Genomic DNA, 70,274 nt, shown 5'->3' with positions numbered 1-70,274 from the left:
CCGTGTCCCCTGCATTGGCAGGCAGATTCTTAACCACTGCGCCACCACGGAAGTCCCTCAGTAGGTATTTTTGGATGACAATTATTCTGACTTCCTTCCTTCCTACCCAGTTAAAAGGGACCATGATCAAACCCTTTGCAAGAAGATGTTCATGTGCAGTTTATCAGGGATTTAATACAGAGGTTTTGATTATATATGTCAGTATGTTGAATTACCAAAATATTTATATATTTTATTAATGTACAGGCATTAACCAAGGCTGAAAGAGAGGCAAATTAATAATTAATTAGAAGGCAAGATGGTATATAGTAAGTTTAATGACAGATGACAGTTTGAATAAGATGGGAGCTCAGAGGAGTAACTCTTAACACAAACTTGAAGAACCATGGCAGACCGTGTCCCTTGAATGTTAAAGGTTGATTAAGAATTCCCTCCACATAGAGGAGAGATGGCACGAGCCAATTCATAGGTGAGAAATAACATGGCGTTGGGAAGGGGAGGAGAAGAGGCAGCTGGAGGGAGTTTGGGAGACAGATATGCAGGAGGAGGAAGAATTTAGGCTAACAGTCTAACTTGTATGTTACGCTGAGAAATGTGGCCTTTATCTTTTAAGAGAACTCTATTGAAGCCATGACTGGCCATTTAAGAGTTTTAAGCAGAGTTAACACACGATTATATTTAATTATATTTCACAACGTAGTAGGCTAAAAGGAGGAGGATATTTATATGTCATCGGGGTGAAGTTGACTGGGCACTCAACACAGAGGCAGAGTCCCCTGTGATCATCCCTAGTCTTTTATGGCCAATGTTCCTCCTCCTTTTTGGTTTCTCTTAGGGAGTACCATTGAGTAACATCCTGCATTCTCTTTTATTTTAGACATACCTAATATTCTCTTGTGACTGGGAGATAAGTGATGTTTGTATAATTTACATATTCATAGTCACTTGTTGAGGTTTTGTGTGGTATTAAAGAAGAACATACAAAATTATCTAAAAAGGCTGTTAAAATATTCCTCCCTTTGCCAACCACATATATTTTTGAAACTGGATTTTTAAAGATCACTTACTTTAACAAAAACAATGTATCATGACAGACTGAAGGCAGAGCATATATGACAATTCAGCTGTCTTCTCTCAAGTCAGATATGAAAGAGACTAGCAAAAGATGTAAATGATGTCATGCTTCTGGAAATATTTTATTTCAGAAGATATATTTTCAATAACTTATTATTTATATTAACACATAATTGGTCTATCTTGCCAATAAATGAGAAAATATTTTCTGAGAAATCTCAGAATCTTCATGTGCACAATCTCAGAATCGAATACAGAAAACACCAATAGATATAGCCTATATAAAAACACCCTTTGGGGGTCCTCAGTAATTTTTAAGAGTGTAAAGCATTTCTCAGAACAAAAACAGCAAAAACAAAAAATTGAGAACCATTGTGCTAGAACAACCATGGTCGCACCCTTTCCAACCCCTCCCCACCAACAGCTGCCCCTTGGTCTCCCTTTGGCCTGGAGGTACACACGTGAGCACCACAGTCTACCTCAAAAAAGGAGGCCCACACAGACTCCGCAAGTGTGTTCAGGACAGTCTGGGTGGCAATTTCAGTTTCCCACGTATCCAAAGTCTGGTCTAGAAGAAGGAGGAATGGGGGTGTGCACTCTGTATGAGCCACATGCAATTGCTCCTGTGGATTCTTTATTCCATGGGGAAGGGGCACAATCAGAGGAGGGGCAAGGATGGGCAGAGACCCCTCTTGTTGGATGTAAGGGTAGTACTGCTCACACTTGTACTTTGTAGTAGCAGGGACAGAAATTGCTCCCATAATTTGAAATAACCAATCATTACCTGTTCGTAGGTCAACACTCTTTTCATTCATCTCAGAAAGCATTGAGGGTCTTTCTGACCCTCTCTCTAACCTTCGCCTACTACTCCTCTATACTCAGTAACTGAGGTAGAGAAAGAGAGAGCAAGTCTAAAAATGTACCAGTTTAACCCATTTGACATATTTTCAAATTTTCAAAAGAATTCTGGGCTGTGTTAGCTACAGGGCAGATCTGAAATCCTCTCAGCAGATGCTTAAAAAATGGGCCAAGAAAGAACAAAACCCATTCCATTTTAAGCCAGACTGCCAATGTACTCATTGGAATCTGGGCCAATAATTCATGCAGAGTGATGCTGCTTACCAAATTGTTCCATGCCTTACCCCTTACGTCCGTCATGAGAAAAATCCTAGGCTCCAAGAAGCTTCAAAATTAAAGAATTAAGACTCTAAGACTGAACTGGCTGAAAGCTCACCACTTTATGCTTTTTATCAATGTATATCAACAAACACTGTATGAGAGAAAAAACTGCTTTCTGATATTTTTCACGTTGAAACATATATAATGTAGGCTCTACCAGGAAGAATGTGTAGAGCAGTAAGATTCCTATAGTCAATACTCACTGGCAGTCTGAAGAGACTCTGAGTATTAAACACATAATATGGAAAATTGTTCAGAGACTTATCTCTGGTTTCCATGGAAATTAACATATTTATCTAAAGAGTGGTACAGGATAAAATTTCAGGATAAATTTCATCTAATGCAATCACTTTGCTTTTAGGAACACAATGTAGATGTTGAAGCTAAAGAGTAAAGAGAAAGTAAAGCTGAAGTTGCAAAAAAAACTGTTATAAAGTCATCATAATAATAATTATTTTAATAAAAAAATCTACTTTAAGTTTAAGAGAAGTCCTGTACTTAAGTTTCAGAGATTGGTTAGTGAAAATATGAGTGTAAGATCTCTCCTTCTTTTTCCTAAACACAGTGGAAGATTAAATCAATTATTATGAATAGGCAATTACTAAGAAATATGAAATGAGAATAGAATGAAAACAGAATGAAACCGTTTAAACACACATTTAGGACTTAAAACATAAGTGAAAGCAAGTCCCTCCTTAATGAATTTACCAAATTCTTTAATGTGGGCATTAACTGCTCTTGCCTTTTAGTTGTTGTATAAAATTATAATATTGGGGGGCTTCCCTGGTGGCGCAGTGGTTGAGAGTCTGCCTGCTGATGCAGGGGACATGGGTTCGAGCCCCGGTCCGGGAAGATCCCACATGCCGCGGAAAGGCTGGGCCCGTGAGCCGTGGCCGCTGGGCCTGCGCGTCCGGAGCCTGTGCTCCGCAACGGGAGAGGCCACAACAGTGAGAGGCCCGTGTACCGCAAAAAAAAAAAAAAAAAAAAAAAAAAATTATAATGTTGGTTGCTGAATGAGGCCTTTGAGATACTCTTTACATCGTTGGTTCCCATACCTGACAGATCATGAAATCATCTACAGTAATGCTTCCAAACTCTATTGTTCACATCATCTGGGGATCTTGATTAAAAATAAATATTCTGATTCAGCAGGTCTGGGGTGAGGCCTGATATTCTGCATTTGAAACACATTCTCAGGTGATATGCTGCTGTTCTGTGCACCATACTTTGGATAGCAAAAGCCTAGAGACCTATATAAAAATACAGATTCTGTCCTCTCACTCCTAGAGATTCAAACTTAGTGCAATAGTACTTGAAAAGTTTCTTATTTTATAGATGAGGAAACTGAAGTTCAAAATAGTATAGTAAGTCCCCTACATACAAATGAGTTCCGTTCTGAGAGCACGTCTGTAAGTCCATTTTGTTCGTAAGTCCAACGAAGTTAGCCTAGGTGCCCAACTAATGCAATCCTCTATATAGTACTGTACAGTAATAGGTTTATAGTACTTTTCACACAAATAATATGTAAAAAACAAACAAAAAAATAAAACATTTTTAATCTTACAGTACGGTACCTTGAAAAGTGTATTATTTTCAGACACTCAGCATCCTACATAAGTACTCTGATTTCCTGAATTTAACTATGATGAGCTAATTTTTTAACTGAAGACACTATTTTCCATATTTTTCTCTTCCTGTTGAGAATCCTTCCTCCCAGGAATAAAAACTGGCAGATTTTTCAAGTCAGACATCCTGGGCTTGAAATAAAGATACTGTACTACTGTACTCTGTACAGTACTGTAAAGTACACAAAAGCACAACCACTTGTAGAGGATGCACACATGTGACAATACATGCCAGACTCGTGAACTAACTTATGTGATTGGACATGCGAATGCACATTCGCATCTTTGAAGGTTCGCAACATGAAGGTTCGCAACACGAAGATTCAAATGTAGGGGACTTACTGTAGAGTGATGTGTAACAAAATAGCCATCTAACCAACAGCAGGCCAAAGACCTCCTAATCCCAGTCTACTGCTGTTTTATTTACACAACAATGTCTCCCATATTATGAGAACTTTCCACATTTTACAGTTAGGATGTGCCATCTGTACAGTTTCATAGGGCTTCATGCTAAGAAGGGGCCCCATGATTGGGGTTTAATGCTCTATGGTTGACATCTTGAAATTCATAGTTATTTTGTCTTTGAATTTACGTTTTGTAGTTGAAGTCCAATGGGACAAAGGAGCACGTGTAGAGGGAGAGCTTGGAGTCTTGGCTCACACGTGGTCTTGCCTCCTGCAGCTTCTCACCCCTCCCTAGGATAGATAGTTGGCCCCCTGCTACCACCCCCTGATGCCGCAGGCTCTGCTTGGCCTCCCTTTCCCAATCTCTGCCCCAGACCTCTGCCAGCCTCCACCAAGAATGGTGACAGGTTGAACTGGGGAGAGGAGGCTCATATCCCTCCAGCATCCTCCTCCCCTCTGGAGACCTGAGTGTGCATGTGGGGAGAATTAGGGTTGAGAGTGTCCTGTGGTGTCCCCGGGCATGGCATGATGGCAGCGTCCCCACACCAGCATAGCAGTGTGATGGCTTGACAGGGACTTCTCATCCTACCCCAAGCCACATACAAAGCTTGTCTCTGAGCAGAGGTTTAGATCCCTTGGGGTTGCCCACATGTCATGGATTTGAAAGCTATTCTAATTATATGTAATATCTAATATCATGTTACATATAGTTAGAATATCTTTCTAATTTCAGGGAACGCTCTGGTTACACATGCAAAAGGAGGGAGGGAGATGCAAGAGGGAAGCGATATGGGAACATATGTATATGTATAACTGATTCACTTTGTTATAAAGCAGAAATTAACACACCACTGTAAAGCAATTATACTCCAATAAAGATGTAAAAAAAAACCACTCTAAAATTTAAACCTACCTCCAATGATTCTAAAGTTATTAAGCCTGCCTTTAAGGTTCCCTACTAAATAACTTGGTACCCTGAGTTAGGAAAAGTTTTGCTCATCTTAATTTACTTCATGTGCACAATATCTTCAACAAGCACAATAAATTGGTTTATTTGCTGCAGCTTTGCCTGTCTGAAATATCCATCTCTTCCAGAATTTTGGTCATTTTTCTATTTCACCTTGGAGTGTTTTGGTAGATTGTAGCTTTCCAGGAATTGGTCCATTTCATCAAAGTTGTCAACATCATGTGCATAGAGTTGTTTGTACTAATACCTTACTATCCTTTTAATGTCTGTGTGGTATGTAGTGATAGCTCCCAGTTTGCTTCTCAAATTAGTTGTTTGTATGTCTTTCTTTCCTGTCAGTTTTACTGGAGATTGGTCAAGATAATTGGCCTTTTTAAAAAACGAGGTTTTATGTTCATTGATTTTTTTGTTATTTTTTTCTGTGTCCAGTGTCATTGATCTGCTCTTATTTTATTTCCTTCATTCTGCTTGCTTTGGGATTATTCTGCTCTTCTTTTTCTCTGATTTCTTTATGTGGGAGCTTAGATGATTAATTTGAGACCTTTCTTATCTTCTAATATAAGCATTTAATGTTATAGATTTCACTCTAAGAACTTCTTTAGCTGCATTCCACAAATTTTGATATGCTGTACATTCATTTTCGATCAGTTCAAAACATTTTCTAATTTCCCTTGAGACTGCCTCTTTGGCTCACTCATTTAGACTCAGTTGACAGATGATGCTAGTTTTTCTATATTTTTATTGATTTTCTACCTACCAGTTTCATCTGTTTCTGAAAGAGGAATGTTAACATATCAAACTATAACTTTCAATTTATCTATTTCTCATTTTATTTTTGTCAGCTTTTGCTTCATGCAATTTGAAGCTCTCGTGTTATATGTATATACATTTAGGATTGTTATTTTTCTTGGTGAATTAAACCTTTTATCATTATGTGATTTCCCTCTCTTTTCCTCATGCATTTTCTTTGCTTTGACGTCTACTTTTTTCTGATATTACCATAACTACTTTAACTTTCTTCTTATTAGTGGTTGCATGATACATCTTTTTCAACTTTTTTACTTTTACTATACCTGTGCATTATATTTGAAGTGATTTCTTATGGATAACAGATCATTTGTTCATATTTTATTTCTAATCATTTGTGACAATCTCTGCCTTTTAATTGATGTGCTTAGATGTCTTACATTTAATGTAATTATTTATATATTTTGACAGGTCTGTCATTTTATTATTTGTTATCTGAATGTCCCCTCTGTTTTAAAATCTTGGACTTCTTAATTTTTTAGATTATATGAAGATTTCTAGTATCCTTTTTAACATTTCTTTTAGTTTTTTAAAACTACATCTTAGTATATTTTTAGTGATTTTTCTAAACCCTTACAATCTATTTACTTATCTTTTCACAGTCGATTTTAAATTAGTATTTTACTGCTTCAAATTGAATGTAGAAAACTTACTGCCATATAGATTCAGGAATCTTCTCCCTTTATGTTGTTGTTTCATGTGTATTACAAGTTATATACATTAAAAAAGCCTATCAGGCAATGTTTTAATTTATGCTTTTAAGCATTATATTTATTTTAACAAATTTAAGAGGAAAAAATATATTTAGTCACATATTTACCAATTCTGTTGCTCTTCCTTCATTTCTGAAGTTACAAGTTTCCCTCTGATATGATTTCTCTGTTTATTAACAACTTCCTTTTGCATTTGTTCTAGAGCAGGTGTGCCAATGATAAATTCTCTTGTTTTTTATTTATCTGAGAATGTCTTTATTTCATCTTCACTCCTAAAGAATATTTTCACTGGATATAGAATTCGAGGTTGACAGTTCTTTTCTATAAACTCTTTGAAACTGTTATCCTACTACTTTCTGGCCTCCTTGGTTTCTGATGATTGTCATTCAAATTACTGATTCCCTACATATAATATGCTGTTTTCCTCTGACTGCTTTTGTGCCTGTGAAGGGGGTGGTAGAATTTGGTTTTCATCAGTTTGATTGTGATATGTCTGGGCATGAACTTCTTCGAGTTTATCGTGTTTGGGTTTTACTGAGCTTTATGAGCCTGTAAGTTTATGTATCTTGCAAAGTTTTCAGACATTACTTCTTCAAAATTTATTTTCTAAACTACCCTCCTTGTTTCCCCCTTCTGAGATTCTGATGGCATGAAAATTAAACTTTTGGCATTTTACACAATTCCATGGGGAGGGGGTGGCTCTTTTTTTTTTCCAATATTTTTTCTCTGTGGTTCAAATTAGATCATTTCTGTTGATCTAGGTTTACGTTCACTGACTCTTCCTTTAGTCACCTCTGTTGTGCTGTTGAGTCCATCAGGTGTATTTTAATTTTTGGTTCTTGTGTTTTTCGGTTCTAAAATTTTCATTTTGTTCAATTTATACCTTTTATTTCCATGCTGAGATGATCTGTCCTTCCACTTGTTTCAAGAGTGTTGGCCCTTAGCTCTTGTAGCATGGTTATCAAGGCTACTTTGAAAGTCTTTGCATCATAATTCCAACATTTGGGTCACTTTAGGGGCCACCTTTGTAGTGGTGTCTGTTGATTGTCTTTTCCTTTGTGAGTTGTTGAGGTTTTTTCCATTCTTCACATAGCAAGTAATTTTGTGTTATATGTTGGATATTTTGAATATTATGTTAATAGATCCTTGCATCTTGTTTAAAGCCTATAGAAACTGTTAATATTTTCCTTTGTTTTAGCAGGCAATCAATTAAATTAACTTCAGACCACAAGTTCTAACCAATGTCTTGTGGTCTGTGGATCCAACTCAGTTCATTTTTCACATTACAGTATTATTTAGACCTGTTTTGATTGCCCAGTCTGGGACTTACACAGTGTTCTTCTCTGTATTTCTGTTATCAAAGCTTTGGTATTTGTTTATGTCAGATCCATACAGATTGAGAATGAGCCCTCTCCTCAATATCTCTGACAGTCTCTAGTTCCCAAAGGGCCCCTCTTCTAGGTCTGATGGCTGGAAACCTAGGACTTTAGTTTCCCTTTTGCCATGCACTTCGACAGTTGAATATGCCTCCAGAACCAAGCAGTAGGAAGATAGAGACAAAAAGCATTAGGAGTCTTTTCAACAAATGGGGCTTGGCAACTGGATATCCACACACAAAAGAATAAAGTTGGGCCCCTGCCTCACGTTGTTGTATTACAGGTGATGAGTAGTTGAGTTGGCTTGTTCACTGGGGGGGAGTTTCAAACATAAATATGTGAAAATCTTTTAAACCTTCCAGTCTTCTCTTCAGGCATGGAGGTAAGGTGGTGGTAAAATATTCTGGTCTTCTGGGAGCTGGTTGGATGAAGGGAGATAAAGGCCCCACCATTTAGTGTAAAGACATCCTGGAATTCTACCATGCATCATGCAGTAGCCCTGCAAACTTTTCTATAAGTCTCTCTCTCTCATTTTTTTTTTTTTTTTTTTTAGATATGGACCTTTATTCCTGCCTCTTTGATGTTGGTTGTCCAGGTCAATTTCTTCAAAGAGTAAAAATTTGACCCCCTGCCTAAGAATGGGGTACAGTTGGCTTTCAGAAGTAAGAGAGAGGATCAGGTATTCTAATTGCTTCCTATTTATATATATTTTTAACCGGTTTGATCCTTGCCCACTGAAGAACATTGTGCCTCCAAGTCCTAGGCACAGTGGTCAGGGGTGAATATTCTCACTTGTCATTAATATTTCTGTCTGGAGGTACTTAGGTTGGGCTCCTCCTGCCTTGATAAATCAGTTATTTCTCTCCATGTCTCCCCATATAAAAGTCTTTTATGCTACTATTTTTTTTTCCTCTTATATTTGTCTATGTGAACTTAAAACTCTGTTTTATTCCTATAATATCATTTAATGTGTTCTTAGGAGAGGAAGGCAATAAACAAGATTTTTTAATATGGTATGTTAAACTAGAGGTTTAATGTGTTGTTTTATTTAAATAAATCAGAGATAACTTAGAACTGATAAAAGCCAAAGAATGCCTTGATCCTTAGTATTAAACTTTATCTTTCCAAGTTAGATAATGCAGCTAGGAGAATAATGATGAAACCACGCTCCCCCAGTTCTCTGAGGAGGTTTCAGGAATGAATGAGTCAATGAGAGATAAGTCCCTACATCTGATGCATTATTTTGGGTGAGATGGTCCCGTGGGGAAGTGGCTCTGTTCTAATGGAAAATGTGAAGTGTGAAAATGAATCTATGAAAGGGATGAATTATGGTTATAGATAAGGTTGCTAAAATTTGCATATCCTTTCTGTTTGAAGGGTATCTTTGTACTCAACCTGACCCATTGGAGTTTTCTTGCATAAGAGCCTTGGCAGGGACCCAGCAGCCATAAGTAATTTATGGCCTAAGAGTGGTAACTTATGGCCTAAGAGTGGTAATTTATATCACATCCATCATCTTCTACTTCATTCCAAGGGAAGAATGTCCTAACCATGAGAGAATCCTGGCCCAGGACCAGGGAGCAGGGCTGATGTGTAATATTCTACTATCCACATTATGTAAGTGAACTAAGTAAGGTTAAAATAGGGCATCATTAATGCATTTGGTTATTTTAGGAGCCATCTGCAATATACCACCTAAAGTTATACAGACTCTATGAGGGATCTTGATGGTAACTTCTGGTTGCCTTAAGCATCTCTGTTCTGCTGTTCTATTAACATGTAAATAGAGTTGTTCTGTGACTTGTTTGTGGTGGTTTGAACAAAGCATTTCACTTTCAGTCACCAAAATGGAACTGCTGGAAATCTGTTCTCCAAGATTGAAGACAGTGAAGGTCATGGGCTTCAGCAAGGGAATTAGGAAGTACAGCTATGACTGTCTCAGGTTTGCAGAACATTTACCTCTGAGATAAAATCTTGGTTTTTATTTTCAAGGATATCTTAGAGTAGGCAAAGGTAATGAAATGTATTCTCAGAGGAAGTACACAATGATAGAACAATGGGAACACTTAAAAGGTGCCCTTAACCATTTTCATATAAAGGGAAGGCTGAAAAGGCTCAGTTCATTCATTTATGTTGTCATTATAAAATGTCTTGGTAGCCAAGGTTCATGAATGTAAATTGCTGGGGAAGCAATTGACATAATTAATGGAGGAGAAAATGTTCTTTTAAAAATGTTCCCACAATCAGAGGTTTGGATATAGTGTTCTTTGGAATATGTGAATGTTGGTGTACAAATTTGACTTGGAGATATTTTTTTCCCTCTTATGCATCCATTGGGCATAAATGAGTATTAGACTCTATACCCACCTTGTTAATTTAGAACAATGCTGTGTCTATGACATCAGTAGTGCCTGGGCATTTATAAATTTTGATCATCACATCATACCTCAGACATTACTTATAGTAAATAGTTAAAATAAATCTCCAGGCAAAAGTGACACAATTTAAAACATGATGGCAAACTTATAAAATTGTCAATTTATTTTCTTTTACCAGTGTCCATGACAAAGTCAAACACAGAAAAATGTCTCAAAGTCTACTTCATTTCTGTAGAGGCTTGATGCCATTTTATAGCAATGATTATAAAAAATGATCAGTTAAAATTAATAATGTATTTCATCATAAATAATTTTGACAAATATTATGCTCAAAATGTAATATTTACAGTTGAGATTCAAAATATAATTGAAGCTAAATTGGCTTTGTCTATCAATTTTATATTTAAAAGCATTGTTGGAAAATGGAGTTAATAATAGTACCTACCTTATAGGGTTGTTACAACATTTCAATGATTAGTTCATGCAAAATGCTTAAAACAGTGCCTGAAGCATACATAGTAAACACTGAATAAATTGTATTTATTATATTATTAACAATATAACTTACAGTTAGCCTGACAGTTACAGTTAGAGTTTAATATGGTTTTATACTTCACTCTTAAACCATTTTGGCACTTGTTCGACTTTCCTATACTTAGATTAAGCTCTTAATCTTCATTTAAAAGTCTGGGATTACATCTTTCATCCCAGTAAATACTTCCTCCACCTTTACAAATGTAGTGAATGCTTTATCAATCCCAAATGTTCTCTATAACTATAATCTGGTAGTTGGGTCCCATAAATAAAAATCAAAACTTACAGAAAATCACCAATTAAATATACCACAACTCCATCACAAGAGTAGACACACTTTTTTCCAAGGACATGTGTACGGTGAACAGTGTTTTAAAATACAGTTTTGCCTTAGCATTTCCTTTTCATATTCTCCACTAAGTAAAGGTTAAATCAAAGGCAAATTTTGTTAATGTGAGGTTCTCATACAGAAAGTTTATAATGAATATCAACTGGCACAAAAACTAATAAAAGAGTTATTAGATGCTTTATTCCCACAAAACCCGCATACAAAATAGAATGATTCATACTCCTCAGACTTAGTTCTTATGTGTCATAAGTAGTGAGATTAGTGGAGACCAAATCCCTAAGACCAAAGTCAAATTGAATTTCGGATACGGTAAAATGAGGGTATCGTTATCTCCATTACTTCAGATTCTCTTAAAATTAAACTTAAAATGTATATATAGCTGCTTAAGTTTGGGATTGCTCTACCGTAGGTCCACCAAATCGTCCTTTAATTCAGCTCCTCTCTGTGGAATCTAGCCCCATCTTTTCTGGGAAAGTGAGTGGTGCTGCCAAATGCTCAGCCTTTACAAAATCTTGCTACCCAGTGTATTTTTTCCAGGAATTCGGCTTCTTCTGCTATGTTTCTCTGATCAATAGGGTGTGCCTTAACCAACTCTAAAAATTCAGAAATTATGTGTTGACACCTGAGTCCTCAAAGCACCTGAACTTTGGGGTGGGTAAATTTGAGTTTACTGATTTTTGGCTGCATCCTGTCAGCAGCCCTTTATTTTATGACTGCCTTCTCTATACCTGGGCCTGGCTGTCTGGGTTAGTCCATGTTGAGTGGATATATCCCTTTACCCTTACTCCTATAGAAGTCAACACTTTGACTAGAGGTAGATTTACCTGGAGGCTAATTGAGCTTAAGTTAGGATCTCTCACTTACATAGTCCCTGCCTGTACTATGACAAGGGCTGAGAGTTGTCAAGTGTCCTACATGAAGAAGGAACACTTGGATATAACCAGGGAGCATCTATGTAAGGATTTCTGGTTACCTGTCCAAAAACACCTAAGAAAAAGACCTGGATCTCTAACAGCCCAGTCATTTCTTATTATTCTTTTTCTTATCACAATAAATATTCAAGTTTGTACCTAATTTTGTGTTCTTTTGCTTAAAGACATCCCCCCATCCCCCCGCTGCAATCAGCTTAAGCTTCACGCAGGCCTCACACAACCTGGATCTGCCCCTGCTTTTGGCATTGCGTATTATTTTTGTAGCCTGCAATGTTCCTACCTTGTTGACTGGCAGGTGCATGGTAGGAGGATGTCTCCCTTCACATTACTCACTTCACACTTGGGGATACATCAGCTGTGCAAGAACTTGTACTAGTTGTCTACACTTGACCTCCAGTAGGTTTTGTCTGGGACCACCTACTGCATCCCCTCCTCCTTAATTGGTTTAATGGTGACATATTACCTGATTGCTCACTTTCTTTTTTCTTCTGATTCTTGTCTCAGCTTCCTGGACTGTTTAGCTTTTAATTTCTTCCCCACAGAACACTCTTTGATGAGAAATGTTACTAGGGAATCTTGGTGACTCTCTTAATCTGTGAAACAATTGGAATTCATGGAGCATTCCCTTATAGAAACACCTTTTTATATAAGAAGGTATTTAGTTCTCCAGCCTCAACAATTTCCATATCTTTGGAACACAGTCTACTTAAATATGCAAAGGCAGTGTCCCTTCTGTGCTCTGGTTCATCTTGAAAACTGAATTCTCTGACTAAATTCTTCCATAAAAAGACAGAGGCTGTCATATTAGGTTAAAAAACAAAATCGGCCAATGTGCTGTTCACAAGAAACTCGGTTCAGACTGTAGGGTAGGAAACATCTTCTTCTCCCCTTCTAGTTCTTTGACTGGCTTAATAATTAAATTGACTCAAAACAGATTAATAGAAGAAAGATAAACAAAAGTTTAATAACATGCTTATGTTGCAGGAAGGGGGATCCCTTCCAGGGCCTGAGAGTGGGCTCTGTCTAACACTCAGAAATGACAAAGCAAGAGACTTTATTGGGAAGGGGTGCCCAGGTGGAGAGCAGCAGGGTTAGGGAACCCAGGAAGACTGCTCTGCCACATGGCTTGCAGTCTCGGGTTTAATGGTGATGGGGTTAGATTCCGGGTTGTCTCTGGCCAACCATTCTGACTCAGGGTCCTTCCTGGTGGTGCGTGCAGCCACTCAGCCAAGATGGATTCCAACAAGAAGGATTCTGGAGGTTGGTAGGACATATGGACCGGCGTCTCCTCTCTCCTTTTGACCTTTTACAAATTCTTCTGTTTGGTGGTAGCTTGTTAGTTCCGTGTTCCTTACCAGGACCTCCTGTTGTAAGATAACTCATGTAAGTGGTTACTGTTGTGCCTGGCCAGGGCTGACGATTTTGGTCAGTGATTCCCCTAACACATACATGGGGAAAACTGAGTAACTCTCCAATAAAATAGAAGCATTCACCTTAAATACTATCTTTAGCTAACATCAAAAGAAGATGTTGGGGATTGGTAGTCAGTTACAGAGAAAAGCACAGTAAACCAAGGGTAAGGTTGTTAAGCAAATTTAAGTCATTGCCTTCTCCACTGATAATAGTTTCTAGAGATAAAGTCATCCCCCTCTTCCCAGTACAGCAGGGAGAAACCCTACAAATAAAGATTTCCCTTAGTGTAAATTTCTCTTACAGGTAACGTCTACTCAGTTTTCAAACTTCTCCTGTGTCTGCAGTTTCTTAAAAATAATCAGCCTAAAATCATCAATATGCCAAAGAGACATGATTTAGGGTGGCAAATTTTGCTCCCCTATAAGACCAAGTGATAAAGAATGGCTGAAAATAATAGGATTAATGAAGAGCTACAAGGCAAATGTAAATATTAGAAAAGGCAAGAATGTCAATATTCCATTAGAAAAGCTTAGATATAAGATTAAAAGCACTAAGCAGTATAAATAGAGATGGTTTTAAATTATAATAGGCACAATTCCTATTTATGCAACAATCGTAACCCAGTATGCATTTAGTAGCAAAAGAAAATATTTTAGAAATGTAAGGAAAATATATTAGAAATGTAAAGAGATATTGATAAAAATCAAGTTATAGTATAAATTTGGTAAAATTATTAGGGTTAAAGGTCAAAACAGGTAAGGAAATTGAAAAAGTAAGCATTGATAAACTATAATGTGCGTGTGTATGCGCGTGCATACATAAACACATGCCCATTGTCAACTAAAAAAATTGCAGAATCTTAAAGTTGAGAATTATGTTTTATTCAGTGGACATACTGAAGACTTAAGCCTGGGAGATAGTCTCTCAGATAACTGTGAGGGACTGTTCTGAAGAGGTAAGGGGGGAGCCAGGATATATAGGAGTTTTTGAAAAAAAAAAAAACCCAGGCAGTTGGAACATCCAAAGATTAGTGTTAATTAAAGAAAATCAGACCTCTCAGTTAATGAATTTAGTGCTTTTCTATGTATGGGAAGATGCAAGAGTCTGGGATCATTAAAATTATTCCTTTGATATGCACCTTGACTATCTAGGGCCAGTATCCTGTTTTGTCCATCCTGAACCCTCAGGGTGTATCATTCTGGGCAGCTGAAATGGCTGATGGCTTGATGGCTGCAACATCCTTTGTTTATTGATATGGTAGGCAACATTTTTTGTCCACAACATATATACTACCCGCTTTTCTTACATCAATTTAAAAAGAATATAATGTATTTTGTTGAAAAGAAAGCTTTATATTTAAAAAGTAGAGATTTTATAGGTCTTATTCTTTGATAATAAATCAAAACATAAATGTATTTCTAAAAAGATTAACATCCTTGAATATTCATGAATCAAAGAGGAAATTACAAAATATATAGAAACAAATACAGCAAAAGCTATATTCAGAGGAAATGTATAGCTTAAAATATAAAGAATAAAGGCAAAATATAAGGAAATTAGTACTCATTTTAAGAAGTTAATAAAAAGAACAATAAGATAAATCAAAAAAAATCTGGAGAGAAGAGATAATGGTAAGACAAAATTAATGGAAAGGAAAACAAAAACATAGTAGAAATAATATACTACAACACTCTTTGAAAAGAAATAAAATAGAAAAACTGCTGTGAGCATGATTAAGAAAAAAGAGATCAAAAACATAAGATTAAGAATGAGGAAAGAAAAAAACTGTACATGTAAGAAAAATTAAGATAATAATAAGAAAACATCACATGCAAAATTAGATAACAAATTTGATAATGTAGGAGAAAATGACATACTAAAATAAAACTATGTAGGGCTTCCCTGGTGGCACAGTTGTTGAGAGTCCGCCTGGTGATGCAGGGGACGTGGGTTCATGCCCCGGTCCAGGAGGATCCCGCATGCCGCGGAGTAGCTGGGTCCGTGGGCCGTGGCTGCTGGGCCTGCGCATCCGGAGCCTGTGCTCCACGGTGGGAGAGGCCCCAGTGGTGAGAGGCCTGCGTACTGCAAAAAAAAATAAAATAAAACTATGTAAAAATGAAAAACTTGAATCGGTATGCCGAAAATTAAGAGAAATGAGATCTTTAGATTTTCCCTTTAAAAAGTACCAATACCCAATGAATTCACAGGTACAGAACAGATAATTTCATGATGTTTAAATTATTCCTGGCTAGAAAGAATAGAAGATCCTTACTTTATTCAGGAGGCCAGCATAATTCTAATGCCAGAACCTGTTTGTCTTTTTTAAGTGAATAACTAGCTACTTATTTAAAAAGATACAAATATTCCAATAAAATTTATTTTCATATTAGAAAGTAAATCTAGTAATATATCAAAAGAAAAATATTAAAGCTTTCAAGACACATAAGGATGGTTCATTCTCATACAATGAATCAAGTAAACAGATTAAATAAGAAAAAGCTTATGATTATACCCATACATGCTAAACATCATCTTCTAAAATTTAGCAGGCATTTCCAATTAAAAGAAAAGCTCCAAAATGGTTCCACGAGAAAGTTATTCAAATACAGTGTAGATTATTTTCACCCAAACAAGTGGCACAGTACTAACCTGGAGCTAGTCATGGATACATTTCAGAATTTCATTCCTTTTTTTGTCCTTGGAAGTTTCAGTTTACTATAGGATTTAGTATAACAGTAGGGGTAAGAAACTGTAGATGTGCCTTTATCTCATCTTATTAAAATTACATTTTCTCACTGTTACCGAACTCAGGTTTGGGTGCTTACAGCTCAAAAGCCAATAATCGAGGGGCAAGTGTCAGTAGAAAGGAAAGTTGCTTTAATCAGAAAAGCCAGCAATCTGTGGAGAAGATAAACTCATATCCCGAGACCAACTCCAAAGATTCTGCTCATGACAGTTTTTAAAGGGAAAAAGGGGAAGTAATCTCAGTTAATCATTGAGGCAGATTCTGCATCATTTTCCACTGCATGCAGGCTGACTCCTCGTGATCTTTCTTTAAAGGTTGTCTTGCCTATGTGGTCTGACTGCAGGATTGCTAAGGGGGCTGATGTGGATAGAGAGCTAGTTATTCTTTAACTACTTAATTCTTCATTCCTACTTCTTTCAATCTAGGAAAAGAATCAACCAGTTAGGCACGGTATTGTGTGCATTTAGTAGAGCATAAGTTAGCAGTTTTGTTAAATGTTACCTAGTGATCTCATTTTTATAATTAAGGCTTAAGGGGAACAGAAATAGACAAACAGGAAAGGGGCAAAGCTGCTGCTTACGTCACCACAATTCTGGAACCTGCTGTACTTTTATGTAGATGAAATCTCTTCCTCTCTGGACTTTGAAGGGTGATCTGAAAATTACTGAAGTGTAGCTATTTGTAGTGTTTTTCTTTGGGGAACAGGGTTCCTGGAAGCACTAATTTTCCCCACTAGCCATTTTCAGCAGTTACTCCACCCATTTCTGTTGTACTTTCAGAGACCAGCTGATGCAGAGGTAATTTTCAATAACTCAGTTCTATAATTTTGCTGTCATAGACCAACACTGTGGTGCCCAATTCAATAGGTAAATTAAAGGATCTGCTGATAGAGGAGTATCGTGCTGTGCTTAACAGAAATAAGTCTGGTAAAGGCAACATTCCAGGAGGAATCTGCTTAGCTCTCTGGGCACAAAATTTTGCCCACAGTAGTCAGGTACATTCCTTCCAGGTCATTTGTTTTTGACAAGATATCTGGAGGAATTTTAGAAATGACAAACAATGTAGAATGTGAATCACATAGTGATTAACTATGTGGTTAATAAGCATCATTAAAACAAGTTGCAAATGACTTACAGCGTTTCTCATATGAAGTACAAATTACTCCCCTGTAAGTGGGCAGTGAGGACTTGGAGTCCAGTGTGGCTTTGAGAATGGTCGTCTTCGGCTTTGGCCTGAACTCCCTGCTTGCGTTGCCTCGGTTCTGCTAATCTTCCAGTGGGCCCATAGGTGTTCTTGCCATACACCAGTCTGTGCTAGAAGGTCATTTTTTGTGGCAGGTCCCTCATCAAAGTTTGGAATATTCTCAGTCTCAATAATCTGTAACTACTCTAACTTCCCTTTAAATACCGACACCTTGCTAATAATATTCCTAAGGATAATATCCCCATCACCAAATATGCTCTGTAAATGCCACTTGCTAATCATTATTTACTCCAGTAGTTTCTCTTTGTTGCTGGCCAGCTCCTCTGTTTCTTGCTTGCTTCTTTCTTCCCTCTGTTCTGTGTGTACTGAAGTGTTGGGACATTATCTGACTGTGTTCAGAAATTAACTCACTTCTGAGGATGTATCTTGTTGAACAGTATGCCCTTGTGTTCCTTCTGACTGTTGCTCAGATTACAAAGTTGTTTCCAGTGCTCTTACCTCTGGTGGTGCCTAATGGTAAGGGCACTACATACTTTTACTTTAAGATAAGCACGAAAGCTTAATCAAGATGACCTCTTTCCGTACCACTTGACCTACCTGGAAGGCAGAATTGAAGGGACATCCCTATCAGAGGCCACGTCCTGTAACCTCACCTGTATGGTGGATTTGGAGGCACACAAATAACGGCAAAAGATGGGAGAAATTTGTCATGGCAGCTGGTGGGTACCCTAAAGGGCACCTCATCCTTCTCTGGAAGGGGAGAGGCTACAATTCTTGGCAAGATATTCTTAAAAGGAAGAGCAGTGCTTCCTTTCTTCATGCAACCAAATATCAGATGTGCCCAGGTGGCTTACTCTCTACTTCATCCCAAAGAATTAAGCACAGATTCAAAATGTAAACCAACAGTTATGTCACCATGAAAAGATTGTTTGTGGTAGTAAGTTTAAAGGCTCCTATAGTTTGTCAATAATCTGGTGATGATCTGGAGAGTAGTCTATAAAAACTGAAGAAAAAGCAGATCCTTGAAGATATTTCCAGAATTATTAGAAAGATATTCTAATTACGTTCCCAGACTTAATATGAAGATGAATAGCATTAATAGAGAAGGTCTGTGTGAAGCACGTGTTAATATCATACTCTCAGCCTCTTCCATGTAGTAGGAAAGATGGCTATCAGTGGCTCTGACCTACCACATTTAGGGGTCCGTGGTCAGAAGAAGGGATTCTTATTCCCTTTGTTGACTTCTCATAGTTACAGGAGAGCATTTTAATTTGATCTTCTGATTTAGTGGAGGAGTAGGGTTTAGATCCGCATCCCTAATTCCACTAAGTAATCTATCTTTGACACTTGAATTAATACTTCAACTAATCCCAAACCAATTGTTACTGGAGCATGAATTTCATCCATGAATAAAAATAAGGGTAGTGTGCAGGGAGGGAGTATCTATGTTGTTTGGACTCCTTGTCTTCTTTGCATTTTACATTTTGCTCATGTAGACCACACTCATGGGTTGATTAGCTTTCAGCTCAGGAGTGAACACCTGTAAGTGGATTTAATTGAAGAGACTACACAAGGTATTTTATACATTTTTCAGGATTTCTGGTATCACTCTGTGAGTGTCCCTTATTGATTTAGCACATCTATCAGTTGACTCTGCAGCCTGAATTTTTGGAATGCCAACTCTAAATTTCTCAGATTTTGAAGGAACTGTGTGGGCAGTGCATATTTTCATGAATAATACTAAGATGGAAAATCAGCACAGGGCTCTGCTTCTCTTGGAAATAGCAGAAGGGGAAGACAAAGAAACTAACATTTATTGAGGGTATGATAGAGTTCTAAAATGTTCCTCCAGATTTTTCCAACTTCATACCTGGAACTGTGAATATGATGAGAAATCACAATTTTTATTATGTTACATTACACGGCAAAGGGGATTTTGCAAAGACCATTAAGGTTACAAATCAGTTGACTTTGAGTTGATCAAAAGGGAGATTATCAGGGCAGGCCTCATGGAATCACTCAAGCTAATAGCACATTTTCTCCATTCATCCGGAAGGGAAAGTCAGAGAGAATTAGGGTACTGAAGAGGGGGCCTTATGTGAGGACTTCTAGGAGCTGAGTGACCTCCAGCCAACAGCCAGAAAGGCAGCTGGGATGACTGTAAGGAACTGCATTCTGTCAATAATAGGAATGTGCTTGAAAGAAGACTCAGCTCCAGATGAGAATGTGGCTGGCCGACACTTTGATTACAGTCTTGTGAGACCCTAAGCATAGAACCCAGCTGAGATCGCCTGGACTTCTGACCTACAGAACTGCGAGCTAACAAATGAATGTTGTTTTAAGCCATTAAGTTTGTAGTAATTTGTCACACAGTAATAGAAAACCAATACAGATGCCTATCTAGTAGCCGGTATTAGTGTTTTCTACGTGGCATTTAATTTAATTATAGCAATCCTGTAAGAGACGAATACTTGTAACTATTATACAGATGGGAAACAGGCTCAGATTATTTATATGACTTGTCCAAGGTCTCATAAATTTTAAGTGGCAGAACCCACACTGGGGGTGATTGGCTGTCTGTATCCGTGCAAGTAGCTTTCATTACCCTATTCTCAGAAGTCTGCTGGAATAACTAGCAAGGACACCATCCTTCTGGGAAAGTCACTCCAGATGAGTGTCCCAAAGGAATATATTTTCCCCTGAGCTGCTCTGTAATAGTAGACTAAAGACAAATCAGCCCCAATGTCTAAAATTACTCATTTTCTGTGATTTTTCTCTGTCTCTTTTAATGTAACGTGACTTCATTTTTTTGATTTTTAAAAAATATTTCATTGAAGTATAGTTGATTTACAATGTGTTAATTTATGCTATACAGCAAAGTGATTCAGTTATACATATATATATTCTTTTTCATATTCTTTTCCATTGTGGTTTATCACAGGATATTGAATATAGTTCCCTGTGCTATGCAGTATGACCTTGTTGTTTATCTGTCCTATATATACTAGTTTGCATCTGCTAATTCCAAACTTCGAATCCTTTCCTTCCCCCCTCCCCCTCCCCCTTGGCAACCACAAATCTGTTCTCTATTTCTCTGAGTCTGCTTCTGTTTCGTAGATATGTTCATTTGTGTTGTATTTTAGATTCCACGTATAAGTGATACGATACAGCATTTGTCTTTCTCTTTCTGAATTACTTCACTTAGTATGATAATCTCTAGGTCCATCCATGTTGCTGCAAATGGCATTATTTTCATTCTCTTTTATGACTGAGTAATATTACACTGTGTGTATATATATACCACATCTTCTTTATCCATTCATTTGTCAGTGGACATTTAAGTTGTTTCCATGTCTTGGCTATTGTAAAGAGTGCTGCTATGAATATAGGGGTGCATGTATCTTTTTGAATTTTAGTTTTGTCTGGGTATATGCCCAGGAGTGTGATTACCCAGGAGTGGGCAACTCTATTTTTAGTTTTTTCAGGAACCTCCATACTGCTTTCTGTAGTGGCTGCACCAATTTACATTCCCAACAACAGTGCTTTCTCCACACCCTCTCCAGCACCCTCTCCAGCATTTATTATTTGTAGACCTTTTAATGATGGCCATAAACACGACTTCTTCTTGGTCTTAGTATTCCATTTCTGAATCATGAATTAGGAGTGCTCACTGCCTTATTTATGTAGAGTTACATTTTTGTTTCTACAAGGACTTGTCCTTAGGTACCTCATATATTGCTTTACCTATATGGAATAGTACTAGTTCCAGCTGACAGCCTAACTATCTGTAGTCAAATGCACCTGCCAGGTTCTTCCCCACCCGCCCTTACCCCACTCTACAGTCACCAACAAAAGGGAAATAAGTTCCAACTTCTTACACCACATGCAATTCATGTACAGTATGAACCTTCAAGTTGAGAACTTTCATGTTCTCATGAAACTTCTTACACCACATGAATTCATGTACACTATGAACCAATTCATGTACATATGAACCTTCAAGTTGAGAACTTTCAAAGATGTGAATGTGCGTTCCATCAGCGTCAGGCGTGAGTGAAACTGCAGCTTGCCCTCCACCTCCTATTGCTGATGATCCTTCAGCTCTACCATCTCCCACCTCCTCTCCCTCCTCCAGTCAGTAACTCTTCTAGCCTGTTTACTCAGTGCCAGCCCCTGTATGCCAGCTGTTGTACTGTACACTACTGTACTTTTCAAGTTACTGTACTGTAAGATTAAAAATGTTTATTTTTTGTGTTTGTTTTTTATGTATTATTTATGTGAAAAGTATTATAAACCTATTACAGTACAGTACTGCATAGCCGACTGTGTTAGTTGGGTACCTAGGCTAACTTTGTTGGACTTGGAAACAAATTGGACTTACGAATGTGGTCTCTCAACGTAACTTGTTCGTATGTAGGGGACTTACTGTACTTTTAAAAATGTAATTTTTCAGAAGAAAACCTATCTAGTTCATTTAAGAGTAATCAGATTTACCTGTTAATCTTCTATTTGATCATCAGGGCATAGGCATAATTAATTCACTGAGTTATAACAATCCTCGGAAACATTAAATATAGCCCAAAGATATCATCTAAGTCTAATTAAGATTCAACAGTTATCTTTATAGATTTTCACATAGTAATATTGTTTTATTTTCTAGTATTTTGATTTCACTTACAGGTAAAATACAACACTTGCTCTATGAATCCTACTTTGATATCAAATATATTGAGTGAATTTCTGTGATTTTCTTTTAAGCATATAAAAATGCACAGTTTTAAAGAATTAAACATTTAGTATAAATAATTTGAGACAACTTTCAGGTGTATCATATGGGTGCTTAACTCAATTTGCATGATCCACATGGCCAAATTAATCTTTCTTTGTAAATTGGATATTTTCTGTGTTGAATTATTTTTTTCACACCAAAAGAGCTCTAGTTGATACTCTGGAAGGAAGTATGTAGGACATTTCCCACTACATCAGGTGGAGGACTTAAAACTCCTTCTACGTTATCAGTTGTAAAGAGTGAATCAAGAAGTATGTGCTTATTAAAAATGTACAATACATACAATTAAGGAGAAAATATTATTCTGAGTCCTGACTCAAAGAAGATATACTAAATATACTAACCTATTTTTAATTTCTTAGGTGTGTATGATTAATAGAATTATAATCATAGTACAGACAGACCCTGACCTATGATGGCTCGACTTAGACTTTTTGACTTTAGGATGGTGCAAAAGTGGTATGAATACAGTAGAAACTGTACTTTGAATTTTGATCTTTTCCTGGACTAGCAATAAGTGGTATAATGCTGTCTCATGATGCTGGGCAGGGAGAGCGAGCCTCAGCTCCCAGTCAGCCATGCGATCACGAGGGTAAACCAATACATGTACAACCATTCTGTACCCATATAGCCATTCTGTTTTTCACTTTGAGTACAGTATTCAATAAATTACATAAGATATTCAACACTTTGTTATAAAATAGGCTTTTTGTGAGATGGTTTTGCCCAACTGTAGGCTAATGTAAGTGTTCTGAGTACTTTTGAGGTAGGCTAGGCTGTTATAATGTTCAGTAGGTGAGGTGTATTAAATGCATTTTTGACTTATATCTTCAATTTACAGTGGGTTTATTGGGATGTAACCCCATTGTAAGCTGAGGAAGATCTGTATGTACAAAATGAATTATCATGGTTTTCTTCTAATATTTAAACATAAGTACTTCCTCACATATCTTAGTCTCTAAGAGCATCACTCTGTGGCTGAATAATTTCCAAGATGAGGTTGTACCTGAATGCATTAATAATTTTGTTATTTTTAGATAGTTAGATGTGGCCAGTTTTCCTCTACTACCATGATACTTTGATGAGTATTTATTTTTGTATAAATCTCTTGCTGTATTTCCTCTATTCTGAGATAATGCCACTTGTTATCCACTGTGACAGATACTGTTCAGCTTAAAGTCTCCACTTACGCAAATAAACAAAATTCATTATACATTTCTTCTTCTAGGAGTTTGATTCATGTAGTCTCTTAATTTTTGTTTTCTTCAAAGCCAGCTTTCTCCATCCCCTGATACAGATCATTTAGGATCCAGTGATTAAGTCCTGGTGTTCCTCTTGCAGTCCATCTCCATCACAATATTTCCTGCTCTGCAGTATAACTAGTGATTAACTTTAATTACAATCATGACCACCTTATATAGCAGAGTCCAAAAGGGTGATTACAAATCATGTTTCATAGTATTCTTCAGTAAGATCAAGCTTCAACACAGCTACCAGGCTTAAATAACTAATTTGCATATCATTACACAGAATTCAGATGAACTTATTTTATCCACTCTCACCCATTAGTCATCTTATTACAGTTTAGAAAATTTATTAACTTTGTACCATGAGTCTGCAGGTGAAAATAAGAGGGCAGCATTCCATTACTAACGTGGTTATAATGATGAGAAAAAATGTCCCCAGGTGTTTTTGTATTCTGCCTGATTTAATTGATTATATCACTCATAAGTCATCAGTACAGCATTGAAAAGTTTTTATAAGATTTAATTATTTAAGTGGAGACAGTTATTATAATTTACTGAATGTATGCTATAAACCTTGTACTATGCTGAGTTTAAAACATTATTCCATCGAAACCTACAAAAACACTGAGCCTATTTTAAATATGTGGGAATTGAGTGTTAGAGAAGGTAGGCAGCTGACTAGGGTTATGTTGTTGGCCAGTAGCGGAGCCCAGCTTCAGTCTCAGGATTACATCACTCCTGAGCCAAGGCTCAAAACCTGCTGTTTCCTACAGAAATTTCCTTTGGGCTGCTGTGCAGAGATGGTTGCATCTTGTTGTACATGGTATATGAAGGTAACAGTCTTGCGCAATTTACTCACTGTTTTTTTTTTTTTTTAACATCTTTATTGGAGTATAATTGCTTTACAATGATGTGTTAGTTTCTGCTGTATAACAAAGTGAATCAGCTATACATATACATATATCTCCATATCCTCTCCCTCTTGCGTCTCCCTCCCACCCTCCCTATCCCACCCGTCTAGGTGGTCACAAAGCACCAAGCTGGTCTCCCTGTGCTATGCCGCTGCTTCCTACTAGCTATCTATTTTACATTTGGTAGTGTATATATGTCAGTGCCACTCTCTCACTTCGTCCCAGCTTACCCTCCCCCCTCCCCCCTCCCCATGTCCTCAAATCCATTCTCTACGTCTGCGTCGTTATTCCTCTCCTGCCCCTAGGTTCTTCAGAACCATTTTTTTTTTTAAAGATTCCATATATATGCAAATCAAAACTACAATGAGGTATCACCTCACACCAGTCAGAATGGCCATCATCAAAAAATCTACAAGCAGTAAATGCTGGAGAGGGTGTGGAGAAAAGGGACCCCACTTGCACTGTTGGTGGGAATGTAAATTGATACAGCCACTGTGGAGAACAGTATGGAGGTGCCTTAAAAAACTAAAAATAGAACCACCATATGACCCAGCAGTCCCACTACTGGGCACATACCCTGAGAAAACCATAATTCAAAAAGAGTCATGTACCGCAATATTCATTGCAGCACTGTTTACAATAGCCAGGACATGGAAGCAACCTAAGTGTCCATTGACAGATGAATGGATAAAGAAGATGTGGCACATATATACAATGGAATATTACTCAGGCATAAAAAGAAATGAAATTGAGTTATTTGTAGTCAAGTGGATGGACCTAGAGTCTGTCATACAGAGTGAAGTAAGTCAGAAAGAGAAAAACAAATACCGTAAGCTAACTCATTGGTTTTTAAGACAGTGTTTATGGAGGGACCACTCTGTGACCTGCACTGAGCATCACTTATAATTTCACTCAGTGTTGACACAAGGAGGCAGTTAAAGTTACTGGATGAGGGAAGCTGAGTTTTCTCTTTTGGACATGATCTCTGAGTCTTCTGAACAGAGGCTTCAGAATTAAAGGCTGTTCTTAACTGGGGGAAAAGTTGAACAGATACATGAGTTTAGCGTAAGACTTATTGGAAGTCTGGAATATGCTAAAGCTTGAGCCCTACCCACAGAAAGTTCTGTTTCTAGAAGGGGCTTTCCTGTTTCTGGTAACTCAGGAAAAAACAATGTGAAGGTGGGAGGGTTTGTTTTGCTGTGATACAATAACTCACAGCAATGTGGGTGCAGCAGCTGAAGGCCTTGTAGAAGTAGGGGATGTTCTCTGACCTCTTAGGTCACATGCTAACTGAACTGAAAAAGTTGATAAGTTTGGTGAAAGAGAAGGTGAAACAAAGAGCTAAAATGAGTCTTACTGACCAGATTCACACTCCAGATCTCTACTTATACCTTTCACAGAAAGGAACATGTTCATATACTTACTATACCACAATCAGAAAAAGAAAAAAGAAAAGGTATTAAATTACCTCCCTTTTTCTTACTTTGGGAAAACGCAGTCATGTATAAGGTTGACAGACTCTTTATCAAGGTTTTAGCTGTATCATCATCTAAGAACTCTAAAGTGATAAAAAAAAATGAAAAGGTGAAAGAAATTGTAAAGTTAGAAAAAATGATGGGGTTGGGGAAGAAGCAGCAAAGCAAGAAGAAAGTGTGCACACGTGTTCTAGAATCATATGACACTATCAACTACTTCATGGGTATGGATTGTCCATGTCTGTAAATTCTTAAATGAAAACTTAATGGACAGATCCAAATGTATGGAAATTTGCAAAAGTTCACTACCAGTATTATTTGGTCATCATTTCAAAAATAACTTCATTCGTATTAAAGAGATTATATTTGACCATTGTGGGAAAATTAAGATCAAGGACAAATGTTAGAAAGACAAGGAAGAAATTTCTCTACACTCTAGCCAACACTTATCCAGAAAACAAACATTTTTTTCTAATTGAAGGGTGATGATTAAATTTATGTCACCTGCTAATGAGTTTGACTCTTTTCATGTGTTTATAGTCCTTTTGTATTTCTTACATGTGAAGTGCCAATTTTATTGATCAAGATGATTGTGTGAATTTTCCCCCCTTTGTCTTGATAGATTTCCTCATTCTGAACCATCCTCTCATACTTGCTGCCTATTTATGCCTTGTACATGGTAGTAGGTGCAAAAGAATCAATGGTGGATAAGAGAGTTTCTGACCTCATGGAGCTTGTCCTAATAGAGGAAATAAATACATTAAATGATAATAAATTGAGATAAGTGCTATGACAAAGCACGTATTATGATAAAACAAACAATCTAGTTATAGAGCTAAGTTAGGGTATGAGCAACATGGCTTGGAGTGGTAAGAAATATCTTCAGAGAGGAAGAAAAACATGGAAAGCCTTCACGGACAAGAAAAAAAATGTATCATGCAAACAAAGTTTATAAAGAAATCCCTTAGCTCTTAAAATCTCACCCTTGCTCTCAGTATTTACTTCCAAGTCACTTGTTAGGCTAAGGACAAAGAAATGCTATTTTATCACTTTGCAAGTCCTTCATGGGCGGTCTAGCACCTGTTTGGAGGTACATGACACCTACTGTTTTGTTCTTAGACTTTATGGTCTCAATTAACATTGAGACCGAATGAGCTCATTTTAATATTCAATTACACACCTAAATAACAAGCTTGTTCTGTAACGGGCTATAGCAAAACTGAATATAAGATATCCTGTCACTCTTCTGATTTGTAGATTGGCCCCAGTGAGTTGGACTCACCACCTTTCTTTCAAGCAAATTGAAGTTGCCGAATTATGGACACAGATTTAATTTCTTTTGGAATGAGGACTTCAGTGTATTTAATAAGATAATTATTGAATTAAGTATTTGGGCTTCCATACTAGTGAAGATATGAAAGCAGAATTTATGGAATGACTGATGCCATAGCCAGGAGGATGCATATGTTGGCTGAGAGCCCTTTTAGCTCCCGATATGTACATGCTGATGTTTCCTGTAAATTCTATTTCTATTTCAAGTAGGAACACAGGGTTATCAAGTATCCCAGGAGCTATGTCAGCGATGAATGAAGTGTGCAATCAATACCATATAGAGAAAGAACATTTCATTAAACCATATTAATTGCTGATATTCAACATTTTTTACCCTATAATATAGCAATTTCATATGGTTCAAACTACTACTAATAAGTAGAGGGATAACATGCATAGCCTGTAACAGAGAATTTTAAATACATTTTCCACTCTGAGAGGTAGCAGAAAGTTGCCTTTCCAAGTGAGATGGGGCACACTGTGGTTTGCTTATATGAATCCTGTGGGGTCAGAATGACGGCTGTGTTAAAAGTTATTGCATTCAAATATACCTATGGTGCAACATTTCTCATAGAAATAGAAGGTACCCTGTTACGTATCATTAAGGTCACTAGGGTAGCCTTCCTACACTCCTCAAACGTTACCTTCCTGAATACAGGTGGGTACAGATGATTACAGTATATGGAACTCATTCTTCCTTCCTATTCTGATGTTTCCTTTCTGCAGACACCAAGTTTTAGAATATGTTGCATTAGTTACACTAGTGTATCTTAAATAGCAAACACCTTTCTTTTTCAGTTACTGCAAAATGCTCCAACAGTCTGCTTAACTAAAGAATTCAAAAGGTCTCACCCTCTAGGAGTTTAAGTAAAGTTCAAGTAAAGTAAAAGTCATAGTCTGGTACTTAGAATAAATTGGTATATCTCTTTGGTTTTTCACAGCATAATCCATTGGGACAGAATCTCTTCACTTCTTGTTGCAAAGTTCATATTTGCTCAAAATGAAGTAGCTCCCAGGAGTTGTTACAAAGACTTAGTTTATGCTTATTAGTGTGTGCATCTTATGAAAAGAAGGCGGCTACGTTTGAAGGGACAGGGTTAAACCAAGTTGAATTCAAATGATGTTACAAGACATCATATTTTGCTCTTTAGCTTGAGGAAAAATTTACAAATTGGGTACTAGGCAACCAAATAAATCTACACTGATTGTAATCACCATACTATATTTGTATTACGGCTGGAAACTTCAAGTTTAGTTTCACAAATTTTGGAGTGTTGGCATCTTTTTAGAAAAGCCCATGAACATAACAGTGCTTATTTGACACAAGTCATTATAGGTCTATTGGTCATTTAAAAGCAAAGTTATTTTTCATTTGCCTAGCTGCCTGGGTAGGCTGCTCCAGTGCTTTACTATCTGGGTGACTTCTTTTGCAAATGTGTTAAGTGTCTTCAGTTAATTTATGCTATCCTATGCATGGATGGGAGAAAAAGCCCAGGCTATTTTTAAACCTAATAGACTTTGAGAACCTGGAATATAATTTGAAGCTCAAACCCTTAGGGATGGGAGTTCCACTACTGGCCAGTCACAACAAATTTTCAACGGCAGAAATGTTCCACAAGAATAGCTGTAGCCTACATGCTGACTTGTGGGCAAGTCAAAATCTGTGTCACGAAGTGATTTTTGAGGCAGCAGAGTATTAGGGTTAAGTGTGAGGCTCGGAATGGGACAGCCTGATTTCCAGTCTGGGATCCGCCACTTACCAGCTGGGCACATTTTTTAACCTTGCTGTGTCTCAGTGTTCTCATATGTAAAATGGGAATGATAATGCCAATCTCATAATTAAAGATGAAAGAAGATAATACAAGCACAGCACTGAGTGCTGTGCGTAGTAAATATTCCTGCTGCAATTGTTTGTTGTTGTGATTGAAGCTCCCTGGGTTCTCTTGAAGGCTACGCATCTATATAAATTATCTTCTGAGGTCTCTGAGGGGAATTTTTCTCTACATTGAAAAAGTGCTATCTGTATAATCATCTCTGTGGCAGAGTTTCGCCTACCAGGAGGAAGCATCATCCCCGAGGGTTAGGGTCATACTCAAAGCCATATACAGTTGTCCTTCGGTATCTGCGGAGCATTGGTTCCAGGGCCCACCGTGGATACCAAAACCTGCAGATGCTCAATGGTTGGTTGAATCTGGATTCAGAACCAGTGGATATGGAGGTACGACTGTATTAGGAACTGAGCTCCCAGGCCTTGCCCTCCACAATGGCTAGTCTACATTCCTGTCCTGACAAAGGAGCTCTTAGAGAGAGGACAATCTGATCGTCAGCAGAGAAAATCACTGCCAAACTGGCTGGGTCTCTGGAGTTAAAGCTAAAGGCACTTATACAGCCACTTCCTCAAAGTACAAGTCTTTCCCAGGGGAGCTGAATTGGGTGGCCTCCCTTTTTTCTCTCTCTTTTCAGTACCCCAGCCCCCTCTCAGATTGTGTGCTGGAGCCAGTCTGTAGCCTTTTTCGATGCCGATGTCATTTTAGTTCAGGGCCCCCATTACCCTTACCTGCCCCTGAGTATTGGTTAGTATCATCCTGGCCTTCACCAATATGTTTTCTTAACTTAGAATCTTAGGATCTCAGTGTCTTTCCTTCTAGGAGGCTCCTGGGCACCAAATGCAAATTGGTATGCTTCCTGCACAGAGCTCCACCTGACAAAAGGTGATGAAAGAACTGTTTTACTGAGACAGAGGAAATGGGCTCCAGGTTGACATTCTGATTCGACTTCCGTACATAGAAACCTCTAGCATAATTTTCATGCTCCAATTCATCCATCACCCTTTTACATTATTCCACCTAATTGCCAAATAAATATTATGTGAGGGAAATGTTATTATCTTTGTTTTATAGTTGAGGGAGTTGAAGCATGGTTCAGTTACATGCCCAAGGTCATCCAACTAATAATTGAGAGAGTTGGGACCTGAACTCAGTTGTGCTAAATCTAGCAATTATTCTTCAGAAATACAGAAGCCTATTTTTCCTTTGGTCATAACTAAAGTAATATTTTGTATATAAGAAATACAGTTGTCTGCTTTTCTATTTTTGTATTTTATATATTTCTCTGGAAATTAATTTATTTTTGTTTGTTTAAATTGATGCATTTTATTATTTTTTAAAAATTTTTATTGAAGTATAGTTGATTTACAATGTTGTGTTAGTTTCAGGTGTACAGCAAAGTGAATCAGTTATACATATACATATAACCACTCTTTTTTAGATTCTTTTCCCATATAGACCATTACAGAGTATTGAGTAGAGTTCCCTGTGCTATACAGTAGGTCCTTATTAGTTACCTATTTTATGATAATGTTGTTTTTTTAAACAAGAATATTGCCTGGCTGAATCAGAAAAGTCTCAACATTAATTGAGTATAAAATATAGTGATTTGTATTGATGAGACAATTTAAAGAAATAACATCAGAATACTCTGGTCAAGCACTACTAAATGTAAGCTTAATGTTCTTTCATAGGCTTGGAAAAGAATAATTTGCTCTAAATCTCCTCCGGGTGCTTCTTACTCCAGAGTTCTGGACTTCTTTACTCAGATGTGAGTCTTCTAAATGCTTGCTCTGGCCTGTCTTCTCCGTCTCGGTCCTAAAGTTGTAAGTGGCAGACTCGTGGGTTAGAGCTAATGAGAAGATGATGTCATTTTTAGCTTTCCTATTTTGCTGATTAGTAGAACATATGGGAAAGACTATCGATTTGAGGCCTCTCAGATACGGATCCATAATTTACTATTTGCAAACTTAGGCAAAAGTACTTAAACTCTGAGCCTAGTTTTCTTATTTGTAAGAAAAAAATGATCATATGGGAAAAGAATCTAAAAAAGAGTGGATATATGTATATGTATAACTGATTCACTTTGCTGTACACCTGAAACTAACATAACATTGTAAATCAACTATACACTAATAAAATTCTTAAAAAATGATTGAGATAAGTCACGCAGTTCATAACTTACTCTTCTAGAAACTGAATCCTTGTTTACTTGACTCCTAAGCTGATGTTTGGTCCTCTAGACCATGCTGACTCCTGAGATCTCTCTCTGGCTCTTGTGAGCTAATTTTCAAAAAGAAAGTTACGGGGAATTCCCTGGTGGTCCAGTGGTTAAGACTTAGTGCTTTCACTGCTGGGGCCCAGGTTCAATCCCTGGTCGGGGAACTAAGATCCCACAAGCCACGTGGTGAGGCCAAAAAAAAGAGTTATGAAGTGGCAACTGAAAGTCTGCCACAACCCTTGTCCTAGGAGTCATGCCCCTTTTAGTATCTTAGATGAGAAACTATAATCCTTGATATAGAATGTACAATTTTTTATTGAAGTATAGTTGATTTATAATGTGTTAATTTATGCTGTACAGCAAAGTGATTCAGTTATACATATATATACACATTCTTTTTCATATTCTTTTCCATTATGGTTTATCACAGGATATTGAATATAGTTCCCTGTGCTATACAGCAGGACCTTGTTGTTTATCCATCCTATATATAATAGTTTGTATCTGCTAATCCCAGACTCCCAATCCATCCCTCCCCCACCCCCACTTCCCCTTGGTAACCACCAGTATGTTCTTTATGTTTCTGAGTCTGTTTCTGTTTCATAGATAGGTTCGTTTGTGTCATATTTTAGATTCCACATATAAGTGATATATATGGTATTTGTCTTTCTCTTTCTGAATTACTTCACTTAGTATGATAATCTCTTAGTATGGTAATCTCTAAGTCCATCCATGTTGCTGCAAATGGCATTATTTCATTCTTTTTTATGGCTGAGTAGTATTCCATTGTATATATGACCCACATATCCTTTATGCATTCATCTATCCATGGACATTTAGGTTGTTTCCATGTCTTGGCTATTGTAAAGAGTGCTGCTAGGAACATAGGGGTGCATGTATCTTTTTGAATCATAGTTTTCTTTGGATATATGCCAAGGAGTGGGATTGCTGGATCATATGGTAGTTCTGTTTTTAGTTTTTTAAGGAACCTCCGTGCTGTCTCCACATGGCTGCACCAATTTACATTGCCACCAACTGTCTAGGAGGGTTCCCTTTTCTCCACACCCTCTCCAGCATTTGTTATTTGTAGATTTTTTAATGGTGGCCATTCTGACCAGTGTAAGGTGGTACCTCATTGTAGTTTTAATTTGCATTTCTCTAATAATTAACAGTGTTGCGCATCTTTTCATGTGCCTTTTGGCCATCTGTATGTCTTCTTTGGAGAAATGTCTATTTAGCTCTAGAATGTAAAGTTTTCAGTATGTATATTTTCCTTGTTAAAGGAGTTGTACATATCCTCAGATTTTCAAAGGAGTCCTTGTCTGAAATGTTAAAAACCAATTCCTTGTAATCTAAAATATCTCCCTACCTCAAACAATGAATGACTGATGACTGAGCAGGGTAGAAGTAGATCTGATAGTCTCTTGTAGTACCTTGTTTGGGTGCTTGTACCTAAGGATCCTGATATCCAGAGAACTTGCCGTAAATCAACATTCATTTGGAGTTTGGATGCCATCCCCAAGGACTGGCCTGGTCACTATCATTCTAGCAAAATCCTTTTTCAAGGTCACACATATATGAATGAATATTAAGGATTGAATATTAAATATTAAGGATTTGTAGAGAATGAGAGAAAGGATGTATGGCATAAAGAGAAAGCTCTGCAGGGTGTGGTGGAATTTAATAAAGGCATTGATAAGGTAGAACGGATCCTGTCATGTTTCATTTTTCTATGTAGAGTGATTGCCTTTGGAAGAGCGAGGTGGACAATGGGTTTGGGAGAGGGGATGGAAGTGACAGTTGTACATGCTGCTGAAGTGAGGTAAGCATCGGCAGTACCCCTGCCCTGCCCAGGGCTGGGAATGTTGGTATCACCTCAAGTTCTGGAGGTGTCTGCATCTGTCTGCAGAACAACTGCTCATCTCTAGACTTAATGGGAATCCCCTATCTGCACATGATTTGTGTTTTTTTTTCCTTGGAACAGGGGGACAGTTTACTCTTCATATAGGGTGAAAGGACATGTCTATTGATGCTGGCAACATCATGGAATTTCTGGAACAAGCAAGAGTATAGTCTATAACTCAGGAGATGTGAAGCAGGCTGCGGTCTCAAAAAGATATTTTGTAAATGGAGAAAGAATATTTTTGGATGTTTAAAGAACTAGATAATACATGCTTTTCTATGATAAAGGTAGTCCATCCCTGTTTATTTACTTTTATAGAGCTTTACTCTCTACCTAGCCTAAAACAGATTAATTTTCTCAAGCCACATTAAGAAAAATAAAGTCTAAAAAATTCCTTTACTTGCACTAAGAAAGGAGACTCATGTTTAACAAGTGCCTATGATATGGCATACTGTAGGAAAAGAATGATCACATTCTAATCCTAGTGAATTCTCACAATCCTGTTCTTGTATGATGCCCAGAGTGGAAATAACAAAACAGAGAGGTAAGTCAGGTTCTCCTGTGACACACAGCCTGTAAGTGACGGAGCTGAGAATCAAACCCAGCTCCCAGTGGGTTTGTCCAGTGAACCATTCATTGCTTGACACCTAATTAAGTAGAATTCCAAGTAGGAGAGAGATATTCCCTGTGGAATTGAGTAGAGGAATTAATGCTGCAAGAAGAACTGTCAGCATTTTATTATGGAGCAAAGTTTCACATAAAGCCCCTTCTCAAGTGCACCAAACTGAGCTTTAATGGCATTCCTATTTTGATAGTGTACCCAACTGGAAAGCTATGAAAGTGACACCGCATTTTCCTACTGTAGGATTAACTATCATTATAAAAACTAATTAATAAATATTTTATGGGCAGAGTAACTTAACATACTGTCACAATAGGTTATCACACTCAATTATTATTCATCTATTCACTAATACCTGTTTATTGATAGACTATATGAGCTCTGTAGTAGGTGCTGGGAAAACCACAGTGGAAAAAAACCAGAGTTAGTCCAATATGCATTATTTAATGGAAAAGCCCATTTCATTTGAATTTTTCTATTTTCTGATAACATAAATTATTCTTAACGACTTTAGGGCATTGCAGGAGTAGTCCTCACCTCATGCAGGCACAGAAAATAGCAGTGCAATGCTGTTAAGTGTGAGCTCAAGGACCAGAATCAATGCAGAACAAGAATATTGCCATTCATTCACTACTTGGCCTTATATCTCACTGTGCCATCCAGAGCTGTAGGGATGTGAATGTGGCAGATTTCAAATCAGCAATTCAAGCAAACAAAATGAGTCCTGGATTTCCACTGTGCAGTGCCCTACATAAAAAGATGATAGGCTAATATTTAATTAATTGAACCAATGTTAATAAAAAACTTTAAGGGGAAGAGATTATGACTTCTCCTTCCAATAGTCACATGCTGCCACTGAGAACTAGAAAAGCTGGATAGAATATTTTCAAATGCGTACGTTTGAAAGCACTTCAGGCATTCGTTAAGTCGAACCTGATATTCACCTGTTTTTCCCTTTATAAAAAAAATCTGCCAGTTTTTAAGTGGCAAATCTAGACGCTGAGACGCTGAACAGAGCTTTGGGAAGTCACTTTTGATGTGAAGATAAAATCTGTAAAATCAAAATGACTTACAGTGGGCCCAGCAAAATTAAAGAAACAAGGCCGATACCTACAGGTATGCTGGAAAAATAGTTATTATTTTATTTAAAAAACCCTAAGCTTATGAATGTGCCGGAGCATTCAGCCCCCTGCCCTCCCCGCACCCCCACCCCCAGCACAGTTGTATTGCAAAGAAGAAATACCAGGCTATCTGTAGCCAGTTTATTATGTTAACTTCATAAAAATATGTATTTACTTTATAAAATAAAAATACTAATTTATAAGTGAGCATTAAAAGACACACAAAACTGGAAAAATAGTGGCAGGCTACGTGATGGGCGACAGCTGGTATTTTATATTATGAATTTTACAAAGCATTCAGGCAAAAAGCAAACACGTTAATAAGAAAATTTTGCACCGAAAATTGGAAATCACAATGGGAAAAATACAAATGGCAGTTAAATGACAAGCCTTCAATAAATGCTTTTAAATAAGTGGATGGATAAATGAAATATTTTATTGGCCATAAATTTGGCACAAAATAGGCACTAAATAAATATTTTAAGTGAGTAAATGCAAAAATGAAATATACACTGGCAATAGATCTACAAAACGCAAAATAAAACAAGGTTTTGCCTTTTTTATAGGTCAAGACAAAAGAAGTTTACATGTTAATATCCAATGCGAGCAGAAGGGAGAAAAAACTGACATCCTCAGACTTTACTTGTTGAGAATATAGTCTATTAAAAATACTATAGAGATACATTTGCATGTAGTTATGAAAATCATATATACCTTTAGGAACCAATAATTACATTTATTTTATAAAACTCTGAAAGCATATTCAGTGGAAGATAATTCATAACATACTAAATTTGGTTAGAATTTAAATGTCAAATGAGATTATTTAAACAAACTCTTGTGTAGTCAAGAGTTTAGAAGGATATATAAAGATACTGAAAAATCTTCACAAGGTAATATTAAATGAAAATTAAAAATAAGGATAGCATAATCTTAATTACATTTTATTTGCATATGTTATATGCATTCATAAAAGACTAGAAGGATAAATATCTTCATGTTATCTGTGTTTATATCTGGATCATGGAATTGCTGTTGGTTGTGTGCACGTTCAGAGTTCTTTGTGTCTTTCAAGTGTTCATAATGAACATATTTTGGGTAATAAAAAGAGATACTTCTATAAATGTTATAAATGTATAATAAAACAGAGATGGTGAGGTGGGCAGAATTTCAGTGCACATTTGTTTTTACTCTCTCAGGTTTGCCTGGGGCTCTGCTGAGATGTAGACACATTATGTTTTATGTCCAAGTGGTGATGGATTTGTGTATAAAATTATTTCTTCAAATGCCCATACAAGTCATTATACCCAATTGCCACAAGGTAAAGAAATAGTCTTTGGAATAGTGAGAGTTGACATTCCTGAGCCAAGTTAGGACCAGGCAACATCCTAAGAATGTTACATGGGTTATCACATTTCAGCCACACAACAGGTCTAAGAGGTACATCTTATAATCATGCCCATTTTTCAGATGGGGAAACGTGGACTTAAGTCAATTGCATTAAGTTCAGTTAGCTAGTACCTGGATTTCCCGATGCTCCCATGAGGAAAGCTTACGAACATTCTTTCTCTTTTGGAAATTTAGTAAATCACTTCCTTCACTTTTTCAAACTTGGGACTGATCTTGCAGCGTGTCTGAAGAGAGCTGACAAAGCTGGAGGAGAGTAATCCAAAATGACATGGCTGCCTCAGATCTCTCTGCCTCGGAATTCACAAAGGGAGACTGAAGCCAGTTTGCTCAGGAACTGCACGTAGGAGGCACTGCCTTGTCAAAGAGCTGTCAAATAATTCCAAGAGACATCTGCCAAAATAATGGGCCAGCAATCTGGCATTCTCACGACCACATGAGGAAGAAAAGTGTTTCTCTCTCATACAGAGCTACTGAATTCTTATTTTTAACATTTTAAGTGTGATAAATAATTCTACCTTCTAAGTCAGAAGGGCTAGGCATGTGAGCTTCAATCCTGTATATGTTTCTTATACATGGGTTCTTGTTTGGGGAAAACGTTACCTTCCTTCAGAATAAATGTTAAAGTTTCTCAACTCAAGTGTGTACAACCTCTGTGTTTCTCCTTTCTGGTTGAGTTAGACAATTAGTAGTGGCTAAATTAATATTAGAGCATACTACAGTACTGAATTGAGGGCATCTGAGTATAGAGACTTGAAGCTATATAACTATTTTCCTTTCTTTTTTGAAATTAATATGCTGCGGTCAATTAAAATCCCAGGAAACTTGAAAAGAAAAAAAAAACCTACGTAATAGCTGAAAAAAAACAAAAGCAGTCATTTGTTCCCTCCTGAGTTCATTCAACAAGTATTTACTGAAAATTTACTGTATTAGATGCTGGGGATACAGATGAATAATCCACGGATCTTGTTAGGCAGGAGCTCAGAGTCCAGATAAAGACACAAAACTGAAAACTAATAATTTAACATAAAACGTAGCCTCAAACCTTGTTTAGAATGAGGGTGATTATAAACACACACATACAGTGAGAAAAAAACTTACGATGCAGAAGAGCAGAAGTAGGGTCACTTAACCATTTGGGGAACAGAAGGAAGGAGGGGATGGGAAAGAGGAAGGGGGAGACAGAGAGAGACAGGGAGGGGGAAGATAGGGTATGTGTATTCTATAGGGCACTTAGACCTGATGCATTCAAATCCTTTACAAGGATATGCATATTCTTTGACCCAGAAACTCTGCCTTTAGGAATTTATACTGAGGAAACAGTCCTGGATATTCACAAAGATTTAGCTATGTTTCACTGTTATTTATAGTAGCATGGAATTACAAATAAGTAATATGACCCTAAATAATGTTTTTAATATGACATAACCATAAAATGTATATTATTCTATTATTTCCCATGATGCTTGAAAAGAACAAATAATAGCATGTAAAAAAAAACCAATAAATAGCCTTAAAGTGAAAGAGCATGCCCTATTATAATATCCCTTTTGTAAAAAAATATATAGTACATAAATACTCTGAAAGTTCTCTATTCAAAGATTCATAATTTGTCCAAATTTCTGAAATATGTTGTGTCTTACAATTGATGTCAAAACATTTTTGGCAGCCACTAAACAAGGGAGAGCATTGAGACATGGTTGTTGTTATCTGCTCATGCAGGAAACTCATGGTGTCTAAGGAGAATTTGTTGATTGATTATCACTTCAGTTAAGTTCATTGGTAGCATCTCAAGTATTTATAAGTTAAATATGGATTCTTAATTATTGCTAAATATATCTTCCACAATATTACAGTGGGATGAAACATTGAAATTAATAGTTATTTTAATACAGCAGACAGCCTGTCATACACAAAGTCATACAGTTAAGGAGTAAAACCACCACTTCAGAAAGGGTCTTTGGGGACTTCCCTGGTGGCTCAGTGGTTAAGAATCCGCCTGCCAATGCAGGGGACATGGGTTCAAGCCCTGGTCCGGGAAGAACCCACATGCCGCAGAGCAACTAAGCCCGTGCGCCACAACTATTGTGCCTGCACTCTAGAGCCTGCGAGCCACGACTACTGAGCCCACATGCCACAACTACTGAAGCCCGCGTGTGCCTAGAGCTCGTGCTCTGCAACAAGAGAAGCCACCGCAATGAGAACCCTGCACACCGCAACGAAGAGGAGCCCCTGCTCACCGCAACTAGAGGAAGCTCGTGTGCAGCAACGAAGACCCAATGCAGGCAAAAAAAAAAATATGTAAATAAATAAATTTATTTTTTAAAAAAAGGATCTTTGAAATTTGCTAAGAGAGTATATAATCTTAGGTGTTCTCAACACACACACACTGAAAGGTAACTGTGAAGTGAAGCTAATTAACCTGATTTTGATTGTGGTAATCATTTCACAATGTTTACATGTATCAAATGGTCACTTTACAGACTTTATACTTTTTTCAATTACACCTCAATAAAGCTAGGGGAAAAAGGGATCCTGGAATTTTTAAAGATGTCACTCAGGTGCCAAACATCTGTCAAAATTTTCCATCAGACTTGCTAGGAAAGTTTTTTAATATTCTGTACTGTTATTCAGTTTAAACAAAACAAAACTAGGCCTTTAATGAATTTTGAAATGGAGTTGAAGCTCCAGTAACCTTTGATTTTCCTTGAAATTGCATTAATGATCATAAAGGGCCTCAAAAGATCAAGCACCTGTCAGGAATTAGGAAAAGCAGTGTGCTTTCGTGATACTTACACCGTGGTCTGTGGCCAAAGTGATTCACACAATTTTTAGTCTCGGAGGGTGAAGGAGGTTTAGATTCAAACTTCGTGGTATGAAAGAAGAAAATGTTATAATATGTATTAATAATGTATTCAGTATTTTTCTCAGCAAAGTTTTTCTCTCTGCATTAAAATTTCTTTTTCCCCCTAAAAAGCTGTTATTGAATTTTTAAGTGGTTATATAAAGTGGCATATTAGAATATAGATGTGAGAATTAAGAAAATATATTTTATTTATATTCATTACATATACAGTCATACTTTCTTCACACCCACATAGCTAAAATATTGTAATGCCATATACCAAAAATGTATCTCATAATAAAATTTAAATTGGTTTTTCAGTTTTTTCTTTTCTTCTTCATAGTGTTCTAAATTACTTTCACAATTTAAAGTTATTCAAATTAATACTTATCTAATCTTTTAAAATTTATATCCTCCTATAAACCAGCTTTAATTTTTTCACATTAACCTTATAACATCACTTTGATCCCTTATTTCTATAATTTCTAATTATAGAAATTAATGCAAATTTCTATAATTTCTATGAAAGTACAGAAATTATAAAGCTATAAAACTATTATAAAACATAGAAATGATAAAACCATGTTATTCCTTTAACACTTGATTGTTGCATTTATCTCTTCTCATAGAGTATAACATTTTGCATTTTCTGTTTACTCATCCTTAAATAAGAGGAGGTAACTTATACATGGTATCTACCTAAAAATATTCTCTTTGGATTCTCTCTTTGTTCAAACTGCTTTAAAAACATTGATCTTATCATCTCTGGAGTTCAGCAATGTATGTAGGAAGTGCAGAGGAGACAAAGCCAGGGCGACTCAACAAGGAAGACCCATTTGGTGAGTTCCTGGCTGTTTCTTTTTTTTTTTTAAAAACCATTTTTTTAAAAAACAAATTATTTATTTATTTATGTTTGGCTGTGTTGGGTCTTCGTGGCTGTGCACAGGCCTTCTGTAGTTGTGGCGAGTGGGGGCTACTCTTTGTTGCGGTGCGTGGGCTTCTCATTTCGGTGGCTTCTCTTGTTGCGGAGCACGGGCTCTAGGTGTGTGGGCTTCAGTAGTTGTGGCTCACAGGCTCTAGAGCACAGGCTAAGTAGTTGTGGCGCACGGGCTTAGTTGCTCTGAGGCATGTGAGATCTTCCCGGACCAGGGCTTGAGCCTGTGTCCCCTGCCTTGGCAGGTAGATTCTTAACCACTGTGCCACTAGGGAAGTCCTGTGGCTGTTTCTTGACGCCTCTGGGACAAGGGTCTGGCTTTCTGTTCATCATTCCAAAGCCCAGTTTAGAATTCGAGTATAGCAGATCTGACCTCCCTTCTCAGTCCCCCTGTTTTCCTACTTGACTTGGTGTTGTTGCAAAATATATTTATAAGTTTTCCAATTTTAAGCCATCCTCACATTCCTGAGATGAACTCTACTTGATCATGGTACATAGGTCTTTTGCTGTTTAAATCTATTTTCTGGTATTTTATTTACAAATTTTCCTTCTACATTCCTAAGTGAGTTTTGTCTATTTATTTCTGCTGATTGCCATGTTTTGGCTTCAAGGTTTCTGTAGTTTCAGAAAATGAATTGAATAGTCTTTCATCTTTTCCTGTGCACAAAAGAAAATTATACAGAATTGAAATTGCCTGTTCTTTGAAAATATGAAATAAATTTTCCTCAAAACTATGAAAGGATCTCTGGTGAAATAACTATTTTTATATGATTTTAAGGTATATAGACTTGTAGGAGACAGAGATATATGGCTGTATGTAAACCCAAGTAAGAAATTCAGTTCATAATAATGTTAAGCTGCCAGTTTTGCTGAAATCATTTTGAGTGATTTTTGATTTGTTCTTATTTCTCTATACTTTCCAAATTATGTATTGTGAGCATGTTATAGGTATAACAAAAAGTTAAAATATATTAACAAAGCTTATAGATTCCTGTATTACTTAACACTTAACTCAGATGTGCTTTCTGAGCCTTCAAAGTAACTATTCCAGTCAATTTTCAATTTTATGTACTACTGATATATATATATATATCTGAAGCAGAGCACTAAACTTATTCTGCATAACTTGGCACATAGTTTCTTTTCACAAAATCAACCATCAAGAAAACTTCACTAAAAGCCTTATTACATAAAAATAATTCACTTTAAACATGATGAATATTGTTAAAGTGCCAATATTAGAAGAGCTGTGTAAAGTCCCACCTGTTTGTTTGATGGATCATAAGTCTAAGAAACATGGACTTGCAATATATTGAGAAGGAAATTGACATATCTTTTTGGTGGAGTGTCTTTAAAGTATAAGATTAAATAGAGAGCAGTTTTTTTCCCCAGAAAATAATTCCTCAGAGAAGAGGTAGATACCTTAGATGCAATTTATTAATAAGTGTTTCATTTCACAAGTTGATTTATAAGTTTATTGCAATCCTAATCAAAATTCCAATTTATATGGCAGTGTAAAGGTTCAAAAAAGCCTAGAAAAGGTGGGAGGGCTTTCCCTATCAATTTTCAACATTTATTAAAATGTTATAGTAATTAAGGCTGTGTACTATTAGCACAGAGCTAGACACATCAGAATAAAGGAGCAAGAAATAGATCCATGCATATATGCATACTTAATAAATATGAGTCTTTAATAAATGATGCTGGGGCAATTAGATAACTATATGGAAAAAATGATATTGGACTACACAAAATCAGTGGGTGCATACAGACCTAAAAGGGAAATGCAAACTATAGGCTTTTGGAAGATAATATAGAAGAATATCTTTATTAACTTGGAGATACAGAAAGATATCTTAGATAAGACAAAGATGTCTATATATTAAGGAAAATGATAAATCCAACTACAGTAAAATTCAGTGTTTCTGATTGTCACAAAATATCATGAAGAGGTATAAGCCAAAGAATGGGAGGGACTATTTTACAGAACAGATAACCAATAAAGGACTTGCATATGGAATATTTACAGATCAATGTTTTTTAAAAAGAACAAAGCAATAGAAATCTGGACCAAATATTTGAATGGGTACTTCACAAAAGAGTAAATCTAAATGATCAATAAAAATAGGTTAACGTACTCAACTTCAATAGTAAATCCAATTTAAAATGATAACCACCAGATTGGCAAACATTAAAAATGAGGATGTAGAGCAATAGGAATTATCATATGCTGCTGTATAATGTGCAAATTGGTGTAATAACTTTGGAAAACAGTTTAGCATTTTCTAGTAAATCTAACGACATGCATACTTTATAACCTAGCAGTTTTATTCCTGGGAGTGCATCTGAGAGAAATATATGCCCAAGTGTTAGAAGATATGCATGGAGATGTTCCCAGTAGCATTTTTTGCAATAAATAAAAACTCAAAACAACTAAAATCCATCAATAGTAAACTGGATAACTAACTTGCAGAGTTTTGCAGAATGGCGTTTATATAATGGAGTAATCAATAAAAGTGAAGCATTAGAGCAACATGCAACAACACAAATGAATTTTACAAATAAAATATGGAAAAAAGGACTCGAGCCACTAAAGAATACATACATTTATATGAAGTTTTTTTTAATACAGCAGATTTTATTTGTTATTTTATACATATTAGTATATATATATGTAAATCCTAATCTCCCAATTCATCCCACCACCACCCCATTCCCCACCCCCGGCTTTCCCCGCTTGGTGTTCATACATTTGTTCTTTACATCTGTGTCTCTGTTTCTGCCTTGCAAACCTGTTTATCTGTACCGTTTTTCTAGATTCCACATATATGCGTTAATATCTGATATTTGTTTTTCTCTTTCTGACTTACTTCACTCTGTATGACAGTCTGTAGGTCCATCCACGTCTCTACAAATGACACAAGTTTGTTCCTTTTTATGGCTGAGTAATATTCCATTGTATATATGTACCACATCTTCTGTATCCATTCGTCTGTCAGTCGGCATTTGCTTTCATGACCTGACTATTGTAAATAAGGCTGCAATGAACATTGGGGTGCATGTGTCTTTTTGAATTATGGTTTCCTCTGGGTATATGCCCAGTAGTGGGATTGCTGAGTCATATGGTTATTTTACTGTTAGTTTTTTAAGAAACCTCCATACTGTTCTCCATAGTGGCTGTATCAATTTACATTCCCACCAACAGTGAAAGAGGGTTCCTTTTTCTCCACACCCTGCATTTGTTGTTTCTGATGCCCCTTCTAACTGGTGTGAGGTGATACTTCATTGTAGTTTTGATTTGCATTTCTCTAATAATTAGTGATGTTGAGCACCTTTTCATGTGCCTCTTGGCCATCTGTATGTCTTCTTTGCAGAAATGTCTATTTAGGTCTCTGCCCATTTTTTGATTGGGTTGCTTGTTTTTTTAACTATTGAGCTGCATGAGCTGTTTATATATTTTGGAAATTAATTCTTTGTCCATTAATTGGTTTGTAAATATTTTCTCCCCTTCTGAGGGTTGTCTTTTCATCTTGTTTATAGTTTCCTTTGCTGTGCAAAAGCTTTTAAGTTTCATTAGGTCCCTTTTGTTTATGTTTGTTTTTATTTCCATTACTCTAGAAGGTGGGTCAGAAAAGACCTTGCTGTGATTTATGTCAAAGAGTGTTCTTCCTATGTTTCCTCTAAGAGTTTTATAGTGTCTGGTCTTACATTTAGGTCTCTAATCCATTTGGAGTTTTATTTTTGTGTATGGTGTTAGGGAGTGTTCTAATTACTTTCTTTTACATGTAGCTGTCCAGTTTTACAAGCACTACTTATTGAAGAGACTGTCTTTTCTCCATTGTATATCCTTGCCTCCTTTGTTGTAGATTAGTTGACCATAGGTGTGTGAGTTTAATCTCTGGGCTTTCTGTCCCATTCCATTGATCTATATTTCTGTTTCTGTTTCAGTACCATATTGTCTTGATTACTGTAGCTTTGTAGTATAATATGAAGTCAGGGAGTCTGATTCCTCCAGCTCCGTTTTTTTTTCCTTCAAAATTGCTTTGGCTATTTGGGGTCTTTCGTGTTTCCATTACAAATTTAAGATTTTTTGTGTTCTAGTTCTGTGAAAAATGCCATTGGTAGTTTGTTAGGGATTGCATTGAATCTGTAGATTGCTTTGGGTAGTATAGTCATTTTCACAATGTTGATTCTTCCAATCCAAGATCATGGTATATCTCTCCATGTGTTTGTGTCATCTTTGATTTCTTTCATCAGTGTCTTACAGTTTTCTGAGTACAGGTCTTTTACCTCCTTAGGTAGGTTTATTCCTAGGTATTTTATTATTTTTTTGTTGCAATGGTGAACGGGATTGTTTCCTTAATTTCTCTTTCTGATCTTTCATTGTTAGTGTATAGGAATGCAAGAGATTTCTGTTCATTAATTTTGTATCCTGCAACTTTGCCACATTCATTGGTTAGTTTTAGTAGTTTTCTGGTGGCATCCGTAGGATTCTCTATGTAGAGTATCATGTCATCTGCAAACAGTGACAGTTTTATTTCTTCTTTTCCAGTTTGTATTCCTTTTATTTCTTTTTCTTCTCTGATTGCCATGGCTAGGACTTCCAAAACTGTGTTGAATGATGGTGGTAAGAGTGGACATCCTTGTCTTGTTCCTGATCTTAGAGGAAAATGCTTTCATTTTTTCACCATTGAAATGATGTTTGCTGTGGGTTTGTCGTATATAGCCTTTATTATGTTGAGATAGGTTCCCTCTATGCCCACTTTCTGGAGAGTTTTTATCATAAATGGGTGTTGAATTTTCTCAAAAGCTTTTTCTGCATCTATTGAGACGATCATGTGGTTTTTATTCTTCAACTTGTTAATATGGTGTATCACATTGATTGATTTGCATATATTGAAGAATCCTTGCCTCCCTGGGGTAAATCCCACTTCATCATGGTGTATGATCCTTTTAATGTGTTGTTGGATTCTGTTTGCTAGTATTTTGTTGAGGATTTTTGCATCTATATTCATCAGTGATATTGGTCTGTAATTTTCTTTTTTTGTCGTATCTTTGCCTGGTTTTGGTATCAGGGTGATGGTGGCCTCATAGAGTGAGTTTGGGAGTGTTCCTTCCTCTGACACTTTTTGGAAGAGTTTGAGAAGGATGGCTGTTAGCTCTTCTCTAAATGTTTGATAGAATTCACCTGGGAAGGCATCTGGTCCTGGACTTCTGTTTGTTGGAAGGTTTTTAATCACAGTTTCAATTTCATTTCTTGTGATTGGACCGAAAATAGAAATATTTTCTGTTTCTTTCTGGTTCAGTCTTGGAAGTTTATACCTTTCTAAGAGTTTGTCCATTTCTTCCAGGTTGTCCATTTTATTGGCATAGGGTTGCTTGTAGTAGTCTCTTAGGATGCTTTGTATTTCTGCGGTGTCCATTGTATGTTCTCCTTTTTCATTTCTAATTTTATTGATTTGAGTCCTCTCCCTCTTTTTCTTGATGAATCTGGCTAATGGTTTATCAATTTTGTTTGTCTTCTCAAAGAACCGGCTTTTAGTTATATTGATCTTTGCAATTGTTATCTTTGTTTCTATTTCATTTATTTCTTGTCTGATTTTTATGATTTGTTTCCTCTACTAACTTTGGGTTTTGTTTGTCCTTCTCTCTCTAGTTCCTTTAGGTGTAAGGTTAGATTGTTTATTTGAGATTTTTCTTGTTTCTTGAGGTAGGATTGTATTGCTATAAACTTCCCTCCTAGAACTGCTTTTGCTGCATCCTGTAGGTTTTGGATCATCGTGTTTTTGTGGTCATTTTTCTCTAGGTATGTTTTGATTTCCTCTTTGATTTCTTCAGTGATCTCTTGGTTATTTAGTAATGTATTGTTTAGCCTCCATGTATTTGTGTTTTTTATGTTTTTCTCCCTGTAATTTCTTTTTTTAAAATTTATTTTATTTATTTTTGGCTGCATTGGGTCTTTGTTGCTGCCCGAGGGCTTTCTCTAGTTGTGGCAAGCATGGGCTACTCTTCATTGTGACGCATGGGCTTCTCATTGCAGTGGCTTCTCTTATTCTGGAGCATGGGCTGTAGGCACGTGGGCTTCAGTAGTTGCAGCACGTGGGCTCAGTAGTTGTGGCTCGCGGTCTCTGGAGCACAGACTCAGCAGTTGTGGTGCACGGGCTTAGTATCTCCACCACGTGGGATCTTCCCGCACCAGGGCTTGAACCCTTGTCCCCTGCATTGGAAGGTGGACTCTTACCCACTACACCACCAAGGAAGCCCCCTGTAATTTATTTCTAATCTCATAGCATGTGGTTGGAAAAGATGCTTGATATGATTTCAGTTTTCTTAAATTTACCGAGGTTTGATTTGTGACCCAAGATATGATCTTTCCTGGAGAATGTTCCATGAGCACTTGAGAAGAAAGTGTAATCTGCTGTTTTCATGTGGAGTATCCTATAAATATCAATTAAATCTATCTGGTCAACTGTGTCATTTAAAGCTTGTGTTTCCTTATTAATTTTCTGTCTGGATGATCTGTCCATTGGTGTAAGTGAGGTTTTAAAGTCCCCCACTGTTATTGTGTTACTGTTGGTTTCCTCTTTTATAGCTGTTAGCATTTGCTTTATATATTGAGGTGCTCCTCTGTTGGGTGCATATATATTTATAATTGTTATATCTTCTTCTTGGATTGATCCCTTGATCATTATGTAGTGTCCTTCTTTGACTCTTGTAATATTCCTTATTTTAAAGTCTATTTTATCTTGATATAAGTATTGCTACTCCAGCTTTCTTTTGATTTCCATTTGTATGGAGTATCTTTTTCCAACCCCTATATGAAATTTAAAACATGAAAAACTAAACTGTCTCATCAGGGGATGCTCCTGTGGTTTAAAACCAAAAAGAAAACCAAGGAAGTCGTTAATTAGGGTTATGATACTGGTTACTTCATTTGGAGGGGGAAGGGAGTGATGGGAAGACACATGCAGAGGTCATTAGGGGTACAGGAAGTGTTCCATCTGTGACTGCATGGTGGTTACACAGGGACTCACATAATAAATATTCATCATTTAGCCTTCATGTACTATTCTGTGTATATTTCACCTAAATAAATAAATAGAGAAAGAAAAGAAAAAGAAAGAATAGGAAAAAATTTCTTTGCTTACTAATTCCTGGACCAGTTTAAATCCCATGGGAAATATCTATTCCTTGAAGATTTGATAAATTCACTCATGCAAATCTCTGGACTTAGATTTTCTTCTAAAAGCAATTCTTTGATAATCTCACCTTTTTCCTTAATATATATTTATCTGCTTGGGTGTCTACTTCTTGAAATGATTATTTGCATTTCCAAAAAATGTTATTTTGGGGAGTGATTTTTCAATTGTATTACCACAAAGTTCAGCAACACTCATCTATTTTAGATTTTGTATATGGGTTTATGATTCCTGTCTTTTGGCCATTCCTCAGTGTTACTCCTTATATATCTAATATTCCCTCAATTGATAGGAATTTCCAGTTTTTGCTACTACAAACATTGTTGTGAAAAGCATCCTTGTGCATATACTTTCACCTACTTGTGTCTTCATTTCTGTATGTTTTGTACATATTTCAATTCACACTATGACTGTTAATGTATGAGGGTATCCATTTTCCTTACATCCTTATTGAATCTTAATATTACTACACTGTTTAATTTTGCCAGTTTGATCAGTAAAAATTGAATTATTTTGTAACTTACATTTTCCTAATTGGCAGCAAGCTTAAAACTTTTTTTGAACACTTATTGTCCATTTCTATTTCCCCTTACATGAATTTGTTTTACCCACTTTTTTTCCTGATTTATATTTTTACTATGAATTTGCAATTTGGTGAAGAAGAATATTAACTCTTTGTCTGTATGCATGTTAAAATTTTCTCCACCATATCAGCTCTTTTGTTTTTTAATGTCATTTTTTAAGTGTTTGGTGTCTTCTGCAACAGAAGATTTTGTATTTTATATAAGAAAATATTTCTATTTTTTCATTTAAGACTTTGGATTATTTTCCTTTCTTAAGAAAGTTTCACTCATTTTATTTTTTAATTTTTTTGCGGTACACGGGCCTCTCACTGTGTGACCTCTCCCGTTGCAGAGCACAGGCTCCAGACACGCAGGCTCAGCGGCCATGGCTCACGGGCCCAGCTGCTCCGCGGCATGTGGGATCTTCCCGTACAGGGGCACAAATCTGTATCCCCCGCATTGGCAGGCAGACTCTCAACCACTGCGCCACCAGAGAAGCCCATCACTCATTTTAAATCATGAAAATGTTACTTTATACTGTATCTATGTCTGTATCCATATCTATATCTATCTGGAATTTATTTCTCTCTGTGTTGTGATAGAGGGTATATATATTTTAAAAATATTTAAATATTTTCCTTTATTCATCAGTGTTTTCAGTATACATGTGGTCTTTTTTTTTTTCTTTTTGTGCTGGAGGAGGGATAATGAAGCTTTTAAAAGTATGGTCTTTGAAGTCATTTGGCCCAGTGACATGTTTGGTATGTGGATGGGAGAAAATCAACTATATTAATTTTCTCTTTTCAAATTCATCAGCCCCACTTTATCTTAAAAATAATTTTTTTTTTATTTCTGGCTGCACTGGGTCTTTATTGCTGTGCACGGGGTTTCTCTATTTGTGGTGAGTGGGAGCTACTCTTCATTGTGGTGTGTGGGCTTCTCATTGCGGTGGCTTCTCTTGTGGAGCATGGGCTCTAGGTGCGTGGGCTTCAGTAGTTGCAGCACGTGGGCTCAGTAGTTGCAGCACGTGGGCTCAGTAGTTACAGCACATAGGCTCTAGGGCATGTGGGCTTCAGTAGTTGTGGCGCGTGGGCTCAGTATTTGTGGCTCGTGGGCTCTAGAGTGCAGGCTCAGTAGTTGTGGCACACGGGCTTAAGTCGCTCCGCAGCATGTGTGATCTTCCTGGACCAGGGATCAAACATGTGTTCCCTGCCTTGGCAGGCAGATTTTTAACCACTGCACAAGGGAAGTCCCAGCATTGCTTTATCTTTAAGATTTTGTTCCTACTTAAAATTTTCTTTAATTGCTAATAATGATAATCTTTTTCCTTGCTAATGAGGCACTTAGTGATCTGCTTTTCTTTCCACTAATTTTTGCCTTCACTGGAGCCATATATATTTTTTAAATTTTTATTGGAGTACAGTTGCTTTACAATGTTGTTAGTTTCTGCTGTGCAGCAAAGTGAATCAGTTATACGTATAAATATATCCGCTCTTTTTTAGATTTTCTTCCCATTTAGGTCACCATAGAGCACTGAGTAGAGTTCCCTGTGCTATACATTAGGTTCTCATTAGTTATCTATTTTCCATAGAAGTGTATATATGTCAATCCCAATCTCCCAATTCATCCCACCCCTTCTTCCCCCCTTGGTAACCGTAAGTTTGTTCTCTACATCTGTGACTATTTCTGCTTTGCAAATAAGTTCATCTGTACCATTTTTTAGATTCCATATATAAGTGCTATTTTATGATATTTGTTTTTCTTTTTCTGACTTACTTCATTCTGTATAACAGTCTCTATGTCCATCCATGTCTCTGGAAATGACACTGTTTCATTCCTTTTTATGGCTGAGTAATATTACATTGTATATATGTAGCACACCTTCTTTATCCATTCCTCTGTCGATGGACATTTAGGTTGCTTCCATATTGTAGCTATTGTAAATAGTGCTGCAGTGAACATCAGGGTGCATGCATCCTTTTGAATTCTGGTTTCCTCTGGATATATGCCTAGGAGTGGAATTGCTGTCATATGGTAACTTTATTTTTAATTTTTTAAGGAGCCACCATACTGTTCTCTGTAGTGGCTGTACCAGTTTACATTCTCACCAGCAGTGTAAGAGGGTTCCCTTTTCTCCACACCCTCTCCAACATTTATTGTTTGTAGATTTTTTAGTGATGGTCATTCTGACTGGTGTGAGCTGATACCTCATTGTAGTTTTGATTTGCATTTCTCTAATAATTAGTACTGTTGAGCATCTGTTCATGTTTGTTAGTCATCTGTATGTCTTCTTTGGAGAAATGTCTATTTAGATCTTGTGCCCATGTTTTGATTGGGTTGTTTGTTTTTTGATATTGAGCTGCATGAGCTGCTTGTATATTTTGGAAATTAGTCCCTTGTCAGTTCCTTTGTTAGCAAATATTTTCTCCCATTCTGAGGGTTGTCTTTTCATCTTGTTTATAGTTTCCTTTGCTGTGCAAAAGCTTTTAAGTTTCATTAGGTCCCATTTGTTTATTTTTGTTTTTATTTCCATTACTCTAGGAGGTGGGTCAAAAAAGATCTTGCTGTGATTTATGTCAAAGAGTGTTCTTCCTATGTTTTCCTCTAAGAGTTTTATAGTGTCCGGTCTTACATTTAGGTCTCTAATCCATTTTGAATTTATTTTTGTGTATGGTGTTAGGAAGTGTTCTAATTTCATTCTTTTACATGTAGATGTCCAGTTTTCCCAGCACCACTTATTGAAGAGACTGTCTTTTCTCCATTGTATATCCTTGCCTCCTTCATCATAGATTAGGTGACCATAGATGCATGGGTTTATCTCTGTGCTTTCTATCCTGTTCCATTGATCTATATTTCTGTTTTTGTGCCAGTGCCATACGTTTTGATTACTGTAGCTTTGTAGTATAGTCTGAAGTCAGGGAGCCTGGTTCCTCCAGCTCTGTTCTTCTTCCTTAGGATTGCTTTTGCTATTCAAGGTGGAGCCATAGTTTTTGATATGTAGTGTTATCTTTATCTTATTTCTAAGAATTCTATGATTTCCCTTTCTTTTTTTTTTTTTTGGCAGTACGTGGGCCTCTCACTGTTGTGGCCTCTCCCGTTGCGGAGCACAGGCTCCGGACGCGCAGGCTCAGCGGCCATGCCTCACGGGCCTAGCCGCTCCATGGTATGTGGGATCCTCCCGGACCGGGGCTCGAACCCATGTCCCCTGCATCGGCAGGTGGACTCTCAACCACTGCACCACCAGGGAAGCCCTGTGATTTCCCTTTTGATTTCTTTTAGAGCGAAGAGTTTTGTAGGAGAATGATTCTTATAGAAATGGTTGAGTATTTTTTAATTTCGTAAATAAATAAATAATTAAATAGGTTAATGTAATTGCATTCACCTCAGTCTTTAATACTTGCTTTGGAGGAATCACTGAGGGTGTTATCTGCCTTATACTTGCCTAATATGTGATTGCTTTGTATAAATGCTCCACGGGCATTAGAAAATAACTTTCCAAATCTCCTTGCGATTTATAATGTTTCATAGAGTTTATTGGCTGGATTTGTATTTGTCATCCATATCCTCATAGCCTTAATGCTTTATCCCTCAAAGAGTTAGAAAGGTATATTAAATCCTCTGACCACTATTGTAGAAAAGTACACATATTTTGGTTTTTTAATTTATATTATCCTTGCCATTATAACATTTAGACACTATAGCCAAAAGAACATTTCTTTCTGGTTATGAGAATTCTAAACTCTGGTCTTTCAAATGCTGTTGCAGACCAAATTGTTATAATTTTATAATGTTTTACTCCATGGTAGAACAACAAGAAAATATTTAAACTTTTAAAAAATTTTAATCTTTGGCCCTGTAAAGAAGTTGACAAACAAATTACATACTATACAAGGCTATGCTTCCAAGAAAGGCACCCATGAAATTAAATTATGCATTTAGAAGGTGCTCTGTCTAATACTGACAGGTATTAATTAAAGAAATAATTGTCTGGATTTTTAAAAAGACTTTTTATCCCTTTTTTTCAATAGGCTGGTTCAAAGTTCCTAAACTGGCTTCTACGTTGAACAAAAATACCTTTATTTTCTCTCTCAAATGAAGACTATCATGCAGATGACTAGAACCATGTCCATTTCAGTTAAACTTGGGATTCTATAAAGATTCAATTATATATTTCAATAAATGCCCTTGAATTAGGGAACTGCCATGTTGAAATTAAATTAGAGCTGTGTTTTTCAAATTATAAATTTTATTCCCCAGGGAATCATGATAATATACCAAGTGGTACGTTAAGCCACAGTATTGTGGAATGGCTTCTTAAAGTGTCAGTTATATTCAGAAATATAGTGGAAGTGAAGAGGGGTAAGGGTAGGCAACTGTGGGAATTAAGTAATGCATCTAGCTAGTAATAAACATTTTTATATTAAACGTATTTCTCTTTGTGAATAGAAAACAATACTTGAATGAAAATATTATCAGTCTTTACATATAGTAAATATTTAAATATAGCTGACCCTTGAAAAACTCAGGGGTTAGGGCTGCTGACCCTGTAAGCAGTGGAAAATCCAGATATTATTTATAGTTGGCCCTCCTCTCAATATCCACAGCTTTAAACAACCTCAGATTATGTAATAATGTAATATTTAGTATTGAAAAAAATCTGTGTATAAGTGGACCTGTGCAGTTCAAACTTGTGTTTTTCAAGGGTTGGTTGTAATCGAAAAGCATGTGTGAAGTGTAAATATCCTTCTCGCCCCATAAATTCTCATTTTCTAGTCCTTCTCCCCAGCACAGTGGGTTTTGTAATTCTACTACTCACTGCTACCTAGGAGTTTTCTATAGTTCCCAGTGCAGGACTGTCTGATAAAGCTGGAATGAAACAAATACGTGTGACTCATACATCAGAGTTACTTGGTCTGTATATTTCTTTTGGACCAGGTATTTATGAAACATTTTCTTTAGTTCTAATAGTTTTTTTCTTTTTTAGTGATCTCTCTTAGATTTTATAGTTAATCATACCTTCTGCAAATAAATATCTCATTTCCCCCCGAATTTATAACTTCTTATTTTTTTATTTTCTTGTTTAAGCTAATATTATCAACAGTATTTACTAATAATTATGTTTTTGTTTTGTTTTCCTAAATTTGGCTAAAATTCTTTAAGAATTTCTTCATTAAATGTGATGACAGTCAATTTTTGTTATGTTAAAGAATATCTGACTATTTCTATGCTGTACAGAATAGGGATTAAATTTTCTAGGATGATTTTGGCATTAACTAAGATAACATAATTTCCTTTTTGACCTATTTTAAAGTAAGTAATTCCAGTTTGTGTAGCAGAATTTACCCTTCAACTTTTTGATATAGCTATCACAGAATGCTTTGATCATTGTGAACAAGTACATAATTTTCATCTTAATATCCCTTTGTTCATTTTAGTCATTTGTAGGGGAGCGATTGAGGATTACAGTTTTGTTCTCATAATGCTGTCTTTTCCATAAATTAAAATGTATTTTAATAATAAAAGAAAAGCTCAATGAGCAATATATTTTTCAGTGGTTTTAGAATTAGGGTATAGCTGCAGAAGGATTTTTTTTTTTCTGATATATTCTTCTAGGATCTTACAAAGCTCACTAAAACGCTAGACCTTTTGGTGAAACATTCAAGTATATATCTCAAATGTTAAGACTGAGACAAAATTTTCTCCCAGTGTTATATTGCATTTTTTTTATTACTGTGGGTATTAGCAACACAGTAAAAAGCTACCTTAATTTCTTATGCATTTTTAAAGGGAAAAAATAGTAAACTTTAAACCTGTTTTATATTCCTTCTTCGAGTGCTCACTTTAATATCAACAATGTTGTCAATGGACTTTAATTAGCTGTCTATAAAGAAACTCCACTGAGTTCTCTTCTCTTGCAGAGTCAATAAAACTACTTTCCAAGCTACTTTTTCCTCCTACTTCCACTCAGTTTCTGCTTATTATTCTTCTGATGAGATTCTTAACCCCTTTCAAGATGAATTGTGTGTATTTTTTTGAGTGGCTTTCTTTGGAATCCAATTATTATTTAATGTTTAATTATTAATGTGCAAAAAGGGTTAGGCTTGACAGTCATTAAATCTCATAGTATAATATTTTAAAATGGAGTTACCTCATGCAGAGGATGTTCAGGTCCACGCTTTCTTTGAGCACACTACAGTAAACTGCCACCTATTGTTGGCCCTCTTGTCTCAGGGCTCTCCTTGCTGTGGGATGTGCCATCTGTGGATGTACTTTTGTAAAGAAGAAGTGAATGACAGCACCAGCCTATTAGGCAAGAATTTATAAAACATTGATTCTGGACCCTTTCCACTGCTATGTGATGGGACTGGAGCTGAGTAAGAAGCCCTAGGTTTGTCAGGTTATCTGAAAAAGGCACTTCATCCCTTAGGAAAAGACGCAAGGAGCACATTATTTGAGTGAGTTTTCATGAAAACCAGTGCATTTTAAAGCAAAACTAGAAAAAAATCTTGGCTAAGCTAAGTATTCATTATGTGGAAAAGAACTGCTAGGGAACCAAATAGAAAGTAAAAAATCAAAATTTTGAAGTGAAGAAATGACCCTCTACGAAAGAAGTTGGGCAGAAATGGTAATCTTCATTCTTTGGAACCATATAATTAACATGCAGTTTTCACCCTACATAATTAATGCATTGTGCTAGTTACCATTGGGCCAGAGGGTCACACTGAGATTTCTGGCAAGCCAATTGAGTGCCACCGTATAAAGAACGCTCAGTGATTACATTGCATACAAGGATTATTCAGCTTGATAGTTAAAAGAATTAATTCTCTCCACATTGAAAAAGAAACCATTACTGTGGAGAAGGTGTAATTACCCTGAATGGATAAGCTTCAGAGTGTGATATGGTGATTTTAATTCTTAGAGTGTGTACAGCTTGGTGAAATGGAAAGAGAATTCATTCACAACAAATAGTCTTGCTTGCTCTGCACTCCCTTCCCCCACCATGTTTGCTGGACTCCTTGTTAGAATACCTGGTTTCCAGTTAGTTATACTAGGTGTGACTTTTACCAGGTTGCTTCTCTCCTGTCTTAGTTCATTTCTGTCTAAAGGGAGGGCATTCACATTAAACAGAAGTTTAAAACAAACAAACAAACAAAAAACAGTGTCTGACACAAATGGTTCCACTCTCTTTCCATGCTCATGGCAGAAATTACTGTTCAAACATGACATCTCGTACTGAGCCCAGATGAGTTTTCTCAGAATTCTTCAGGCTTCCACAGCCTCTATCAATAGGTTGGAGTGTGAAAGCCAAATTGACCACTTGGTAGGTCTCCGTTATAGGTAAAGTTTCATATCACATCCCACAATTAGGAAAACAAACAAACAAATGAACAAACAAAAACAAAGCAACGAAACTTCCAGCCCTGAGACAAACCAAATGAACAGTCACTATGTTTAATTCTAGTCACAAAATAAATGAAATCGTAATCGTAAGTGTTCTCCTAAGTTACTGACATCCTAACAAAAGCGTCTTTATCCCTGATTTTTGTAATGTTGATACTGGAGACTAGGTCAGGATCTTCTTGGATATGATAATTGTGAGAACATTGCTCTTTTTTCTACCATGAACAGACTAACTGTAAATCTGTAACTTGGTAATTTTGCAGATTAAAAGTAAGTAATTTAATGAGCCAGTTTTTCTGAAATCCGGCTCCCTAATAAACTGTCTTTGTGAGCAAATGACTTTTCTTACCTGAATGCTTTTGCCTCTATATCTTCCTTCCATAGGAGTAAAAACATGAAATGATATCTACCTGTTATATTTGGACGAGAAGGATCTGGAAAATCATTTTCTGTTCAGAAAGTCTGGGATCAGTGCTCCTTATCTGGTAGAAAAATAGGATGATCCAGGTTTCCCTCCCTTGGTTTCCAGCTCATTCATCTCATTGCTAATAGGCACCAGCTCCAAGATAGACAAACTTTTACTGATAGAATTTTAAATATTTGTGTTTCATAAATTATAAAGTTGTATTGAATCAGTATTTGTAATAGAAACCTGATCTTCATACTCTGAATAGAAGCAAGACAGACAGTCACGGCTGTAGCTAATGGCTAAAACACTTTGGAAAAATGTACTCTATATTCAGAAGTGATATACTCTGATATATTCCTAAAAACGAAAACAAATTGTATGGTACTTTTAACTTCTTTTTATTATCTTAAACAAATGCTGAGCAAAATTATCTCTTGCAACACAATGGAACATTGCCTCTTTAAGACTAGCTCAAATTAAATATTACGTTCATGGGAGCTTACCTGAATCATTGATTGCATGTTTATCTGAAAAATATTTTATGATGCATAACTGTCTCCTTGTTGAATATGGGAGTAAAATATTTACACTTTTATTTGTTTTTCATGTTTAAAAAAGATGGTGGTCCCCTGCACAAAGGGGAACAAATGAGGAATCCCAGGGCTTGAGTCCTGTTAAGAGTTAAGATACAAATTTGTCTCAAGGATTTTAACCTGGCAGAGCCAATTTGAAGAGGAAGGGCTGGAGGAAGCTGTTTTAAATTGGAAATGATAAACTCAGTGCATCAAAGTATGGATGTATTTAATTCTGTCACACATCCTGAGAAATCATAGGAAATGAGGACACCAAGCAAGAATGGCTGGAGTTTAATGGAGTGTCTCACAGGAAAGGTAGAAAATATGCAATGAGGGCATTCTAGACGAGTGAAACCAACAGTAATGTGTTGCCTGTGCCTTTTGTCCTTAATGATTTGAGTTGAGAGTAGGACACCACTAACAGAAACTGTTATTTCCAGTTGCTATAGGAACAAAATAGTTCGGACAGCAAGGGCTGGGGAATGTCTGGGTCTCACAGTTATCACCCAGTGTTGAACCATGAACCTCTCCAATGAAGATATGGAGAAAGATTGCTGGTGTGGTTCAAGAAGGGGGAGAATAGCTGATGGAAGGAGAAATCATTACACGAAGTCAGAGTTAGATTCACTCTTAGGATGGAAGGAAAGGCAGTCCCCATGGAATCTGAGCAAGGTAGTGGGTACCAACTCTGGTATCTCAAAGATTTTTTTAAAATCAAGTTCCTGGCGTCCTCCCCACAGATCATCTCATCCCACAATGATCTGGGATTCGGGCTTCTTTAGGGAAGCTTTACAGGGAGTTTAACAGAAGGTAGGGTGGAGATGAGGTGAACAAAGCAGAGGTGAGTGAAGTCTAAAGGATTGCTGGACTCAGTACTGGGCGGATACCCAGGGTGTATACACTCTCAGGTGCCTTACTTATGTGATATATATTGGTGGATTCAGTGTTGCCTCTTGCTCTCGGCCACCTTAATCTCAGATCTGAGGGTTATAGAAATTGAAGCAAATGCAATTTTAAAGGCTTCTTCAGAGTTTGACACCTCCACTCACTTGCCAAAGCCACAAACTGAAAGTTTTTTGATGTAAGCTTGTCAGTGACACTTTGTGCCTTTGGAATGTCTGGGAGAACAGATTCATTATTTGAGTTGAACATCATGGAACGCTCGCTGCTCATCACCTCCTCTGTGTTGTCACTAGAATAGAGGCCAGATCCTGTGGGGGTGTGGAGATCACTTCCAGGTTCCGTGTGCTTGTGATTTGAGCTGGGAGGCGAGGGTTGTGACAGTGCGAGGGTCAAGTGGACTTGCTGGTGTGCGGAAGTAAAAGACATTGTAGGTTGGCACTGTGCCTGGTACACAATCTGCTTCATCCAATTTCTGAAGCAGGCAGTGCTTAGATTTGGCCTCTTCCACCTCTCCCTAACAATCAGGACTTTCTTTAACTGGCTAAACCTTTCTTACTCATCTACTCCTAAGCCAGTATATCATCTTGCTATGACCTAACAGAAAACGAATAAGGTATTAGTGGCTTAAGCAGAAAGCCATTTCACAGATGTCAGTCAAGTACACTTGGAGATTTTCCTCAAGAGATTTCTAGACAGAAACAAGTATGTTTTGAAAGTGAATGACCCAACAACAGTGAATGTGCCGTAAGAAGGGGCTGTAGCCAGTTCTTGTCCACCTCCCTGCTCTTGATGGCTGCCAGAACTTGTGATGTATGAGCTGAAATCACCACTCATGTGTTATTTTTATCCCTGTCAATCAAGTCATTTACTAATTTCCTCAGGTGACCTACTTTTAATGTGAATGTATAATCTGGCTGTGTGCTTTTCCTGTTATGCTAATGGAGAATTCTTAGAGGGGAGAGGAAACAACAGTGATGTGTTAGTTTTGAGAATAAGAGCTTTGGGAGTGGGTTTGTAAAATAACAGCTTTGCATATGTGATGGGAGAAAATTGATAGAGAAAAAGTTTCCTGAAAGGTTCATACTTAGTTTGAAACTCTATGAAAAAAATTTAGAAGGAAAATGGTCACATAATCCCAGATCTCCTTGAAGTCATCAGCCTTTCTGCTTAGATGTGAGTATCCGTAGGACTGTTGAGTCCCTGCTTTTCAGAGGATGCAGCTGGCATCTCATCCCCCTAAAGATGCCAGGGACTTGGAGCTCCTGTCTGGCTATGGAGAGGTGGATGATGCCTGGAGTGACCATTTAATTACCCACAGGGTCTACTGACTTGAAAATGACATTCCATACAGGGTCTGGCAGAATCACTGCCTCCTCTGCTGTGATATATTCTGATTCTACTTGTGATCAAACAGATGAGAACAATTTATGAGTATATCAAAAAATAAGAGTGGTCTCACTAATGAGTAGATGTGGGCCCAGGCCTCAAGTCTTTTAAAACGAATGGATTTTTATCAGAAGTCATCTGTAGTTCATCAGGGGTAACAACTCATCATTTCCTGATTTTATGGCCTCTCACCAGCTCCTACCAAGTACCTAGGATAGGAGTTGGGAAGTTTGCTATTGGCAAATGATTTATATAGGCCTTTCTGCTAATTTGTGGGTGGGCACATTCTGTCTTAAGAGTTTGTGATAAGTGTTCTCAGAGTTCCAATCATGGCCTCTGGAGTTAGGCTGGCTGGGTGTTACTCCTTGTAGGGCAAGGCATTTAATTGCCCTGTGCCTCAGTATTCTCAACTGTGAGATGACAATAATAATACTTACAGTGTAGGCTTGTTTCAAGGATTATAGATTTAAACCTGTACCTGGAAATGAAAGTTAGCTGTTATTGATAAAGGTTACTCATTGTATCTACACCCTCATATCATCAAAAGGGCAGAACTGGGGGCTTCCCTGGTGGCGCAGTAGTTGAGAGTCCGCCTGCCGATGCAGGGGACACGGATTTGTGCCCCGGTCCGGGAGCATCCCACATGCCGCGGAGCGGCTAGGCCTGTGAGCCATGGCCGCTGAGCCTGCGCGTCCGGAGCCTGTGCTCCGCAACGGGAGAGGCCACAACAGTGAGAGGCCCGCGTACCGCAAAAAAAAAAAAAAAAGGGCAGAACTGGAATAGCTGCACCCCATTAGATAACCCTCATCTTTTGATACCTGTGTTTTACCAACTCTTGGTGCAATTTACCTTAACCATTTTTCTGCCCCATTACCGGGAACTTGGTAAGGCACCCGTTCCCAGTGGATTTGGGGATAGGGGACATATATCCCTAGCAGACTCATTAGGAGTTTGCTAGATCATGGGTAAGTATTTTGTCTTGACTAGGCCTAATTTTGGTTATTTGAGATAAGCAATGGGACAGAAATTTCAGGACATCAAGAAGTCTAGAAACCATTCAAAGAATTATTCTGCTGCCTTTTTATTCTCTATCTGAAATAGTTTCACACAACACTCAGATAAAATCACATTTAGCTTTAGTCCACTGCGTGTGTGATGAATTCTTCTACAAGTGCTAGCAGATTTTTCTCCCATATTTGTTGGGGAACACCCACAGATGAACTTGTCTACCATAAGGATAATTCTAAGTGAACCGTTTTCTGGATCCTTTTATTATCCCTGAGGACAGAAGTAAGTTGAGTTCAATAAACAGCTGCATTTTTTGAGGCTAACATTAAAAAATAACTTGGCAGGATTTTTGAAATAAGATTCTCAGAGGAACTTTGCAAACATTTCATTTGCTACAACAATGGAAAATTTATCTTTCTGAGAACAGGAATATACAAATCTTGGTGTGATATTTTTTGAGAACAAAAGCTGTCATGATTGTTTCCTTGAAAAAAGGAAAAGAATTTTAAATATGTGGTGAAAGTTAAGAGGACTTTCAAGCCTATAAAATGGAATTTAACTAAGATTTTAATGAACTGTTGTCATACTAGAATACCTACGGATATGCATAAGATGAAGCAATGTTAATTTTTTTCTTGCTTCTATATAATACTGATACACCAGGGATCAGCAGAAGTGGCCCCATTTGATAAATGCTCAAAGTAGAATACATTTTAGCTCCAGCCTCAGTTCCCTTCCACCAGGATGCTCTGAACTCAGAATTAAGGTCTCAGTGAGATCCAGGTTCACCCAGGGGATGCCTTGGAGGTGAGGGATCCTGGGAAGGCTGCCAAGTACCAGACATATCATCTGAGAAGTCTGTCACCTAACTGTACTGCACATCATGACACCACTCTGCCTATCCCTCCGTTTTGTCCTAAAGGGAAGAAGGGGCTGCTGATGAGAACAAAATTCCTGGAGGCTTACTCTTAGCTCTGTTGTTCACCACTGCTCTGCCCTTGAGTCCCTTTTTTTATCCCTCTTTGTCTTCATATCTGAACGTATCCCTCCTTCCTCACCCTGTTAGTCTTTAGTATTGGCTTCTCATTAGCATTCCTGCCCTTCTACATTTTTTTTTGTGCAGTATTGCAGAGGCTAGAAGCCTGGAAACAGCTTTTCTCTACTTCCTTGCCTGCGGGGTTCTGGTTTCAGAACCATCAATGAGAGGTTCTTACATGATGTTTGGAAGGCAGAGGAGGAAGGGCCAGTACTTCCCCAGTGGTGGTGAGCAGGTGCCTGGACTTCAGCAGGCAGCAGCTCTGGGGTTTTGACAGTAGTTCTAGGGTGTCCACCTGTGATTCCACAATGGTGGTTCTCTGCAATTCTTGTACATTCAGATAGTTGAAAGCTAGCAAAGGCGATTATGACTTTTACTCTCCTGCTTTCAACAGCCTGCCATTGTTGTGTGAGTCTCTGATACTTGGTATTAAATTATTTTCTGTGTAAAAACAACTTAGTCGTTGCTGTTTTCCAAACCAAACTGTGATTGTTAAAGTAGCCAAGTTTTATATAGCCTATGTCAAGCCTAAATAGGATACCCCAGTGGACACTAACTTTAGCAGTTATCACCCATGTTATAGTTTACGGTGGCGAGAGACTCCACTCTGTCTCCAGCCTTGAGACTTGGGATTCCACCAGGCAAGCATGCTCAGCCTCTTCTCTACATGGAGATGAAGGAAACTGTTTCTTCCTCTTTTTCTAATAGTATCCCTTTCAGAAGTATTATTTTCTCTCACTTAATAGAAAAGGAGACTGAGAGAGAGTTTCAGTAGCAGAAAAGCTGCCGAGAGGCAGAAGTCTGATTTGAACTAGGTTTTCTGTGCCATTTTCACCACACCTCTGAATTCTCATCTAGAACTGACCTTCCAAGAATTCCTTAAATCTAATTCTAATCCTCTATTTCCCTTTGGTATTTTGACTATAGTTATTTATTGTTGTCAGATTTAAAAATTTGCCTTCTAGAATACTTTCTAACTGTGAAAAACCTGCAAGAGTAATGATAATATTAAAAAAGTATCACTTATGAAGCAGTTACAATGGTCAGACACTGTGCTATTTTATTGCTCATTTAATCATTAAAATAATCCAGGGGGTCATTCATTTTTATTATCTCTATTTTACAAAAATAAAAACTGAGACTCACGGAGGTCTAGTCCAAGGTGATACAGTTGGTTTATAGCAAAGCCAAATGGAAACCCACGTCTTTCTATCTCCAATGCTTCTGTTGATTCATTTAATAAATTAGTTTTTGAGCACTCACTTTGTGCCAGCTACTCTTTTAGGTGCATTGGGGGTGGGTGAGGGAAACAAGTACCACAAAAAAATCAGTGTGGAACAGGAAATGAGGAGGTGGGTGGAGTTCAGATTGGAAATTCAGAGTGGTGACTAACAGGTACTCACATCCCTTGAATAAGTTGCTATGATTATTTAAGAATAAAATAAAAATACTTTTCTTTGAATCTGTATTAGTTTTTCAAAAAGCTACACATTTGTCAGCATACAGATAACTATTAAGTAGTTTGAAACTATTTAGCAAATGGTTCTGTTGGGCCTAGGGATGCTATTAAAAAAATTACTTGCTGTTAAGGATGCCGTAAAGTGAGAAAGTTTGAGAACCTCTGGGCTACAGGATAGAAGTGAAATAAATTTGAACTTTATTGATGTGATCTTAAAATTTAATCAATTGCTCTAAAATTTAGGTTTTTCTCCTTTCCTCAAAGCACATCTTCATCCTCATTAAATGTATGTGCCCCATGCTTTGCTTTAAAATGTTCCTAAAAGCAAAAAAGATACAGAGAAACACAGGGTTTTCCGGTTAATAAAATGATACATCTTCCAATGGCTATTATTAGTCTTACACAGCTTTTTCATTTTTCAAACCTTTATTAAAATGTCAGTTTTATAGGGAAATTAATTATGAAAAAAGAAATTGGGTCTTCGGAGCCATAATTTGGGAATAGACAAAGAATTGCTTCTTCAGAAAATGCTCTGATCTCAATCCATCATTTTGTGCTGTGAACTATGACCCCCACTCACCCTGGGGCTGCCCAGCAGAGATACTGCAGGTCTCTAAAGCTTGGTCCCCACAGAGATTCTAGGCTTTGAGCAAAGGCTCCACATTTATGTGCCACCAATGACTGTCTAAAATTGTTTCCCTAAAAATTCAGAACCCTTTTACTTCTATAAAGAACTTGTACACTGTGGTATGTGGCATTATTTTTTCCTAAAACCTAAATTACCGTGTGTTTCACCTGAATTTATCCACCTGCTGGTCAATTATTGTTGTGTTCAGATCCATTGTGAGTCTTCTGTCATTCTCAGAGAAATTCCTCAGAGGTTATGAACCAGTGGAATCTTGTTATAAGCAATCTCTGGACACTCAGTTTAAACTAAATACAGCCGGTTTTGTGGATGTTGCTTTTTTAAAAAAAAAAAACATTGTTAGTGGTATCCTTCCCAAACCCCTAAGTCCTCCCTTAGTCTCAAAGGATTTTAACAAGCTCCTGAGATGGTAGAGTAAAGGCTTTCTTTTCAAAAGGGAGAAATGGAGGTGTCAAGAGAATGAATAAAGTAGTTGTGGGAATAGTGTTAGCCCTGGCCCAAAGCACATTTAAAGATGGCACATTTATTTTCAAGTCTCAGTTTAAATGCCATTTCTTTAATGAAGTCTTTCATTTATTCACAGACGTGTTTAGCAGCTTCTATTTCACACTCTCACGACGCTCATCCTTTTGAAACACTCAGCTTTGAACAGGGACTGTAGTGTAATGGCTTCTTCCTGGGGAAGACATCGAGTCCTCTTGGCTAAGTAACAAAGCTCTTTTGACTTCCTGTATCTTCAGCATTCAGCACCCTGCCTGGTGCTCAATAAACATTGTAGAAGGAAGAAAGCAGGAAAAGGAGGAAGGAACAAAAGAAGAGAGAGAGAAATTAAGGGGAGGAATGGGTCCAAAAGTTATTTGTTGAAACCTGTGATGACTACAGTAATTAGAAGGACCCAGGGCTCTGCTTTTAAAGTATTACTTTTCTAATGTTGGTGGCAGTAGACCTTGAATGGCAAAGGAATAACCCTGCTCATGGTATCTGTCTGCTTGCCAAGTTCTATAGATGAAAAATAAGGGAAATAGCATAATCAGGAATTAAGTAAATCCATCAACCTTTATAGAAAACCTATTACTATTCTCTCACAATAATATATAGATAGATAGATAGATAGATAGATAGGTAGGTGTATAAGGAACAGGATTGCAAGGGCTGGACTCAAACAGCAGGCAAGTGGCTCAGATAACCAAAGGAATCACTCCCAACAGCACTGAAAAGCAGAAGTGAAGCATAAACAATGTGGTTCAAAGACTCCGAATAATACTGAAGCATTCTTTCCCACAATCCCAGACAACTGGTCAGAATCAGCCTCACTGGTCTTTTCTCCTTAGAATGTAAGCCCTGGGAAACCAGGGAGCTTGGATTTAACCTTGCAGGACTTTTACTTCCCTCAGATAAACATCCTCCACAACTCCTTTCATCAAAAGCTTCTTTAATCAGAGGAGCTATAATGTCTGCTCCCATTTCTCTTATCTGTGAGTTGAAAGGATATTTGCGTTTAATACTTTGACCATCCGCAGGGTCTTCTGAATGAATTTGTACCTACCTACGTGTGTCCAATAGGCCGGTAGCATCCCTTTGATCTATTGACCCAAGTCTAGTGATCACACTATCATCTTTTAAATGCTAGCCATTGATCAGAGGACTCCTGAGGAGAGAGTGTGATTGGCCTCCTGTGAAATCATTGCCACCTCTTCGAAAAGCAAATAAGCCTCATGCCAGACTCTATCCCCTCACGTGAATTGGCAGGGTCATTAAATTCACTTTCACCACAGCATAAATAATTCAGGTCAGAGAGATTAATTGGTTGATTTTTAAAATATTTATTTATTTTATTTTTGGCTGTGTTGGGTCTTCCTTGCTGCGCACAAGCTGTTCTCTGGTTGCGGCAAGCAGGGGCTGTTCTTCCTTGCAGTGCGTGGGCTTCTTATTGCGGTGGCTTCTCTTGTGGAGCACGGGCTCTAGGTGTGCGGGCTTCAGTAGTTGCGGCTTGCGGGGTCTAGAGCGCAGGCTTAGTAGTTGTGGCGCACGGGCTTAGTTGCTCTGCAGCACGTGGGATCTTCCTGGACCAGGGCTCGAGCCCGTGTCCCTTGCCTTGGCAGGCAGATTGTTAACCACTGTGCCACCAAGGAAGCCCAGTTGGTTGATTTTTAAAAGAAAGAAAAACCATAGATTTATAGTCATTGCTTGTTAATTTAAGTTGTCATAACAACCCAGGATGTCCAAAACACTGGGCTTTTCCTTTTGCTTTGCACAAGCAATAGCAATTAGTCAAAGAGCTAGGATATAAATTCTTCAGAGATAGAAAACAGTGAGTCAGAAGCCTACCAGATAGTATCCTGAAGAGTGATTCATAAGTGTATTCCAAAAGGGGAGGAAAATGGGGGACCTTAAAAACTGACACAAAGGAGGCCACTCAGTAACATACAGTCCCCACTGATGTCAGTTCTTAAGAGATTTAGCAGAACATAAACTCCTTGAGGGCAAGAGCTGAATCTCATTTACCTTTGTTTCTTCACTATCCCTTCCCCCCACCGCCCTTAGAATAGTTTCTACCTAAATATTTGTTGGTCAGAATCTCCTTCACTGTCAAGTACTTGGGCGCGGCACTTACATCTGATGCCCATTGCTCTTTACCTCTCACTAACTTACAACACAGCCTCTTGTGAAATTGCCCTCAAGGAAACTGCCTTCAAAAATGACAGTCTCTTTACAACCAAAATTATTAGTTGTTATTTTATTTAATAACTAAATTTAGTGGTCTGAACAGTCTTCATTCTACTGTAGTATTGAACAGTAGGATGTTCAGTTTCTTCTCCACTGGCTTCCAATGCACTGCATTATTTGAGGTCCTCTATCCTACCCTCTCTCCTCCTTCTTCTTGACTTCTCTTTCCTCTTGTGTGTTCTGGCCCTGCACATTCTACACACTTCTCTCCTTTATCTTCTCCTGTACTCTCTGGCAGAGAGAGGCCTTCAATCTTCTTCCCTGTATCTGGCTATTTCTTAGGAATGATTCAGAGAAGGCAAGTTACTAGGTCCAAGAGTATGTCTATTTTAAAATCTTAAAAAAATATATTGATTGATTGATGGATTGGGCTGTACCAGGTCCTAGTTGCTGCGTTCAGGATCTTTGTTGTGGCTTGTGGGAACTTTAATTGTAGCATGCAAACTCTTAGTTGCAGCATGCGAACTCTAAGTTGCAGGATGTGGGATCTAGCTCCTCAACCAGGGATGAAACCCAGGCCCTCTTCATTGGGAGCGTGGAGTCTTAGCCACTGGGCCACCAAGGAAGTCCCTCTATTTTAAAATCTCTTGATTCATGTTGCAAATTGCTTTCTAGGAAGATTATCCCTGTTTGCATTCCCACTTGCAGTGCATCAGAATGCCCACCTTGCTGTACCCACATCAATATAGAATGCTAGCTTTAGAATATTTGATAATTTCTTAGGTGAAATTAATATTACAGTGTTTTTTCTTGTGCAGTTAAGCCCCTCAAAATGCTCCATGCTCTAAGCTACTCCTGTGCTTTCTGTCCTTTTATGCCGGGCATCTCTGAGTAAATGTGAAGAGAGAGGAAGTGTCAGAGGGCCAAGATGTCAGGGAGTCAAAAAAGGATAAGTATCAGATTTAGTTTGGTTCACAAGATAGTCTCATGCTGCTGGGGACTATGACCCCCTTTTATGACCCTGTAGACCTGTGAATCCTGAAATTCGGTGCAAAGAGTGGGAGTGACTCAGTGTTTCTCAAACCTTCTTCAGTGAGTTCAGACTTGCTATAGTCCAGAAAGAGTTTAAGAGGGTGTTACCCATTATTTCCTCATCAGCAATGCAGTGGGTAGAGATTCTGCCTAGATTTTGGCAGGTCTTCCCTATTTGATATACAGGGCTACTGCCATTATCAGTGATTTTATACATCTTCATAAAAGTTGGGACTGGGCATACCAAGCATACACAGTCTCCTGTCATGAAAACCTGGAAAGAATTCTCAAAGTCCCTTAATTTACTTAGGAAATATCACTAGCACATTTTATGAAAGGTGCAGACTTCTTACAGATGGCTTTATGAAGATAAATAAGACCCATACCCTGCTTTCAAGTAGCCCATTTAACCAGTTTAAAGAGGTAAAACAGATATCAACATGACTGAAGCATGGACATGACTGTACGCCAAGTGCCACTAGGTTAAGTACAGATGAAGAACAGGAATGAAAAACATAAGAATCATCAGGAAGGAAAATTTATAATCTGATGGAAATGGGCAAAGTTTCACAAATAATGTGGCATTTGATATAAACATAAAAGGATGGACACAATTTTCAAAGTAGAACAAAGGTCTGATTTGGGGAGAGGAGGCAGCATTTTGAATTGAAGAAATTGCACTGAGCAAAGGTTATGTAGGAGGAGGGCAACTTCTCTAGGATGGAAGGTTCGTATTTGAAGTGTGCATGCTAAATGTCAAGATGATGAGATTGTATTTCATTCAGAAGCCACTGGGAGCCTCTAAGAGCCTCTAAATAAGGAAAAGTTTTGATGCTGAGTTTTATTATGAAGTAAAATTCTGTTAGCCATGTGAAGTTTAGGTCACAATAAAGAATGGGAGTATGATACCTAATGAGAAGGCTATTATTCCATTAGTCTAGGAAGGGGGTAAAGTATACGTGAAAATGAGGAAGGAGATGCAGGAAGCCCTAGTGGAAACAAGTTAATGACTTAGCACCTAATTGAATTTGGGACAAGCGGATAGATTTCAAGTCCAGGTGCCCAGGAGACTATTAAAATTATGGTGTTATTAATGGATAGTGAATTCAGAAGAGGGAAATGATGTAGGAAGAGAAGTGAGTTTGAATTTGAATGTACTGCTTTTAATCTATCAGTTTTCATTTATTTATTTTCTAAGTAGGCAATTGAAGGTTTGGGAAGTAGGAGAGAAAAAGCAATTAGATACATTTAGGACCAATTAGCATGACTGATCTTGGATGAGCACATGACCGAAGATGGGTGAATCAGATTCCTTTCTGAGGAACAAAAGAAATGGGGAAATGCCAATCCTGCTTGGCTGGCAGCCACATGCCGTGCACTGTGAAGCAAGGTGGGCTGAAATAATGAAGCCAACACAGAGGGACAAATGAAGAGACAGTCCTGTTGGCCCTCGAGTCCCTAAGACGTTGTTAGGGGAAACACTGACTGAAACTGCCCACCCTGGCCAGGCACCACAGTAACCACTTATATGAGTTATTTTACAACAAGAGGACCTGGTAAGGAACACGGAACTAACAAGCCACCACCAACTGGAAGAATTCAGGAAAGGTCAAAAGGAGACGCCAGTCCCTATGTCCTACCAACCTCCCAGAATCTTTCTCATTGGAATCCATCTTGGCTGAGTGACACGTACGCCACCAGGAAGGACCCTGAGTCAGAATGACTGGCCATAGACAATCCGGAAACTAACCCCATTACCCTAAAACCCAAGACTGCGAGCCACCTGGCAGAGCAGTTCTTCTGGGTTCCCTTACCCTCCTGCTCTCCACTCGGGCGCCCCTTCCCAATAAAGTCTCTTGCTTTGTCAGCATGTGTGTCTCCTCAGACAATTCATTTCTGAGTGTTAGACAAGAGCCCACTCTCGGGCCCTGGAAAGGCTCCCCGCTTCCTGCAACAAAATGACTGCATCCCTTTCCAAGTTACTCGAGCCTTATAATAAATGTATCCCTTTGCCTGAACTAGTTTGAAGAGAATTGCTGTAACCAAAGGAATCCTGACTATTAACACTATTAAAAAGTCAGAACTAGTCGTCAGATACTTCATTTCAATTTTAAAAGCGCTTTAAGATTTATTCTTTCATTCATTTAACATTTATTAAGTCCCCACTCTATTATGGGCATTAAGATAGTGTCTGAAGACAAATTGGATATTGAATTGGAGAGAGGACTGAATGGAGGAGGAAGATTTTGAAGTATGTCTGGGCTGTAGTAAAGACAAACTGCACTTCATCAATGGGTAGAGTTCCAAATGCCCTTTTGTAAATTGGCTGTTTGACAGAAGAGATTACTCCACAGAAACCTCATTGTGAATGGTGGTGATATGCCCAGGAGAGCTGGGAAAAGCCCATTTCCTATATAATGGGACAAATTAGACATAAACCCAATAGTGTGACCACATGTAACATGTTTTTGTAAAAAAGCTCATATGGGACAGCATCTCAGGACACCAGGCATAGATTGGACTTCGGTGAATTCTCATGGGTTGTTCCTACCTCTTGAAAACTGTGGCAACTGTAGTATGTGGAATGGGATTTTTAAAATTTTTGATGTATAAGGAAGGACAAGGGCAACTTAGTAGTGGCAAAGAGCTTCCTAAGCATGAGAACTATGATGAGGAAGGGGAATTCTTTCAGCTCTTGTATGCAGTTGAGTTCCCAGTTATAGTTACGGAAAACATATTTGTAAGTCAGGCATTTCAGAGTAAGGCATATATGTCCAATAGGTGAATTTAAGTTTCTACTATCTGTGTAATAAGGACAAACTTATCATGATAATATAATTGTAAAGTTTTGTATTCTGAAATAAAATATAAATAAAAAGAATAAAGGTTACACATTCATGCACATATTTATTACATGCATGCATTCGTGTATACATTTAATATCTTTATTAGGTACTTCCCATACCTTTCATATGTTCAGCAAAATGCCAAACCCTGAGGATATAGAAGTAAGTAAACAGGAACTCATAGTCTAATAATAGAGCATAATAATTAGTTTAAAAATAATGAACAAAAACATTATTGGAGCACAGAAGCCCTTAACACAGTTGTGGCTTATTCTAAGATAGCCCTTATTTTTCTCCATAGCTCTTATTACTCCAAGACATATATATATATTTACCTCTTGTTTGTCTTTTCTCACTTGAACATAAGTCCCGTGGTGCAGGCATAAGAATGAATTCAGACCTTCCCAGACATTTATAGGAAAAAGTATAAAGAATAAGTACTGTTTATGAGTCTGTCAAAACAGCATGGACAAAGGCAGGGATGAAAAAACATCTCAAGTAGTTTATGTCACAGACTCCTTGTGGAGCAGTAGTAAGATGATAATAATAAAGACAAATAATAACAGCAAATATTACTATAGGGTTGATGATGTGCCAGGCACTGTCATGAGCATTTTGTGTACATCAATGCATGCAATCTTCACAAGCCTGTGGATTGGTAGTAGGATTTCTGTGTTACAGGTGAGGACATTGAAGTACAGAGAGACACTAAGCAGCTTGCCCAAGATCATATGACTGGTAGGGACAGGAGCCAAGATTTGAACCCAGACAGTCTGGTGGAAGATTAGGTTGAAAAGGTCAAACAGGGAGC

General features: G+C 37.4%; 1 long non-coding RNA gene across 1 annotated transcript; it reads right to left on the bottom strand.

Moving 5' to 3' along the window:
* Window positions 1-10,639: 10,639 nt before the first annotated feature.
* On the bottom strand, window positions 10,640-36,864 carry LOC132426698 (uncharacterized). The gene is made up of 3 exons (XR_009519757.1): window positions 36,669-36,864; window positions 15,629-15,833; window positions 10,640-13,702 (listed from the first exon to the last, which is right to left on the bottom strand). It is a non-coding gene; the product is annotated as an uncharacterized lncRNA (long non-coding RNA).
* Window positions 36,865-70,274: the final 33,410 nt, after the last annotated feature.

Source organism: Delphinus delphis, chromosome 6, assembly GCF_949987515.2.
Source record: "Delphinus delphis chromosome 6, mDelDel1.2, whole genome shotgun sequence".
NCBI classification, from domain to species: domain Eukaryota; kingdom Metazoa; phylum Chordata; class Mammalia; order Artiodactyla; family Delphinidae; genus Delphinus; species Delphinus delphis.
Note: the sequence above shows the minus strand (reverse complement) of the source record. Positions and strands in the feature narration are given on the sequence as shown.